The sequence below is a fragment of the Quercus lobata genome, chromosome 11, assembly GCF_001633185.2.
Source record: "Quercus lobata isolate SW786 chromosome 11, ValleyOak3.0 Primary Assembly, whole genome shotgun sequence".
In the NCBI taxonomy this organism is placed as follows: domain Eukaryota; kingdom Viridiplantae; phylum Streptophyta; class Magnoliopsida; order Fagales; family Fagaceae; genus Quercus; species Quercus lobata.
Window position 1 is genome coordinate 49,347,122 of NC_044914.1, and position 72,089 is coordinate 49,419,210.

The following is a 72,089-nucleotide window of genomic DNA, read 5'->3' on the forward strand; positions in this document are numbered from 1 at the left end:
CATAATTTTTACAACGGCTGCTACAGATACCCTTATGTAGAATTTAATTTTTAGAAATTAAACAAATATAAAAGGAGAACAATGAAACATGATACAATGATATGGTACTAATGGATGACAGAGAGAACTTAAGTAGTCATGGAGCAGTGTTCTCACAAAATAGGTGGGCCCCACACTGAAGCCCACCATATAGCACTTCTCTTAAATAATAACTGATTAGCTCTATACTATCCTCATTGACATAAATATTTCGTCACAAATAAAGAATTAGCCAAAGAAATTTGGGGAGATTCTAGCCTTTTGCCCTTAATTTTTAAAAAATTTAGCAATATGCCCCTATTTCAAAACTATATAGGGATATGCCCCTATTTCGATACTTGATTACCTTAAAATCGAGTTTCAATGAAATACTCGATTCGTAGAAAATCGAGTTATGCCGAATAAAAAAAATAAAAAAAAGGCAAGGAACTCGATTTTAGGGAAGTCGAGTTCAAAAACACTGTTATAGTGCTTTAAAACGTTACTATAGGGCTTAAAAATGCCACTATAGAGCCCCTTGAACCTGGTATGGGAATGTATAAAAAATTTTGCAGGAAAACGCCACTATAAGGCTTAAAAACGTCACTATAGGGCCTAAAAATGCCACTATAGGCACCCAGAACAGGGCGATTACACTTATAAAAAATTTTTGCAAGAAAACGCCGCTATAGGGCCTTAAAACGTCACTATAGGGCTTAAAAATGTCACTATATGGTACCCTGAATATGGGCCAATCACACTTATAAAAAATTTGCAGGAAAACGCCGCTATAAGGCTTTAAAATGTCACTATAGGGCTCTTTGAATATGGGGCAATTACACTTATAAAATTTTTTTTGCATGGAACTCGATTTCCTGAAACTCGAGTTCCATGGAAATTTTTTTTTTTAATATTTTTTTAATTTTGATCGGGTATAACTCGATTTTCTACAAATCGAGTATTTAATTGAACTCGATTTTAGGATAATCGAGTATCGAAACAAGGACACGCTCCTATATAGTTTGCAAACAGGGGCATATTGCCAATTTTTTTTTAAAATTAAGGGTAAAATGCCAGAATCTCCAGAAATTTGGCGTAACACTGTTTGAATATGGCTTTTTAAGATAAGTGGGTGCTTATTTCCTTTCGTTTGAAATCATATTTTTAATGAAATGTTTAGCCATTGACAAAATGCATTATGGCTTGTTTGGAAGTTTAAAAAAGGAGGGGGAGTAGAGTAGAGGGAGGAAGAGTAATTCAATTACCTTGTTTGGAAGTTTTTTAAGGAAATGGGGGGAGGAGTTTGGAGGGGTTTCAACCACCTCTAACGCCTCATTTTTAATTCCCCAAAATTAGAGAGATTTGGAGGGAAAGTAGAGTAGATAAATTATTAACTAAATAAATTTCCCAATAAATTAAAAATAGACCAATGTTGCAAGTTCATTTTCAAATAGGAGTAAATTTGTCTATTTTAATCATTTCCTATCCTCTCCATCCTAATTTTTAAAACATCCAAATAAGGTGAAGGGGAACCATTCCCCTCTACTCTTCTCCCCACTACTCTCCTCCTCTCTCCTCCCCTCTACTTTCCTCCCTCTCTAAACTTCCAAACAGGCCATTAATGACGGCGATAATTCGTCATAAAAGGTGTATATCTAAAGCAAAAGACTTGGTCCCCTACTCTGGGTCAACTATATTGGCTAGAAGAAGCTACCAACCCAACAATATTTTATATTAGTGGACTTACTTATGATTATCAAAGCAACCAATAATCTAATCTTACAAGTTTTTTTTTTTTTTTTATTAATTTCAAATCAATATTGATTGGTTTCTCAAAAAAAAAAAAAAAATCAATATTGATTGAGTTTGCCCTCAGAAGACTTCATGCCAAAAGGCAGAGAGGACTGAGGAACCCCGTCTTTCGTTGTCTTTTTTATAAAAAATAATAAGAAGAAGAAGCTTGTAGTGTAGGTGGTATTGACCCTGTCTTTCCCACACTTTTTCATCCTTCTTTTAATATATATTTTTTTTCTTCATGCATGCTCACGATATTCTTCTCTCAACTAAACAAATCATGGTAGGTTAGTGTTTAAGTTGCAATCTAATGAATTAAGAAAATCAATTAAAATTTTAATTAATTATTAAAACAATTAGTGTCAAAATAATCAAATTAAAATATCAATCATGTACATGACACAATATTTATGTGAAAAATCCTTCATCTTTGAAGGGGAAAACTACCATATAAACTCCAAATAAATCTACTATTGTAAAATCTATAATAACAATTTTCTCAAGACTAAATTTATCTCACTTGTATGTGCCCCATGGTTAATTTTTTTTTTTTTTTTTTTTTTTAATTCTCACATACACTCACTAGGTTTGCTATGGTTTCTTTTTCTTTTCACTATGCTCACACTAGGGCGAGACATTTTTCATTTTCTTTTTCCTTTTTCTCTCTCTCACCGGCAATACTCTTGACTGACTGCTCTTCCTTTTTGGTTTTGTTTTTGTTTTTGTTTTTTGTTTTTTTTTTTTTTTTCAACTCCTTGGCTGTCTCTTTCATTGTGCTACCTTCTGGAGAAATATATATATATATATATATATATATTTATCTTCCTATTAGTTTAATGCTCAATTCTATGATATTGCTTCTCTAATCTTAGGGGAGAACACTTGAACCAAAGGTCCAAAACCATCAAATTTTTTTGTAACTCTTTTTTTTTTTTTTTTCTTTTTCTTGTAGCACTCTTTATTTAAAAGACTCAATTCTTATTTTCTCTTTACATTATTTATTTAATAAGTAATAAGCTTTCCTTTCATACCAAGGAAACCCTACAAAATAACCAAGTTGATTCTTCATTATTAAATAATAATTAAAAAAAAACTTAATCAACTTTTAGAGTCATAATAAGAATTTGAGGTAATTTAGATAGGGGATATATATAAAGATTAAGGAATGTTAGTGCACCTACTCTCTTGTCCTATTTCATTTTGGTGTTAATTATCTATCAATTTACGCCGCTAGATCCAGATGGTAATGATGCACGTCACGCACGTCATCTTGCGCAATTTTTTATTTATTTTTTCTCCAATTTTAATTTAACTGAGTAAGCAATTGAAACTTGAGACTTGAAGAGTGAGACAAATAAGAAGCCTTGGCAATTTATGGTTTATTTTAATTTAATTTTATTCTATTCGTCGATGTTGGGTTTTACCGTACTAGCTTGGAAGCCACTTGCTTACATCTTCAAGCCCAATCATATATTCATATCCTATCCCTATATCTTTTCATCCTTTTTAATATCTACATGATCACTACTTACTAGCATGGTTCTCAAATCTGAACCGTTTAATTGAACAGTAAAAGAGAAAAGTTCAAGGTTTTTAAGGTCGGATCGAAGTTGAACTAAAGTTGAATGTCGTGATTACGCCATAATTAATTTAATAATTATTTAAAATAAAAATAAATATATTAAATTAGTACAAATATAAAATTAACTAAAATAATCAAATTAAATATAGAAATTTATCTTTCAAATGTATTTTTCACATCCTAAGCAAACATAAATATAATATTTGGTAAAGGGCCATAAAAGTTTTTATTTTTTTTTATTTAAAGCATCAACACAAATGCAAATTGCAAATTCATATCTAAGCCAATATGTCTTAGCCTAATTTCAGGCCTATAACATATTTATATAATATAAGACTAGTTAACTTTATAAAATAAAAAAATAAAAATCAATAAAATATACTGTATTAATCAGGAGTAAAAAATGTAGAATTTTAAACATTCGTAATAAAAATTAAAAACTGTTGCCTGATGGTAGTGGTGATAAAACCTGTGAATAAAAAAGGTTAAATACTAACCAACCTGTATTTCACGTCTCCCAAGAGTCCCTACCTGACTTTTCCTTCTGTCACATGTTTTTTCAACTTTACAGCCCACATATTATATCAATTCACCTCCACACGTTCTTATTCTCATCTTTCTCTTTCTTTTTCAGAGTTTCAAATTTTCAGATTTAGCCTCTTCCTTATCTCAGTTCGAACTCTCAATCTCATTTCGAACTTTCCGGCTCTCAACCTTGTTTTGCAGCATCAAAGAATCTCTATTTTTAGTGACGGTGGTAACGTGGCTCATTTTTTTTTTTTTCTCTCTCGAATTTTTTAATTCAATACATTTACTGGCCAATATCAATTTTCCAGTCAAAAGAAAGAACCGTGTAAACCTCAAAAACCAGCCACAGTTCTCGTCTGACCTCGGTTTGGACGGGTCCATGCTTTTTCCTTGCATAGAGGTTCTCAAGGTTAGAAGAACTACAATTGGGAGAGGTTCACGGTTAACTGGATCAAACCATATAGTCCGGTCTGGGTTTGAAAACCATGCTCACCATTTTCTTCTCTCGCTTGACTCCATTTCAACTTTCTAGTTTAATTATTTTACTCTAATGACATAGAGTATTGTAGTTCAACCAACACTTCCTAATATTTCTAATGGAGACTTTCACGATTTACATCCCCACTCTTTTAACTAATTATCAAATTTTGAAAAACAAAATCTAGTATATCATGCAAAAGAGCTTGCACTTAAAACCAAGCTTAGTGAAATGACTAAAGTGACCATACCAATAAACTCTTTAGGTTAACTATAGTTGGAACAAAGAGTAATTCTGGGTGTTTTTTCCTCCCATATTTATGATAAACTACATTAATTAAATATTTATGATAGGTATACCATAAATATGAGAGTAGAGACACTTTAGAATTGCTATAAGTTTCCTACTATGATTACTGCACATTCTTGGCGCGATAGTCACTCCATAAGTATAAGTACTTGTGGAGTGTGAAAGGGTAAAAGCTATAATTTAAGTCTTCAGGAAGAAATTTCATATACATATATATTTAAATTAAGTTACAGTAAAATTTATATCTTTTATATATATATATATATATTCCTATTACAATCCTATATGCAAAACTTCCAATAATTTAATTTAGAGTAATGTCATTACAACCACAAATTATTTAATAACATTTTTATAGATTGTTGATGTGGATAATTTTTACTAGTTTTCATTTAAACCAATTATTAACATACTTTTCCATTTATCAATAATCATTCACTATATTAACGGTTTACTAAAGCTACGTTTGGATAGGGCGTTTGCGTTTGCGTTTTCCCTTTTTTTTTTTTACGCGTTTTTGAGCTTTTTGAGTGCTGCAGTTACTGTTCAATGAACAGTAACCGCAAATTTTGACTTTTCCAATTTGTTTCAGCCAATCACAGCACATCATGTACTGTTTACGGACCCACAAATTTCACTTTTCAGCAACTTTTTCATTAAAAATGGGTCCAACGATACTATTCACACATTTAAAAATTATTTCGCTATAGTGTTTTTCAGTTTTCAATTTCAGTTTTCAGTTTTCAGCTGTATCCAAACGAACCCTAAAAGTGTTGTGAAACAGTTTGGATTCTAGCAGTTTCCATTTATTCTAGAATGAAACTACTCTCGTGCAGGAGGCTGGGTATCAACTACCTCCGTTTTAGCGTGCTAGATACCACCTAATTGATGGCAATTTTTTTTACGTAGCAAGTTTATAGCCTTTCTTTTCTTGTCGTTTTCTAATTTTTGAAAATACTGTTTACCCACTACAAGATACTGGGCTTTGGAAAGTTGACTAAAACGCCTATTTATATTATTGCAATATCTGAAGCCTAACACCACTCCAAAGCTCCTGTGTACGACCAAAGTTTCAATCATGGTCCTCACGATCAAGCATTTCCCATCTCCACAGCTTTTCATCCTCTTTTATCTCTTTATGATCACCAATTTCTTCACTCTGCTAACCCCATTTACATTTACAAGTGCGCTATCCTTCAACTTCACTAGTTTTAGTAAAGACAACACTGACATAACATATGAGAGTACTGCTTCCTCTGAAAACCAAGCCATCCAGCTCACAGGCAGCAACCTCACAGAACAGTTGCAAGGTCAAGCCACGTATTCCAAACCCTTGCAATTGCGGGACAATGCCACCGGAAAGCTTACGGATTTCACTACACATTTTACCTTTTCCATTAGTTCACTGAATCAAACTGCATATGGAGACGGGATGACATTCTTCATCGTACCCAACGGTTCAAAGATTCCCACGGCTGCTATAGGTGGCTCCTTGGGCCTATACCAGGTTTCAAACACAAGCAATAATCGTTTTGTTGCAGTGGAGTTCGATATCTTTACGAACGATTGGGATCCACCTGGGGAACATGTAGGTATTAATATCAACTCTAAGAAATCTATAGCTAATGTGTCATGGTCTAGTAATATTGCTATTAGGGAAGGAAAAATAAATGAAGCTTGGATTAATTACAACTCCAGTTCAAATGATTTGTGTGTTGCTTTCACTGTTTTTGGAGACAATATTACTGTAAGGCAATCTCTTTCTGTAAATGTTAATTTGATAGATTTCCTGCCTGATTGGGTTACTTTTGGATTCTCAGCCGCAACAGGAAGTGCTTATGCTATACATACTATTTATTCTTGGGATTTTAGTTCAAGTTTGGAAATAGTAGGTTTAAGCCCCAATTCAGCCTCTGGCCAGGGGAAAGACAAAAAACTTGGGGTTTGTTTTTGTTGTGGTGTTTAGTACTGTTGTTGGATTTTTTGTTGTTGTATTGATTCTGTTTGTCTTGTGGAAGAGGTATAAGAGTGATAATGATGTTCATGCTTCTGATAATCATGTTGTTGAAGAATTCCCAAGGGGAAGAGCACCTCGAGAGTTCTCATATGATGAATTGGCTCGTGCGACAAATAATTTCAATGATGAACAAATATTGGGTCGAGGAGGATTCGGCGCGGTATATATAGGATCTTTGAGGGACTCAAACTCCTCTGTTGCTGTTAAGAAGATATCGGAGGAGTCTAGGCAGGGCGTGAATGAGTATGCATCAGAAATAAATGTCATTAGCCGACTAAGACATAGGAATTTGGTGGAACTCATTGGTTGGTGCCACGAAAGAAGTAGAGAGCTCTTACTTGTTTATGAGTTCATGCCCAATGGAAGTTTGGATTCACATCTTTATGGAGAAGGAAACTTATTGACATGGAGAAGAAGGTACACAATTATACAAAATTTGGCTGAGGCCTTGCTTTACTTGCATGAAGGATGGGAATATTGCGTGTTGCACAGGGATATCAAATCGAGCAATATTATGCTTGATTCAAACTTCAATGCTAAACTTGGGGATTTTGGGTTGGCTAGGCTTGTGGACCATGACAAAGGGTCACGAACTACTAGATCGGCTGGCACCTTGGGCTATATAGATCCGAACTATATGACAACAGGTAAGGCTAGTAAGATATCAGATGTCTATAGTTTTGGAGTTGTTGCATTAGAGATCGCTACTGGAAAAAGTCCAACCGACCAAAGTACCACACAAGGCTTGTTGAAGTTGGTTTGAGAGCTCTACAAAAGAAGAAAGGTTCTTGAAGCAGCTGACCAAAGGTTGGGTGAAAGTTTTGATAAGCAAGAAATGAAGTGCTTGTTAATTGTAGGGCTCTGGTGTTCTCACCCCAATCGTAAATGTAGGCCACCTTCGATAAGGCGAGTAAATCAAGTTCTTGAATCTGGCGGTCCATTGCCTGATCTTCACCCTTTAGAAATGCCCAGTTAAACAGAGAACGAAACTACATCTGTAATGTTGTCCGATAGTGCTACTAGTTCGATGGGATAGCAGAACCAAAAGTTAAGCTATAGCTACAACACCAATTCCTCATGGTTTAAGCCATTGTGTGTTGCTTCTTCATCGCATTGCTTTAGTTATAATTTAAACTTGTTTTGTTTTGTTTTTGCTTCTTGTTTATTATTATTATTTTTTTTTTACGAACTAAATGTGAGGAATTTATTGAAGTTATGTAATGAATATAATTGATTGAAAGGTTGTAAGGTGTAATAAATAAATATATATATATATATATATATATAATTGTGCAACATGAGTGAAGCAAATAAAAATGTACAAGTATTATTATCTTTCTCTTCCTCTCCCTTTTAGCTTTAATTTTTTAAGCGTTTTCCTCTATTAAAAAAAAAAAAAAATGAGTTTTTGAAAGTGTACATTTTCCATCATTTAAGCATAAGTTGACTAGAGTTATATTTAGTAAGTTGGGCTTTCTTATTGGTCGATAGGGCACCCATTTTGTATATTTTTTTTATCACCTTTTTATTTTCATATTGGATTTCTACTTGAATATGACCTTTATAGAATACATATCTGAAGTCTGAATCAACTAACAGTCATGAACTATGATAGATTGGACACTGTAACTTAGCATTTGAAAGATAGATAAATATCAGTCAAGAGCCTTATATTTTAATTAACTGACGCCTTTTAGTGTTTTTAAAATATTCACGATTTAAATTCTCCTAGTGTTTAATAAGGTTTGCTTTCATGTAAAATGCACGTTATATAGGAATGGGTTACAAAAAGGATGTAACCCTTCATTTGTGTAACTATGAAGTAATTTGTGTAACTAACGGCAAATAAACTGTCTCATCCATCAGACATGCAATTTGGGTTCTCTCTAGCAAGGTTCAGAGGGCATGGATGTTGTGTGCCTAGCTCTAGTAGCAAACACCATCATAAGAAACAAATATGTGGGTCACGATAACATGGCATTACAACATGATGAAGAAGCGGCATATAAGATTCTAGAGGTATCGTTACAATAGTTTTTGTCGCCTGCAATGCTCAACCCATGGTTACAACTTCCAACTATTCCATACACGTTTCACTTTTTAAGGAATGAAAAAAATCGATCTGCAAATGACATTCTCGAAAGAATTCACATCAGTTTGGCTAAAATCGTATAAGCCCTTAAATCGATCTGCAAACGACATCAACTTTGTCCAAAAGTACCTGTTCCTCAACCTTAGGAGTTCTATTGCTCTTAAGGCAGATGAACTAATGATAAGAATTGCAGGACTCCCAGGATCTACTTTTCCTTCCAAAACCTGTTTTTCAAAAAGCACTGTTTTTAAAAATATATCCAGAAATATTGATTGATGCCTAAGGCAATACAACAGAATCGAAGGGCTGGAAAAGACCATGAAGAAAGAGAGAGAGGAACAAACCGTAGAAATAAAAGCTACTCTATAGTCTATACTAAGTGAAAGTGCATAACTGTAAAGATTTAAACCCAAAAAAAAAAAAAAAAAAAAAAAAAAAAAATCCTAATTAACTAGTAAAGAAATTCATAAATAAAGGAGACAGTAACCGCAGATAAAATCTGTCATAGCTTATGCTAACCGCATAGATCAGATGGTAAATAAACTACTCAAGCTTCTAGCTTCCTTCAGAGATTGAAAAAACAATTTACATCGTGGCAATATAGATTGAATAAGTGCATGCCCTGTTATTTCAAATTTGTAAGGAGTTGCCCTATAATCCTGCACATTCATAGATTAATTGAAAAAAAAATAGTTCAGAATTCTATTATAGGTAACACGGATCAAAGCTTACTCAAGACAATAAATCAACTACTAGAGCTTCTAGCTTCCTTCAAAGATTGAACAGACTATTAACACAGCAGCGTAGCTTGATAGGTCCATGCCTTTTAGGAGTTTCGTTCTAATACAGCACATGTATAAAGTAAAACACAGGTGGATTGGCTTTGATTTTCTTTCAAGTTCAAGAAACGTCATGTGTCATTCAAAAAGTTTCTAAACAATCAACTCATAGTGTTAACGTGTATAGTGTTGTAGGCTTTAGGCCCAACTAGATTACTTGTACAGTGCACATTAATGTACTACACTCATATGCCTCCTATATAAAGGCACTCGTGTATATTCTTTTATTTTGAGAAATACAATACACTTATTGAGTATTTCTAACATGGTATCAGAGCTTGGAAAGCATATTGAGTATATTCAAGAGCATTATCAGATCAAAAAATTTTGACGCGTTTGGAAAACTGAGTTTCGACCATTTTTGCAAAATTAGAATATACTTGCAATAATTTAGAACAATATTTCATATTAAAAATCCAGCTATAGCGAGAGTAATCATCAACAAAGACAACAAAATATAAAGACCCACCAATACTAGATACAGAGGAAGGCCCCTAAACATCAGAATGAATAAGGTTAAAGATATCAGTGAATATTGATTTACTAATATTGAAAGGCAAAGCTGGTTGTTTTCCTAATTGGCACGAAACACAATCAAAATTTTCTGTAGACACTGAACCTAACAAACCCCTAGAAGCTAATTGTTGTACCCGAGAGGAAGATGCATGACCAAGGCGAGCATGCCAAAGTGCAAGGGAAGGAATTGAAGAAACTGTAGCAGCTGCAGCAACAGAAACAGGAGCAACAAGTGGAAGATGAAGGTTGCCCACGGTAAACATACACCCAACTCTAGGACCGGTCCCAAGCTCCTGTCCCATCCTCGAATCTTGCACAATACACCCAGAATAATCAAATATAATGCGATAACCCAATTCAGCTAATTGTCCCACAGAAAATAAATTGTTAGAAAGTTCAGGAACATTAAAGACCCCAGGAACCGAAAGGTTGGAGGTCGAAACAGAACCTATAGTATGACCAGACATTGTGGAACCATTTATTGTGCGAATATTAAGAGGGTGTGGTACAAGTTTGAGTTCAGAAAATAAGGACGAGTGAGGTGTCATGTGATTGCAACAAGCGGAATCCATAAGCCAAGAGGAAGGAGACATATCAGATAAAACTGAGAGAGAAAAGAAATAAGATGCATTACCAACCATTCGAATGACATTGGCGATGATGTTTTTAAGGTCATCTGTGGATATGGTGAAAGTGCGTTCTGAAGACTTAGACTGTGCAGAGACGGGGGCCATTGGTTGGACACTCTCAGTGTTAGTAACAGTAGCAGCAGAAATTGAAACAGCTGATTTGTTGCGATGATAGCAAGTCTCAATATTGTGGCCAAAACGTTTACAAAAATTGCAAAAATGTTTGTTGGATTGTCGGTGATGATTATTGCAACAAGAAGAAGACCTGTCCTTGTTCTTCATTTAGAAGCAAAATATGCAAATATGGACTGCAAAAATGAAATCTATACGAAAAACTGGGTAAGGAGCACCTGGACTGCAAAAAGTCAACTCTACGAAAAAGTCAATGGTCAAACCTAGTCAAAGTCAACCGTTAAAGAAAAGTCAACGAATGACGTTAGCAAGCAGACTGGCAATGACGTAAGCAAGTGACGTTAGCTAGGACTGACGTGGTAGTTATGACGTCAGCAAGTAACCCAGCGGCGCGTGGATAAAATTCGCCGAAACTTAGGGCGGCGCGTGATGGCACATGGACCGTCCAATGAAGCCAATTCTTTTTCGAAAATACAAATCGGGGAAAGACGATTCAGATGGTGTCAGCGGCAACAAGATCAGAGCTACCTTGGTGACGCATGAAATACTTTGCCGAAACTTTGACCGGCGAATGGCGACGCGTTGATGGTCAAAGTGGATTTTTTCGATGGCTATGTGTAGAGTGATTGAAGATCTACACGGTAATATATCTTATGTCCTAATCGGAGGTCAGAGGTGACAGATCCGATGATGGCAATGGTTTTGGCGGCGGAGGAGGAGCTTCTGGCGGTGGAGATTCAACCCTGAGGACCTCTGACGATGGCGGAGCTATCAGGATAGGGCAATGAAAGGGTTTACTAACCACAGAAGTTGAGACAGCGGAAAATACCAACAAAACAAGACTGCAAGACACAAGAAAATTAGAGCAATGGTTATAACCTCAGTGGCATTCAAGAACTCAAGGATTTTCTAAGTCAGCAATTTGAGATGAAAGATCTTAGACATCTCAGCTACTTCTTAGGTCTTGAAATCACTCATTCTACAGATAGACTTTATATTACTCAAGCCAAGTATGCTTTTGAACTCTTGTCTCAAGCTGGACTCACTAATAGCAAGACTGTTGACACTCCAGTTGAGCTTAGTGCGCATCTGACTCCCTTAGGGGGGAAATCATTGTCTAATCCCTCTCTTTACAGATGCTTGGTTGGCAGCCTTGTTTATCTCATAGTCACTCGTCCAGACATTTCCTATGCTATTTACTAGGTAAGCCAGTATTTGTCTGCTCCATGATCGACTCACTATGCTGCTGTTTTGCGCATTCTTCGATACCTAAAGGGCACTCTATTCCATGGTCTTTTCTACTTTGCTCAGTCTCCTCTTATTCTCCGTGCATTCTCTGATGCTGATTGGGTAGGAGATCCCACTGATCGCAAGTCCACCACTGGTTATTGCTTTCTTCTTGGTTCTTTTGTTATTTCTTGGTAAAGCAAGAAACAAACTCATGTGGCCCGCTCCAGTACTAAAGCAGAATATCGTGTCTTTGCTGATACCACATCTGAGTTTCTTTGGCTACGATGGCTTTTCAAAGACTTAGGTGTGTCTACATCCTCTGCTACTCCTTTTTATTGTGACAATCAAAGTGCCATTCATATTACTCACAATGATGTCTTTCATGAACGGACTAAACACATCGAGATCAATTGTCGTTTTATCCGTTATCATCTTGTCCATGGAGCTCTCAACCTGATCTCGATCTCCACTAAAGATCAACTTGCAGATATCTTCACCAAGTCACATCCTAAGGGACGCCTTCGTACTTTGATTGACAACCTCAAGTTGGTCTCACATCCACCTTAAGTTTGAGGGGGACTGTTAACGTGTATAGTGTTATGGGCTTTAGGCCCAACTAGATTATTTGTATAGCACACATTAATGTACTACACTCATATGCCTCATATATAAAAGCACTCGTGTATATTCTTTTATTTTGAGAAATATAATACACTTATTGAGTATTTCTAACACATAGGAAGACTGACTACGGTCTATATGGGTGTGGGTGAATGTGGGCGTAAAAATAATATATATCAAGAGATAATTTCATATCAACATAGCCCAATAATTTCACTTTAGGAGTTATGATGGCATCAGCAGCCTTGATCTACTTTTCACCAGTGCAGCAAAGCTTTTATATATAAATATATATATATATATATATATATATTTTCATGAATGATTACAGGCAAATTCAAAAAACCCTACCGCTGCCACTTCCATCAATGAAACCTTATTACACAAAATTACTTTAGAACAGAGCACAGATTCAACTTTTACAAATCACAATCAACAAAGTACAGAGAATTTTCCTAATGAACATGAGAGAGAGAGGAGAACCTGTAATCGAACTAGAAGAATCAGCGGTAAATCCACAAGACAATAGTTAAGAATAAATTTGATAATATATTCTTTGTAAGTTCATCATATGAGTGTAAATTAATCATTTTATAAATATAGAACGCAGTAAGAGATGAACAAAATAAAATCAAATTCTTTTCTCTACTTACGGCCCAAAACAATTCAACTTGTGACTTTTATTACCCTCAAAAGATTCAAAAACAACATGCACAACAACAGCAGAATTTGTGAGTGTTTGTTCGTTTAGACCCTTAAAACCAGATTGTTTAACTTATTATATTAAGCAAGTGATTACTTAGATTAATTATTCAGATCTAGGTTAAACACAAATAAATCATATCATGCAAAGATGTGAAAAAGTAAATAACGCCACGATATGATGACTTAGGAAAATCAATGAAACGAACCGTTTCAAGGTAAAAACTTGAAGTGGATTTAACTTAGTTATCCTCAAGATAAGCACATCCACAATAAGAGGATTGAAGTTTTTACAATCAGATTTAACCCTAAATCTATTGCTACCTCCAGTATTAACTTTCTGACACGACCACGTACAAGTTCTGAATCTACGGACTCCTTCTCTTTTTGGATTTACACCAACACAAGCCGCTTTGCTTGCTACTTTGAGATCCCACTTAAAGGTTTCAAATCACCATCAGTAATAATCTTGATACAGCAACTATGTTCTACCAAACGCTTGATTGTAGTTTTTGCTCTGATAGATTCTTGTGTAATTAGAAGTTACAAAACCTTTCAGATCTCATAAAGAGTAACACACAAGTCTTTTCAGCACATTCAAAAATGGGGCTAGGGCCACAATAAGAGGATTGAAGTTTTTACAATCAGATTTAACCCTAAATCTATTGCTACCTCCAGTATTAACTTTCTGACACGACCACGTACAAGTTCTGAATCTACGGACTCCTTCTCTTTTTGGATTTACACCAACACAAGCCGCTTTGCTTGCTACTTTGAGATCCCACTTAAAGGTTTCAAATCACCATCAGTAATAATCTTGATACAGCAACTATGTTCTACCAAACGCTTGATTGTAGTTTTTGCTCTGATAGATTCTTGTGTAATTAGAAGTTACAAAACCTTTCAGATCTCATAAAGAGTAACACACAAGTCTTTTCAGCACATTCAAAAATGGGGCTAGGGTTTCCCTTTTATATGTGGAGAAGTTTAGATGAAACCTTAAACATTTTCGCAGGCTTGGGCCTTTTTAAAAATTCTACAGAAAAACTGTGCCTGCGATTTTCGATCAATTGAGCCTAATTCTCGATCGATCGAGCTTGATAGAAAATTTCTTCCTTTTTCTGCAGTCAGCTGAACTTGAACCTTGTAACAACCACTTTTAAGCGTTGCCTAATACATGGACTAGACATGTTTTGTTCTCGGTTTGCCAACACACTAAAAATATGTTTCTAAACATTTAAACCTAAATATTTAGAACCTAACAGTGAGAGTTTTTACATGTCCAAAGAATCCTATTGAAATACCAGTCATGTTAGGACCTTAAGGGCCTTGAAAGCACCTCACTTAAATAGTTATATTCCAGATAAACATGTACAGCCATCTCATTGATCCAAAGATTGTCTAATACAGTCATACTTAAATGTGTTAATTGCTACATTGACAACAATTTCTAAACACCGAACTATATTTCCCAGAAGACTTGGCACTGTCCTTTAACAAGACCAATGAATCCTAGCACAATGTCACCAGCAAAATAATATTATATCATCCAAAGTAGAAATAGAAACGAATGCATAGCTCAGATACAATTCTAAGGCAATATACAATACAATTCTGAAATTTTTTTTTTCCTGAAAAATTTAACAATTTAATACTTACAACTCTACCAAACCCAAAGAAGATAATTTCTGACATGTTAGTAATACTTACATCTCTCAGTTTTGAAAGTTTTCTAAACATATCACTCAATTGGTTATTCAGCGGATAGTTAATTACCAAGATTTCTGCACCCATCAACAGCAAAAATGAGAAATAGTACCGCTAAACAACTAGAATAACGAACGCTATATCCCTCATACTAGGACTGCTTGCAAAGACTATTAAAAGAAGTTAAAGACTGAAAATTTTCTTTGGAATTTTGTTGAGAAAAATCCAATGGAAGATATGAAAGTAAACAAACAAAAACAAAGAGATAGAATCGATGGTGGATGGAAGAAAGAGAGAGATATATACCTCAATGACAAATATAATCACAATTTTATCTTCACTTCTACAGGTAAGGTAACAACAACCAAAACAAAACAAGTAAAGATGTCAAAGTCAAAATCGTAACAACAACCACAAATTGGGATGAATTTATTTTTATGAGTAACTGTAATTGTAACAACAACCACAAATTCAAATTCATTGACGAAGAAACTTCACCAACAGAATACGTTAAGCAGGCTATTTCACAATCTCAATAATGGAACCTAGATGGTCAATTTATCTGGAGAAACCTCATCAACCAATTCATCTAAAAAAACCTTAGTTCATAGTTTCTTATGCATTACAGATTTACATCTTATCACAGAAAAGAAAAACTACATCTTGAAAAACTATAGGACACCCTAAACATACTAAATTTCAAAAAATTATGATTGTATTGCAGAAAATTAAATATTATGGAATGTAGCCAGGATCACAACTCCATAACAAGTCAATCACAAAAAAAAAAAAAAAAAAAAAAAAAAAAAAAAAAAAAAAAAGATGAAAAAAAAAACCACTAAAATAGAAACTTGATTTGCAAAATTCATCATCCAACCTCAGAAACAGAAACAAGAAGAACACATTTAATTAACTTCTTCATTTCAAAAATATGATTACATAACTAATAAACCTCCGAAAATTAAACCTACATGAATCTAATAGAAAAATATTAATTCAAGACCCAAAAATTATTAAAAAGAGAGATAGAAAAGGGACAAACCTGAGACAGAGTGCAATGCATGATCACTCTAGAATAAAAAACCTAACAAAATGAAACAATAATTTTAGCACTTGAACCCTAAATCAAACACCAATGCCTATATTGACCAAAATTGAACCATAAATCACACACCAAAACCGAACCCTAATTGCCACATTCAATCAATAAAAACGAAGACAGCAACAAAAGCAATGCACAATATTCAATCAGTACGATTGTGTTGCATAAATCACAATACGAATTTAACGAATAATGAGTAAGTTTTTTTTTTTAAATACCATCAGAAGATTCGCCGAAGGAAGTGACAAAGAGTATTGCAGTTCTCGTTGGTGCCGCTGACCTTGCCAGAATATTCCTACTTCCGATTAGAGATTCCCGCACACTCTGATTCATCTTAGCACATCAATTTTTTTGTAAAGAAAATGCTAGAGAGATCGATTGCTAGAGAGACAAAGAGCGATCGTTATAAAAAGAGAGAGAGAGAGAGAGAGCAATCGAATGAAAAAGAAATCAAAGAGAATAAGACAGGAAGAGCCTAAATACTTTGATAGCTTAAAAGTTTGAATGGAATAGAGAGGCTTTCATTTTCCAATCTTTTTTCTAGGGATATATTTGAAAAATCTTTAACAATTTAGAGCGAAAACTTGCGGGTGTGCCCGACCTATTTTCTAGTACTTATTTATGTGTTAACTTATTTCAAAGGTCCCCAATAAGTCTAGTAATAGTCACCCAAGTGTGCTACATTAGTGTTTGTTTGGACAAACTTTAGTGAACTTTAGGTCGAAACAAGTTTCTTATAGTGACAATTTGAGGTTCAATGCAAGGGAGTTAATTTTGTACTGGAGACTGTTTTGGTTTGGTTGGAGGAATGATATATTTTAGTATCCATTGGTACCGGTGTACCATTTAAGAATTACCGCTTTTTTATAAATATATATAATAAAATATAATAATAGTTATTTTATCATGTTTATTGACATAAAAAATTTATTTAAATAATATATACTGATTTGTACAAAATAAACTTTTACAATACTAATGTCTTTTTTTTTTTTTAAGTAAATATTAAGCCAATTACTATATTTTGATTTTTTTTTCTATTCCGTACCAGACCAGCATTCTATGCTTTTATATTTTTTTTCCTTTCCTCATTTATATTTTTATATATCTTTTCTTTTCTTTGGGATAATTACACTTTATCCACCTATAGTTTGCCTCTACTTTGATTTGCCTACCCGTGGTTTCAATTTTGACGCTTTACCCACCTGTGATTTCCTCCGTTACTAATCCGTAACCCACTTCTCCTCCAGCCGTTACTCTAACACATAATATGTCAAAAACAAAAACCCAAATAGATCAAAACACTCCTCACTCCCAAAACTCACTCCCATCCAACTTGCTCACCAAACTAAGATCCTAGATGCTACAATGCAATGCACTTGAGATAATTGGATTTTGATCGTGCAAGCAAACCGAGTCGAGGAAGAAGGAGACACATAGCATGTCAATATCTGCAACCAGGCCATTCACACCCAACCAATAAGACCCAAATGTAAAGAAAACAACATTGGCTTCTTCCACCATCTCATCATTATACCCCTTAGCCTTATAACATTGTACCCCAAATGTAAAAACTCTCACTCTCTCTCTCTCTCTCTCTCTCTCTCTCTCTCTCTCTCTCTCTCTCTCTCTCTCTCTCTTTGAGTCTGAATTTGAATCGAAGAAGAAGAAGAAGATAGATCTCTCTCTACATGAAAGAGCAACAATTGGTTGACGTCTCCATCTTCCTTGATCGCTTGGAGTTCTCACTCCAACTCAAACGCAAATAGAAACCCTAGAATTCAATCTAAGCCTAACAAGAATTTCTGATCTCCAAGTTGTCACAACGAAAGAGGGAATTTTTTTGTTTGTTTGTCAATTAGGGTTTCCTTTGCTTGAGAGACCCAAGCCCTTTGCTTGAGAGATCCAAAGCCCCAAAGGTTCTTGTAAATTGCTTATTATTACTTTTAATCAAACCCAATTTTGTAATTCTTGGAGCACACCCACTTTTAGGGTTTTCATTATACTTCTATATCTCTTTGTAATTTTTCTCTCAATTTGACTGCCGATAATAATTGTACCCTTTTTATATGTATCTAGGTTTTTAATTTTGTCTATAATTCTTGAATATATGCCAAGCGAATTGTATTACATTGTTGTGGCCATAGGCTTTTTTTTATGAAATTAATGAATATTGAATGAATTTTCCAACCAATTGTTGAATTTTTTTCGATATTCAGTATTTTTTTTTTCTTATTTCTTGTTTGGGTAAATTTTTAGTTACTACAATATTGTAAAAAGAGACACTTATAATGGCAATGGCCAAATTGAATCAACTGCCACCACTGCCACCTAGGATTGGAATGTGGGAACCGATTTCAACTGCTCAGCCTGCTGAATTGGATATGAGTAGGACCCAGAAATTACAGAAGTTTATGGAGGATGCGGGGTTATATGAGAGTGGTGAAGAAACTCTGAAAAAGCAGAAGGTGCTGGGGAGGTTGGACCAAATTGAGAAAGCATGGGTCAAAAAGGTTACTAAGGCTAAGGGGTATAATGATGAGATAGTGGAAGAAGCCAATGTTGTTATCTTTACATTTGGGTCTTATCAGTTGGCTGTGAATGGCCCAGGTACAGATATTGACACGTTGTGTGTCTCCTTCTTCCTCGGCTCGGTTTGCTTGCACGATCAAAACCCAGTTATCTCAAGCACATTGCATTGTAGCATTTGGATCTTAGTTTGGTGAACAAGTTGGATGGGAGTGAGTTTTGGGAGTGAGGAGTGTTTTGATCTGTTTAGGCTTTTGTTTTTGACATTTAACATGTTAGAGTAATGGTTGAAGGAGAGGTCGGTTACAGATTAGTAACGGAGGGAATCACAAGTGGGTATAGTGTCAAAGTTGAAACCACAAGTAGGCAAATCAAATTAGAGGCAAACCACAACTGGGTAAAGTGTAATTATCCCTTTTTCTTTTTTTCATGCACCACAACACACACTGACATACATGACTGATGCCTCTTCCCTCTCAGCTTTATTAATTTCTTTTTCTTTTTCTAATCCATATCACACGCCTAAGACCTACAAGTACAACCTACATGTCATTACAATTTCGAACAAGTCCTCATCTTCACACGATTAAACTTATCATTTCACTATCAAACATTTCTTTATTTTTCAAGACTCTTTCACTTCCATCACAACTCTCTCTCTCTCTCTCTCTCTATCTTTCACCTCAGACTCTCTCTTTCTCTTAAAGCTTCAACCCTTCAGCCCCTTCTCAAGGACTCAAAGCTTGTTGGATATTTACTGATGCTGCCACTCTCCACCAAATGGCATGTCTTCATCGTTAGTGTAAAGAGAAGTTAGAAATGAAGGGAGGCAGAAAGTATGACTGGCATGAGGGGAGAGAAAGAAGCCTCTGATATCCATTAACCGGCTGGAATCCAGTATATATCCTAGTATGGCCAAAATAACTCCGGTATGATCAATATTTAAACTGGTACGAAATTCTAGTATTTCTGTACCAGCCAAGGATTTGGCATGGTAAATACCAGCCGTACTGGCCAATATGGTATATTGGTATGAGATTGTCTTCCTTGGTTCAATGTCGTCTATACTAGAAATCAATTAGTGTCTTAGTTTGATAATAAAGAATAATCATCAGAAGAGACATCATAAGTTAAAATTCTAGAATTTAAAAAAAAAAAAAAAAAAAAAAAAAAAAAAAGAAGCATGTACAAAAGAACTCCGATGCAAACTAGCTTTATGAAAGAGCACTTGGTTTACTATGCACGGTGAGGTATCTTCAATCCAAATTTGTTCCTTGTCTCCTTGTTGGGCAGACTTGGCCGTACTGGCCACTATGGTACGAGATTGTTTTCCTTGGTTCAATGTCGTCTATACTAGAAATTAATTAGTGTCTTAGTCTGATAATAAAGAATAATCATCAGGAGAGACATCATAAGTTAAAATTCTAGAAATAATTAAAAAAAAAAAAAGCATGTGCAAAAGAACTCCGATGCAAACTAGCTTTATGAAAGAGCACTTGGTTTACTATGTGCGGTGAGATATCTTCAATCCAAATTTGTTCCTCATCTCCTTGTTGGGCAGACTTGGCCATTGGGTACGCAACTTTGTATGAACCTCATCTAGTGAGTGGAAAAGAGAGTCCCATGAAGGATCTTGCCATTGCACAAATGCTGCTTACAATATCTCCAAAGCTAGACCTGCAAACACCACCATCCTCCACAACCACATTATGCACTAGAATCCCCCTTCCACCACCACACAACAGAAGCCAATCTCATTTGCAAAAATTAACCTAGCCAGCCTCCATCACTAACGCCTCTATCTCTTCTACTTCACATCCATGTAGTCTCAAATTATTTGTTGTAGCTCTACAAATTTTTTCTAAAATAGTCATTAAGAAATTTAAATTATATAAAATCTAATAATTTACTTCATCATGGTTCCTGTTCGCAAGTTTTACCTGTTAGTTTTTTTAGACCCCTTAAACAATTGATTAAACCTAGGTAATTAGCCAAGTTGTTACTTAGTCCAATTAAACAAGTCTAGGTTATCACAATAATAAAGATCAAATCATGCAAAGCAACGGAAAATAAATAACACAAGATATGATCACCCAGGAAACCAAACCGGTAAAAACCTGGGGAGGATTTGACCTAACTATCCTAAAGGTAAACTTGAATCCACTATCTTGAAAGAATCGAAGTTCATACAATAAGACTTACAAGCCCCCACACTCGACTTCTTATTGCTACCAACCAGTAGAACTTACTGACATGACCACGTGCAAGCTCCGAATCCACGAACTCCTTCTTTCTTGGATTCCTACCAGCTACAAGCACACCCGCTTGTGTATTCTTTAAGCTTTAATGGTAGCACCCGAATTGATCATCAAGGTGTAGAAAAAAATCTCCTCCTTGAAAACCCTAAGTTTGTGTAAAGGAAAGCTCCTCTAGATCTCACAAGAGATTTACACAAACCGCAAATATGAGCAACACTAAAACGTGGCTAGGGTTTTCCTTTTATACTTAGGACAAATAAGAAACCCTAAAAAATGTTTTAAAACAAATAGGGCTGAGTTGGACGAATCTGCAGAAAAGCATTCTGCCCGAGCTTCAATCGATCGAGCCTAAGCTTCGATCGATAAAGCCAGGCCGAAAGGCACAATCCTTTCTGCTTTCACTCAATTCCAACTTTTACATAAAATCACAACTTTGAGCTAGACTTAAATACTTCTAAACGCATTGTTTTGATCATGGTTTGCCAATATTACTCATTAGAGTTCTAAATACATAAAATCCTAAACTTTAGAACCTAACAAACTCCCCCTTTGGCAATCCATGACAAAACACAACTTAGAAGTTCAAAGTTTACAAAATGAAAAGCCCTTTACAAAATAATGCTCATAAACCAAATTCAATCCTAACTACTATTCATCAGTTGCAAGTGTAGACAGCAGCTCAATTGAATCAACCTATATATTTCCTAAAACACTAAACAAAATGCATAACCACATGTGTGGAAATAATACAAGTAACCAAAATAACTTCTTAATTTCAAACAACACACAAATAAAGACATATATCAATGAATAACTCATAAATATAAATCAATAAGTAGTTTGAAACAAGAAACAAACAAAGTACCAACAAAACATAAAACTCCCCCTAACATGAATATCCCATCAAAAAATAAGGTAAGAGCTAAAAATATTAGGTACAAAGTGAAGCACCTAGATACAATCTAAACTCCACAAGCTCTAACCAAAAACAAATAAACTTCCCCTAAAACAAAAAACCTATAAAATACTCCAAAGTACTCCCCTTTTTGTGACGGAATGCCAAAGGGCAAGCAAGATATCCATCATCAAAAGGGAGGTGGTCTAAACTGCACCAACTCCGCATGCAAGGCACGAATCTCATCAAGCACGTCCACTAAAATCTGTCCTTCAGCCGCCTGAACAGTCAAGACATGATCCAACATGCGACGAATGTCCGAATCATCCGAAGTAGTCGATGAAGGAACATCAGCATCAGCAGCAGCACCTGAAGTCCCAACAGCAGCAATACATGTAGAAGAGGGAGGAGGGGGAACACCACTAGATGACACACCACTAGGACGAGAAGGAGCAACTCTCAACTGAGCAGCCCTCTGACGAAGAAAGGTGGCACCTATGGGAGCAATCACATGAACAGGCTCACCAGACGGAAAACCATCTAGACCTAAGTAGAGCAAAATCCTATGAATAAAAATAGGATGAATCAGTGCATGCCCTACGGCAGAACTCCTATGAACCTCGTTCAAAGAACGAAGGAACAAGTGAGGAAAACTAATAGACGCTCCAGAAACAAAGGTGTACAAAAACACACATCACTCTAAAGGGATGGTGTGGAAGTGAGAGATAGGCCACAAGGAATGACACGCAATCTGAAATAAGAGATAGGCAGTCGCGGTAAGCTCAGCAGACGTGATCCGAGGATCAGAACCCTATTGGATAGATGACCCAGTGATGTAAGACATGATAACGTCTAATGAGGGTGACTCATCATAGGGATAGTTAGCATCCCGAACAACGGGCACCCAAAGAGCCTCAGCCACTACCCGAGGGGTAATGGTGAACTCTACACCTCATATCCAACTCCTAACTAGGGTGTTGGAATCATAACACAACAGCTTGCTCAGACCAGATCTTACGCTTACAGTTCAAAGTGTCATAGGTTTCTCTACACTTATCATTCTTAAACAACTCAACTCTAGTGGGAGACTCAGAGGAAGTGGAAGTGGTCCTATGAGCTCTAGTTTTCCTAGGCATGGTGCTAAGATAAGGATCAAAACACAGAGCGAAAAAACAAAAACTACAAAACAAAAACCAAGGGCAGACTGCAAATTAGCAGAAAAACAGAATATAGAATAAAAATCTATATGATGCATGAACAAGTTTAAATGTCATGATGCATGTTTTAATGCAGCGAATTAAGTCCAAAAGGTTCAAATTACAAAATTAGCTTGAACATTAAGGTTTTTAACACGAAAACCCCAAAATTTAGAAAACCACTTGATCAATTTGAAAAATATTGACGAATTGGTCATTACACATGATATAATAACAAAAATAATGACCAAATACATTAATTGGATAAGCCAATTTCATCAATTTAAGCCAATTTGACAAAATCCCCAATTCGGATCAAATTCAAAACCCTAGAATTTTCAATTTTTCAAAAACCACAAAATTGATCAAATTAAACTATAGGGAACATCATTATAGCATCATAGCACAAAAACCCATTAATCAATTTCACAAGAATAGGTTCGAAACATCAAAAACCCCAATATGTTTGAAAGTGCCGAAAATACCCATGATAATGCATGAAAAATGCATGAAATCAAGAAATAAACTTGAAAAAGAAGGGCAAAAGGGACTTACCGGCTTCCTAGGACAAAAACCTTGCAAAAATCTTGAAGGAAAACGACAAAAATTGGATGGTGGAGCCTAGAGCCAATGCGGAGAGAGAGAAAAGAAAAGACTATTTGAAAAGTAACTTTGAAAAAGTCCAATTCTGCCTTTTTGAAAAACCTGATTCACGAGTTTCGATCGGTCGAAAATCAGCCTCGACCGGTCAAAACAAACAGAGACTCCCTCTCTCAAATTTTAAAAATTTTAAAAATTTCAATCGGTCGAAAAACAGAATGGACCAATCAAATCAGGCAGAGACTCACCTTTTTGAGGAAAAACACAATTTTTGAAAAAACAAGATGATTTGACTCAAAGTATTGAATTTTAAGAACAAAAATGCATGAGTATGAGATGATATGATTTTCAAATCAAGGATTTTAAGCCCAATATTCCCAAAAAAAAAAATTTCTTGCATTCTCCACAAATTTTCAAGCAACAAATTAAGTTTGCACATAATTCAAAAGTATTTGCAAAAACTTGGTTGGTCAGACCATAAACACACACAATAGCATGTACACTGTTTAACAAAGAGTAACTCGTGTAGTGTGTGCAACTAATAAAAACTTGAGATACATGTGAGGTGATATATGAATAGCAATCAATCACAAAGTCTACAAAATTCATCACAAGGAATTTAAAAGAGAATATCACCTAAAGAGTTACATCATATAACTCCCACATCTCCTAGATCATAAGCTTGCAATCATGTAAGTTTCTTATATTTATGCCTCATAATATACATTCCAATTTTAAGTTATGTGAGTTTGGCATCAAGCCTAATGGTACACACCAATTTTGATTTTAAGAATTAAGCACTTTAACCGAGGCTTCACCTTATGTTCTTTTTGTGCATATGCTACACTTTCTCGAGTACAAAATCTTATGATATGCACTAAGGTGTTCATGATTGGCTAGTGAACAGTGGTGAGATGGTTATTTATGCCTTTCTCTAAAAGTTCAAGTCTAACATTTAAAAACATGTGACTTCAAGATTAAGACATAGTAATCAAAAACCATACACATCTTTCCCACACAACATGCACTACAAATCTTCAACTAGTAGAGTGCAATAAATAAGCTCATCAAAGCTAAATAAGGTACAAAAGACATGTTATGTGAAAATAAATTAACCAACCTTGTTCTCAAAAACCAAGAAGAATAGTGCAAAACAAAATGTGCTTCCTTTTTCTTCCCTTCTTTTTTTTTTTTTTTTTAATAAAAGAAAACACCTAGAATGAAATGCATGAATGTTATGCTATGCTATGCAAATCCTAGAATCAAAAAAAAAAAAAAAAAAAAAAAAAAAAAAAAAACAAAACAAAAACAAAAAACAAAGAACAATGGTCACAAGGGGTAGAGCAATGAAGCACAAGGACCATGTCAAAAAGACTCAGTTAGGTCGAGTCTTTTGCATCCAAAACCTTTTAGATGCACCACGAGCATTGGAGTTCTTATTCACTTGAGAATGATTACCAACTCCAGGATTGAAATAAAGGTTTAAAGCCTTTACCAAATCACCAATAAGTACCATAGGATCAAGTGCTTGAGGCATAGGTACTTTTGGTTTGTTTGCTCTCTTAGCAGCTTGCAGCTTGTAGCAATTTGGACGTATGTGTCCAGTCTTTCCACAAAAGTGACAAACCCATGCAGGTTTATCATGTGTCTTGTCCTTAGATAGGGTAGGCTTCTTAGACTTAGATTCTTTCAGATCAACCCTAATCTTCCTAGATGATGAACCTTCTAAGGGTTTAGCAACCTCACTCACAGAGGGTTTGATAGTTTCACTCACTATCTCACTCACTGAAGGTTCAGAAGAAAAAGATGAAGGAACAAACTTAGTGGAATGGGGAGTGGACACACAGATGCTATCAACATAACCTAAACCAATTTTTTCAGAAGACGACTTTTGAACACTCAACATTTGATCAAGTTTAGAACTAGCAAATCTAGCAACAGACAAATCAAGTTCCAAAGATTTAACTTTATCAAGAAAAAGCATGTTTTCAGTTTTCACATTGTTCAAAAGATCATTAGCATCAAACAATTTAACAAGCATATTTTTCTTTTCAAGCTCAAAAGATTCAATTTTCTTCAGGCCAAGTTCAACATTCATAGCATCCTTTGCAGCAACTTTGCAAAGTTTGTTATAGGCCTCTTGAAGATTTGCATCTTCAGAGAGTTCCCCATCAGAAGGGTTCTCTTCAACAGATATGCTCTCATCAACTACAGCAGTAGCAGTGAAAGCAATGAAGTTTCCATCCTCATCACAATCAGACTCATGATCAGAAACTTCACCATCATTAAGGGTTACAGCCATAGCCTTACCCTTAGACTTCAAATAGGTTGGACATTCAGATTTCATGTGTATATACCCTTGACATCCAAAACACTGAGAGCCCAAGGAATTATTAGAAGCTTGACCTACTCTTTCCCTAGGCTTATCATTATTGTTAACCTTAGTGGGATCATGCTTCCTAAAATTTCTAGGTTCAGTAGTGTTCGTGGCTCTTGTCTTCCTATTGCTATTCCTGAGAAAGTTTCTAAAGTTCTTGGCAAGATAGGCAATCTCTGTAGCAGAGAACTCATCATCAAATCCACCACCTTCAACATCATCAACTGACTTAAGAGCCATTGATTTGGATTTGGTAGTTTTGGGTAGATCCAACTCATAGGATTGAAGAGATCCTACAAGCTCATCAACCGGGATGGAGTCCACATCCTTGTTTTCAGTAATGGCAGTCACCTTGGGTCTAAAGTCTTCAGTCAAGGATCTAAGAATCTTCCTAACAATTTTAGGTTGATCATAGATTTCACCCAAGTTAAAAGTAGAATTAACAATATCATTCAATTTAGCATAGAATTCATCAAAAGATTCATCATCAGACATTCTAATGCTTTCAAATTTAGAAGTCAATTGCTACAATTTGTTTATTTTGACAGCCTTTGTGCCTTCATGCACAGTCTAGAGGATATTCCAAGCAGTATAAGCAATCTCAACATTCGAGATTCTCTTAAATTCCTCTATAGAAACAGCGTTAAAAATCGCATTCATAGCCTTACTATTAAACGAAGGTGCTTCTTTCTGAGAAGTTTCCCACTCACTAACAGGAGTAGTGGGCTTCTCCCATCCATATTCAACGGAGTTCCACACTCTCTCATCAATGGATTTCAGGAATGCTTTCATCCTTACTTTCCAATAAGCATAATGATTCCCATCAAAGTGAGGAGAAATAACTAGAAAGTGTCTGTGTTCCATGACAATAGGGGTCAAGGATCAACTTAGTGATCAAAGGATCAACAACAAAAGAGCTACCCGTTTTGATACCACTTGTTAGTTTTTTTAGACCCTTTAAACAATTGATTAAACCTAAGTAATTAGCCAAGTTGTTACTTAGTCCAATTAAACAAGTCTAGGTTATCACAATAATAAAGATTAAATCATGCAAAGCAGCGGAAAATAAATAACACAAGATATGATCACCCAGGAAACCAAACCGGTAAAAACCTGGGGAGGATTTGACCTAGCTATCCTCAAAGTAAACTTGAATCCACTATCTTGAAAGAATCGAAGTTCATACAATAAAACTTACAAGCCCCTACACTCGACTTCTTATTGCTACCAACTAGTAGAACTTACTGACACGACCACGTGCAAGCTCCAAATCCACGGACTCCTTCTTTCTTGGATTCCCACCAGTTACAAGCACACCCGCTTGTGTATTCTTTAAGCTTTAATGGTAGCAACTGAATTGATCATCAAGGTGTAGAAAAAATCTCCTTCTTAAAAACCTTAAGTTTGTGTAAAGGAAAGCTCTTCTAGATCTCACAAGAGATTTACATAAACCGCAAATATGAGCAACATTAAAACGTGGCTAGGGTTTTCCTTTTATACTTAGGAAAAATAAGAAACCCTAAAAAACGTTTTAAAACAAATAGGGCTGAGTTGGACGAATCTGCAGAAAAGCATTCTGCTCGAGCTTTGATCGATCGAGCCTAAGCTTCGATCGATCGAGCCAGGCCGAAAGGCACAATCCTTTCTGCTTTCACTCGATTCCAACTTTTACATAAAATCACAACTTTGAGCTAGACTTAAATACTTCTAAACACATTGTTTTGGTCATGGTTTGCCAACATTACACATTAGAGTTCTAAATACATAAAATTCTAAACTTTAGAACCTAACACTACCGGTTTCACCTCCATTGTTGCAACGAGTGGTATGCAGTGCCATATAATAGGAGCTTTTTAATAGTGAATACCCCACTCTTATTGCCATTCTAAACTAGTGCATCCTCCGGGAGGGATTAATAAGAATTTTGTCCACTTTCGATGAGAAAAAATGGGATTGCACTATTGCAGTCGATCAACCCTACACCTTCTGAATTCTACATTAATCAGTGATAAGACCAAAGAATTCTTCTCATTAGTCCTTTGGGCCTTGTGGAGAAATGACCTGAAATCTGTAAGAGTTGGTAGCCATTTCTCTTTCCATAGATGAATTTTGTGCCCGTTCTTTACTTGCTATCTTATCCCAACTCAAAATATAGGTGTTGTGAAAATATAATTAGATTTTGTTGTAACCATAAATTCTTCAATTTATAATAAATCATATTATAATAATCTAAGATAATTCAATTAAATTGAAAAAAAAAAAAACCCAACATCACAAAAAAATCCCAATCCATATCACAATGCCACCATCACCCTAAAAAACAATAGACGGTCTTTGTCGTCATTCTCACCATGCCATCATTGTTCAATCAACTTTTATATAAACACAGCTTTAAGGGTGCCTATGGCCGCATTTAACTCATAAACACAACTTTAGTACAGACCTATAGCCGTGTTGTGTAAACACGGCTTTAGGACATAAAAAAAAAAAAATAAATAAAATTCAGATGGGCCTATAGACGCGTCTTTAGCAAAACCCAACAAAACGCAGCTGTATCCATAAGAAACACGGCTACAGAGCTGATCTTGGGCTACATTCAGCACACACGGCTATACTTCTAGTGTTGTAGCTCTGTTTGTGTGAAACGCGGCTCAAACATCACTCTATAGCTGCATTTTTTGTAGTGATGGTTGTTCACAACTTCAAGCTCAATCAATTCCTATCCTAATAGCTTTTCATCCTCTTTTGTATCTTCATGCTCACCAATTTCTTCTCTCGACCAACGCCGTGCATTTCAATTTCACTAGTTTTAGTTGTTTCATTCTTCACACTACCCAAGAGTTTTGTAGTTTAAATAACACCTCCTTGTGTTTCTAACAAAAATGTTAAATCCCCACTCTCCTAATTATCAATCCATAAATTAGAAAAAAAAAAAGGAAAAAAAAATCTAACAAGTAGTAATTGTAGACGCCATTAAACTTCCTAGGTCAGCCATGGTTGGAACAAGGAGTATAACAAGTCCATATTCAAAACTTCCAATAATTTATGTTAGAGGCGAGGTATAAACTAGCTTCATCATCATCATTATTGGGTTAAAATGAATTGACCCCTTGCAAATTAATTAATTACCCAAGTTATTTAATTAGTCAAATTACATGCAATAGCATGGTAGCACAAACAAATCACCAAATTATCTAAATGCACCATAAAATAAATTTGACACAGGTGATTTGTTTATGAATAGAGAAAACCACTGAAGCAAAACCCCACCAGATGATTTTAAGTTCACCACTCTTAAGAATCCACTATTATCAATCACAAGCGGTTACAAGTATAAGAAATCTTACCAAACCCTTTGGCCTATCCCGAAATACCAACCTACAGTTGAACCCTTACCCCAATACCCAATTGTACCTGTATTGTAACAGCAATCTTTCCGTTCAATGCACGAATCCCAATATGTGACTGAATAATGATGCATGGATTCCAGTACATGACTAACTCACCAACTTGAAGAAGATTGTTGGCTGAAAAGTTCTTTAGTTCATCAACAATGAAGATTAGGAAGCTCCTTAATCACAAAACCCTTGGCGTAAAGACGCAATAGTTTCTTCAGAGAGAATAATGAACTATGGCACTTTCTGCACGTATTATTTTGTGCTTCATCTTATGACGGCCCTTAAAATAATCCTTATATATGTCTAAGGTAGTGAGAAAAGAAACTCTACACAAATACATAGGAATATGCATGTAATTAGATCTGAAAAGTATGATTTCGTAATTCTCGACAAATATACCTTGTGTCGAGAATCTGTCGAGCTTCAACTTTAATTTTCGATAGATATGCTTTTGTCAAGACTTCTTTCGAGCTCTAAAGAACAGTACTTTCTTCACTTGTTTCTTGGTCAGATTTGCATGGCTTCAATATTAACTTGAACACTTGTTTATTGAAGTACTAAACTCATCCTAGATCTATCCAATTACAAGTAAAGTGCGTTTTGTCAAAAAATTAGCCAATTACATAAAATATGTCCCTAATAATCATCATCTTCTTCTTCTTTTTTATTTTAAGGAATGACTAGTTCTATGCCTTGGTCCTATTTTAATTCAGCATTTCTCTATGCTTCACTCTGGCGGCAATGAGGTACAATATCTTCCTCTTCTGCTTCTTCTTTAATTTCTTCTTATTCTTCTTCCAATTATAGAAAAAGTCAATGATCAAGTCCGGACCGTTCCAGGGTGCTAGTTAATTAGTTACCACCTAATTGATAATTCTGGTTTTTTTTTTTTTTTACGTAGCAGGCTGCAACAATCACTTGTTAATTTGGACAAATAACAAGGTCCTGGTCATGGAAGTTTATAGCATTTCTGCTTGTCTTCTTCTTTCGATTTTTGGCTTCTCTTTTTCTAATTTTCATAGATACTGTTCACAGACACTACAAGAAAATATATACTGGGCTTAGGAACGTTGACTGACTTTTGCTCTTTTAGTTACGTAGATTTATATAAGTACACAACTGCAAAACTCAATCACAATACCAAAGTTTCAATCATGATTGTTTACAAGCTCACTATCAAACATTTCCTATTTCCACAGCTTTTCATCCTCTTTTCTCTCTTTATGATGACCAATTTTTTCACTCTACTAATGCCATTTACATATCATATGAGAGAGCTTTCCCTGAAAGCCAAGTCATCCAACTCACCAAAGTCATACCCACAAAACACTTGGTGGGTCGAGCCACTTATTTCAAACCCATGCACCTTTGGGACAACACCTCCGGAAAGCTCACAGATTTCACTACCCATTTTTCCTTTTGTCATTGATTCGCAGAATCAAACTAACTATGCTGAAGGGCCTTCTTCCTCTCACCCAACGATTCCAAGATTCCTACAGTGGGTAACAATGGTCGTCTTTTGGGTTTTACTGCCCTAGATGAGGCATTAAACTCAGCGAATAATCCTTTTGTTGCAGTGGAGTTCGATATCTGGAGCGATTATGAATTTGATCCAACAGAGGAACATGTAGGTATTGATATTAACTCCATGAAATCTGAAGCTAATATGTCATGGTTGTGTAATATTATGGAAGGGAAAAAAAATGAAGCTTGGATTAGTTACAATTCTAGTTTACATAATTTGAGTGTTGTCTTCACGGGTTTTAGAAATAATGTTACTATAATGCAAACACTTTCTCATATTGTTGATTTGAGAAATTTCCTACCCGAACGGGTTACTTTAGGATTCTCAGCTGCAACAGGTGAAGCAAGCTATGCAACACACTATTTATTCTAGGGATTTTAATTCAAGTTTGGAATTTGATAATTACATTATTAGCCCAAAAGGTCCCAATCCAGCCCTCTCCTCTAAGAAATGGAACACAACCAGGTTAGCTGTGGAGTTCAGTATTGGTGGATTTATTTTGGTTGGTGGGTTGGCCATAATTCTGTTTGCCTTGTGCAAGAAGAATAGGAGGCACAAAGAAGATGATCATGCTATTGATGAAGAATTTAAAAAGGGAACGGGACCTTTATAAGGGCCAAAATGGCCATATACCACCTTTTTTGGAAATTTTTAGCAAAAAAACAATGTTTCAGAAATAAATGGCAAACTACCACTTTTTCCAGAACTCGAGTTCCTCATCAGTTTTGCTACCGTGGCACTGCTGAGTTGGATTTGTGCGATTAAAAAAAATTATGTGGTACTTGAGCTTGGTAAACTCGAGTACCATTTACACAATACTTGAGTATACCAAGCACGAGTACCTTTTATAAATAAAATGCAAAAAAAAAAAATTACACAGTACTCGAGTTTACCAAACTCGAGTACTATGTAAATTTTTTTTTTTTTTTGGGGATAAACAACAAATAAATATAAAGATAAAAATAAGTAGCTTTTTTTATGTTTCTATTTATTTAAATAGAAGCATTGTAAAATATAGAGATTTTAATTTCGAAGTATGAATTTAATTTCTACATTAATTAAAATTGTTCATTGTTTTCTCATAAAAATTGTTCACTGTTTTCTGTATAAACAATTTCTACGATTTCGCATAAAATTATTTTTTGTTCAGCATTATTTAAGAAATTGTTCGCTCTCTTTTTTGCATAAATTATTTTCTGTTCACTATTTTCTCATAAAACACCTAGTGAAATCGTGTTTTCTAAATTTAAACGCCAAATCTGAATGCTTTTTCACATTTAAATTTCACAATAATCAAATATATTTTTCTGCATTGATAAAATCTGTTTCTACATTAATAAAAATTTTCCCTCTACATATCATATTTACTATATATTCAAATCTGCTTACTGCATTCATAAAATCTGTTTTCTGCATTAAGTAAAACTATTCACTGCTTTCTCATAAAAATTGTTCACTATTTTCTGCATAAACTATTTCAAGCATTCTGCATAAAATTATTTTCTGTTCAGCATTATTTAAAAAATTGTTCACTCTCTTTTCTACATAAATTATTCTCTGTTCACTATTTAAAAAAATTGTTGGCTGTTTTCTCATAAAACACCTAGTGAAATCATGTTTTCTAAATTTAAAAGCCAAATCTGAATGCTTTTTCATATTTAAATTTCACAATAATCAAATTTGTTTTTCTGCATTGATAAAATCTGTTTCTACGTTAATAAAATTTGCTCTCTACACATCATGTTTACTGTATTTTCGAAGCTGCTTACCGCATTCATAAAATTTGTTTTTTGTATTAATTAAAACTGTTCACTGCTTTCTCATAAAAATTGTTCACTCTTTTCTGCATAAATTTTTTTTAGCATTGGCGCAGTTATTGCACTTATATGGTTTTTGTGTTTTTTTAAAATATGTAACCATATGAATAATGGACAAACTCCATGAAAGAAAAATGAATGATTCGTACAAATCACCTAATGGTAAATGCCTCGAAAAATTCAAATTTGTAAAAAAGTTCGAATTAGTTGAATGTAGAACTATTCACTAAGTAAAACTATTTTCTGCATTAATTAAAAATGTTCATTGTTTTCTGATAAAAATTGTTCACTGTTTTCTGCATAAACTATTTCAAGCATTCTGCATAAAATTTTTTCTGTTCAGCATCATTTAAAAAATTATTCACTCTCTTTTCTAAGTAAATTATTCTCTGTTCACTCTTTAAAAAATTGTTTGTTGTTTTCCCATACAACACCTAGGGAAATTGTGTTTTCTAAATTTAAAAGCCAAATCTGAATGCTTTTTCATGTTTAAATTTCACAATAATCGAATTTGTTTTTCTGCATTGATAAAATCTGTTTCTACGTTAATAAAATTTGCTCTCTACATATCATGTTTAGTATATTTTCAAAGCTGCTTACCGCATTCATAAAATTTATTTTTTGCATTAATTAAAACTGTTCACTATTTTCTCATAAAAATTGTTCACTCTTTTCTGCATAAATTGTTTTTAGCATTGGCGCAGTTATTGCACTTATATGGTTTTTGTGTTTTTTTTTTTTTTAAATATGTAACCATATGAATAATGGACAACTCCATGAAAGAAAAATGAATGATTCATATAAATCACCTAATGGTAAATGCCTCGAAAAATTTGAATTTGTAAAAAAGTTCGAATTAGTTGAATGTAGAAATGTTCACTAAGTAAAACTATTTTTTACATTAAGTAAAACTGTTCACTGTTTTTCCATAAAAATTGTTCACTGTTTTCTGCATAAACTATTTATAGCATTCCGCATAAAATTATTTTCTATTCAGCATTATTTAAAAAATTGTTCACTCTCTTTTTTGCGTAAATTATTCTTTGTTCACTGTTTAAAAAATTGTTCGTTGTTTTCTCATAAAACACCTAGTGAAATCGTGTTTTCTAAATTTAAAAGCCAAATCTGAATACTTTTTCATGTTTGAATTTCACAATAATTGAATTTGTTTTTCTGCATGGATAAAATCTGTTTCTACGTTAATAAAATTTGCTCTCTACACATCATTTTTACTGTATATTTGAAGCTGCTTACTGCATTCATAAAATCTTTTTTTGCATTAAGTAAAACTCTTCACTGTTTTCTCATAAAAATTGTTCCCTGTTTTCTACATAAACTGTTTTTAGCATTGGCGCAATTATTGCTGAAAACAGTGAACAATTTAAAACTATGTACTAATGTACTAATCATCTTGATTTGATGAAAATTTCAAAATTGTTGAACGTACAAAATCGTGAAATCTTAATGGAAAATTGAAATTGTTGAACGTACCAAATCGAGAAAATTCAATGGAAAATTGTGTACATTAGATGTACAGATCGTTCGAATTTGTAAAAAACAAAATTTAGATGTGCAGATCGATTGAATTTGTTGATTGTATAAAATCTTGAAAGTACAGAATAAAATTGTGTAAATTAGATTTCGAATTTTTCAACAAATTTGGATGATCAGTACATTAGTACACAGTTTTCCATTTAATTTTCATGATTTTGTATATTTAACGAATTCAAACTTTTCAACAAATTCAAATTATTTGTACATCTAATTTACACAATTTTATTTTGTATTTTCAAGATTTTATACAATCAACAAATTCGAACAATCTGTACATCTAAATTTTGTTTTTTACAAATTCGAATGATCTATACATCTAATGTACACAATTTTCTCTTGAATTTTCACGATTTTGTACTTTCAACGAAATCAAATTTCTCAACAAGTCCAGAATATTTGTACATCTAATGTACACAACTTTCCATTGAATTTTCACGATTTGGTACGTTCAACAATTTCGATTTTCCATTAAGATTTCACGATTTTGTACATTCAACAATTTTGAAATTCATCAAATCAAGATGATCAGTACATTAGTACATAGTTTTAAATTGAATTTTCACAATTTTATATATTTGACGACTTCAAATTTGGATGATCTATACATCTAATGTAATTAATTTTCGATTAAGTTTACTCAATTTGTTATGTTCTTCAATTTTCATTTGAATTTTCACGATTTTACACAATCAACGAATTCAAACTTTTCAACAAATTCGTACTATCTATACATCTAACGTACACAATTTTTCCTTGAGTTTTCACAGTTTTGTACATTCAACAAATTCAAATTTTCAAACAAATACGTACGATCTATACATCTAATGTACATACTTTTCCATTGAATTTTCATTATTTTGTACTTTCAACGAAATCAAATTTCTCAACAAGTCTAGACTATCTGTACATCTTATGTACACCTTCATGATTTGGTACGTTCATTGATTTTCCATCGATTTTTCTAGACTTTCTACATTCAACTAATTCGAACTTTTTTACGAATTCGAATTTTTCTAGGCATTTACCATTAGGTGATTTATATGAATCATTCATTTTTCTTTCATGGAGTTTGTCCATTATTCTTATGGTTACATATTTAAAAAAAAAACACAAAAACCATTTAAGTGCAATAATTGCGCCAATGCTAAAAACGGTTTATGCAAAAAACAGTAAACAATTTTTATGAGAAAACACTGAACAGTTTTACTTAATGCAAAAAACAAATTTTATGAATGTGGTAAGCAGCTTCGAAAATACAGTAAACATGATGTGCAGAGAGCAAATTTTATTAACGTAGAAACAGATTTTATCAATGCAGAAAAACAAATTTGATTATTGTGAAATTTAAACATGAAAAAGCATTCATATTTGGCTTTTAAATTTAGAAAACACGATTTCACTAGGTGTTTTATGATAAAACAGCGAACAATTTTTTAAACAGTGAACAGAGAATAATTTACGCAGAAAAGAGAGTGAACAATTTTTTAAATAATGCTGAATAGAAAATAATTTTATGCAGAATGCTTGAAATAGTTTATGCAGAAAACAGTGAACAATTTTTATGAGAAAACAGTGAACAGTTTTACTTAATGCAGAAAACAGATTTTATGAATGCAGTAAGCAGATTTGAATATATAGTAAATATGATATGCAGAAGGAAAATTTTATTAATGTAGAAATAGATTTTATCAATGCAGAAAAATATATTCGATTATTGTGAAATTCAAACATGAAAAAGCATTCGAATTTGGCGTTTAAATTTAGAAAACACGATTTCACTAGGTGTTTTATGAGAAAACAGTGAACAATTTTTTAAATAGTGAACAGTAAATAATTTATGCGAAAAAGAGAGTGAACAATTTCTTAAATAATGCTGAACAGAAAATAATTTTATGCAAAATCGTAGAAATTTTTTATACAGAAAACAGTGAACAATTTTTATGAGAAAATAATGAAAAATTTTAATTAATGTAGAAATTAAACTCATATTTCGAAATTAAAATCTCTATATTTTACAATGCTTCTATTTAAAAACATTAAAAAAAAAAAAAAAAAAAAAAGCTACTTATTTTTATCTTTATTATTTGTTGTTTATCCCCAAACAAAACAAAACAAAAAAAAAAATTTACACAGTACTCGAGTTTACCAAACTCGTGTAATTGTTTTTTTTTTTTTTTTTTTGCATTTTATTTATAAAAAGTACTCGAGCTTGGTATACTCGAGTATTGTGTAAATGGTACTCGAGTTTACCAAGCTCGAGTACCACATAATTTTTTTTTAATCACACAAATCCAACTCAGCAGTGCCACAGTGGCAGAACTGATGAGGAACTCGAGTTTCTGAAACTCGAGTTCTGGAAAAAGTGGTAGTTTGCTATTTATTTCCGAAACAGTGTTTTTTTGTTAAAAATTTCCAAAAAAGGTGGTATATGGCCATTTTGGCCCCTTTATAGGAGTAAAAGTTTATGTATTGAATGAGTATGAAATAAATAGAATTGATTTAGGACACTAGTGTTCGTTTATCACCTACAATGCTCAACCCACACATTGCACATATTAGGGAATGACGAAAATCGAACTACAAATTGCATTCTTATATAAATCTTCCTCAAGGATTCAGATTGGGTATTGCCCTCATTGCAATTAGATCAAGAGGATGAAGAGTGAAATTAACTTTTTCTATCTTCTCACTTTTCTCTTCAACTAAAAAAATAAATTTTCTATTCATCTACTTTTTCATCCTCCTAATCAAATAATATAAAGGAAAACTAAAATCTCTTTTATCATTCCACTTTTCCACCCCCTTCCAATTTTCTATCATCCCACTTTTTAATCTCCAAATTTTAGTTCAAAAAATGTATCTATTTCCCTTTCCCTGCTAAAGGCTTAATGGTGGCTGGGGTTTTCTCTTCAGTCCAGCTTGGCCCGTTCCATAGGAATGTCCCACTTAACCGTTGGGTCGGGTTGGCCCATTGCTAATCGAATTACAATTATGTATACCAACAATTAAGCTGCACCTCAAGGTAAGGTATTCCTCATTTTTATAAGAATTTATTATTTATGTACTAGAAATAATGAAATCTCCCATTAGAACTCCCTTAGAATGTAGACTATATCTTTCTCACCGTTCCTATATTTTGATTTAATTGACTTTTGATTTGGCCTTACTCGTGCATAATTTTCTCTTTCTCTAAGTATCCATTTATTATGACTTATGGGCTAGTTTATTTGTTCCAACTTTGTTAGTTACAACTTTTTAAAACTTTTTTTTTTTGTTGCTAGTTATAATTTATTAAAATCTTACTAGAATGGATATCACTTCTTAAAAAAAGTTATTCCAAATGAAAATCAATAGAAGAGGTGAATAGAGTTCATACTCACTTCAAAGAAACACAATTTACCAATGAACAAATTCTTATGTCACGTGTGAGTGTAAATGACAATTTTGTGTCATTTCATGTTATTTGAGCAATTAGATTATGATTGTTGTACAAACAAATAATTGGTACTGTAAATAAGGCCTATTTATGATGTCTTTCTCAGTTAAAAATAGAAGATATTATGATATATTTTTACCTCTTATTAGTACTTTATCGCTTAAAATAGTAGAGTTTGTGACTTGTGAGAAGAAGCATAAACAATATAAGCACCTATATGTACGTGTGGTAAAGATTTGGTGGAGGATATGCTTGTTAAATGGTCCAAAGGACAATGAAAAGGTGGGAACCCCAATGCCACCTATTTGGTCATAGTGAAGCCAAAAAGTTGGTCTGCTTAGATTGTTCACTTTGTCTGCAGTGTTCTCAAGTGTGTTTTGTATTTCCTAAAAGAAAATAATTCAAAATTTTCAATCAAAGTTTTAATATTTATTTTTCAAGCACGTTTTTTTTTTTTTTCTTGATTTTTTTTAAAATCAAGGATCGTGAAAAAAAAAAATCATAACTGTGATTTAGAATGAAGGAGTATGGTTAAGCCAAACAAGCAAACCCACATGTGGCTCTACAACACCATTTCAATGGTTATCTAATTATGAGTGATATAACATACACATGTGTTTATAACATACACATGTGTTTATCTAACTAAATAAACTAAACTAGCATGTGTTTATAACATACACATTCAAATTGATTAAACTCAAAAGTGATATTACATTGCAAATAACCTAAAATAATAATTTTTTTTCATCATATTGCCTAATCAACTCAATCTAAGCCAATCAATCATCATGTTCATTATTTTGCAAACTTATTTCTTCATTGAAATTTTCTTCATCATCATCAATATTTATTATCTCTTTTTGTTCTTTTATTTTAATTATTTTTTAAAATATATTTCTTCTTGATATTCTAGTTTCTTAGACTAATAATAATAATGACAAAAATAAAAAATAATTATATTGTAAATTAATTCCTTATTCATAGAATGGAAAATAAATTTGTAAAAATGAAAGTGAAGTGTAAGTGTGTAGTCTAAATTTTGTAAGAGAAAAAAAAAGGAAAAACCAAATTAATTCCTTATTATTATTATTTCCTTCTTTTCTTTTTGATCCATTTGTTTGCTGGGAAAAACTACATAAAAAAATAGTTTTGGTGACCTTTTTTTGGTTTTTGAAGGGTTATTAATCTACATTTTAGTTTGTTTAAATTCTTTTTTTCTTTTCTTTTTTCCTGTTGTTTGTGTTAGGTTAAAAATTATAATCAAGGAAACTGGAAAATGACCACCATTCACCTAGACAAGTTTGGTTCTCATCAATTCGAAGGATTTCATAAGACAAGTTCGGCCACATCAACAAAAATTACTGGTCAAATCTTGGCTTTCTGACCTCTATCGATGTTTTTTTTTAAAAAAAAAAAATTTCTCTCCCCCCTTTTTGTCAATTTGATGGGCTATTGGATTTGCTATTTGCAACTAGAGAGGTTAATCAAATTATAAAGACAATCAAAAGTCCGGTTTTTTAATAATTATGCTTCCTAATCCTATAATCCGAGTAAGAGTTCTGTGGTTCTTTTTAAGTTTGAACACTTTTTGACTTTTCTAGTAAATCTAAATTGATTTCTCTTGTACATATAAACCATGTCATCATTGATAAACCTTCAAATTCTGTGTTATATAGACCATGTCATCATTGAGAAACCTTGGGTTGTATTCAAGGACATACATAGCTAGATTAATAAAGTTTACAGAGTAGCCTGAATTGAAGAGTATCTTTGTTTTTTAGAACAAACTTTTTTCTAGGATGCATTTGCTGCTTTTATTTCTGAATGAAGTTTTATTTTTCCATTAAAGAAAAAAAAAAGTGTGGCATGTGAGTCCAAAATTTGGGGAGGTCCAAGGGGACATTACTAGCAAATTAGTTGGAAACAGGAGCAAAGGATCACTCCATATCTGTACCTTTCAGTCATCTAATCATCTCCAACGGTGGCATCAGGCATGTATGGGTTGCTAACTACATGATATGCTTAAAAATTCAAATTAAACAAAAAGGTATATTTATTTTGAGAAGAAAATCGCTGCGTATTATTAAGGGAGGTTGTTCAAATCAACCTGAATTACAAGTAAAAGATTTAGAGGAACATCTTTCATCTAGATTAACATGGGAAAGTCATGCAAAACTTAATTAACAAGGAGCCATAGACAAGAAAATACCACTAGCTAACAACAAGAAAAAAAATTAGCAATGTCTTATAAATTTTGCGGAAAAGTACGTTGTTTAGGAATGTAGGAATTAGGATACTTGGATTAAATTGGAAAGGAAATTCGTTTTTTGAAAATAGACTTGAAAGTTGAAAGTTCATGGGCCATTGGGTAGAGAACTAGATATGTGAAAAGAAATTAGTTAACTTGATGGGATCGATAGGGTAATTGGGCCTCCGCAATCCCTTTGTTTCGATTTTCCGATGTAGTACAGGAAAATCGTAACATTACATATCAATTTGGGCCTCTAGGCTCCTGGCCGAAGCTTTTACTAACTTTGTAAAGCATTCCTATAGGCTTTTTTTTTTTCTTTTTTCTTTTTTCTATTTTACATCAAAATCACTTTTAATTATTTTAGATAACCATTTTTACATTACACTCTAGATCTCATTCTTCATTTCATAATGAATTTTACTTGTGCAGCAAAATTTCACGATGAGCTGAGTTGTCACCCACCAAAAGTCAAAATAAGATAAAATTAAATTAAAAATATATATATTATACCTAAATCAACCATAACTCAAAATAAAGGTATTGTAAAAATGTTGTATATTTTTTTTACCCCTAGTATTTCTCTTTTATAATACATCTGATAAAACTTGATGTTTGTAAAGTTAAATGAAGGGTTGTTGGTTGTATTTGAGATAACCACTCTCCTATATAGGCAATAAGAAAGAGAATTTAGGATAAATTTCTGCTTATCTTCATTAATACGTTCTGTCCTTTAAAATAAGGAATATGACAATTACATCAGAAATTCAAATTACAAATACAAACGACTGTTGAGAACAATTGTTGATGCCCATTTTTGACAAAATGTCTCAATGGCAGAAGAAGCCTAACAATATGAAAAAAGTAAGATAGAGAAAGCAGAAAAATAAAAGATCATTGGGCCAGAATGGTAGAAATAATGGTCCATAGGTCCACAAAATAATAAGTGGCTCCAAAGAAAGCAAACGGGCTGAGGAAGCCCCAAAGAATGAAGTAGTAAGCCCATTTGAATCGTAAAAAATGGAAAGAAAGCAAAAACAAGCTAAAGGAGCCTAAAGAAAGGAATTAGTAAATGGGACTGGTTCAAAGGCTAATAAACCCAAAGACAAAGGATGTTGTAATTGGGCCAGGAAAGCCTAAAAGATTTAGCAAAAGCCCATAGAAATGTAAAATGTAAGAAAGAATAAAACAGGCCAAGAATGCCCAAAAAATGAAATGGGCTAGGGAAGCCTGAGCTGTTGAATGAACTGGCCTAGCAAGAATGCTAGGCAGTAAAGACTAAAAGAAGGAATAATATGAGAAATTAGCATGGCAAGTGCTTCAGCCGGTAAACCCAGAAGTAATAACAAGGTAAACAAAGGTAAATGATATCATAGTAGTAACAATGTAGTGGTGTGGTAGGAGCACCAGCCAATCCACGAACAAAGGATGAAAAGAGACATGGACCGAATTAAAGAAAAGAAAGCCCACACCCAAGCAATGCCCAGCTCGAAGAAGAAATGAGATGTAGAGAATGAAAACCTAAGAACTCATTCACACCAGAAGAGCTAAACAAGCACTAAATCATGCAGCAAAGTCAGACAAACCCGTAGGCAATGGCAAACGCGTGAGAGCCAGAAAAGGACTCATATGGAAATGGAGCACGAACACAAGATTCAGGCATCACCTACCTATACCCAGCCAATATAGGGGAGGTGAGCCACGGGTCAAAGGCAAGAGAGGGTTTAGTCTAGTTGTAAGGAGAAGGGAGAACTTATTTTGGGGTACCTATTTAAGCTCTTTTGGGGGAAATAACCTGTTGGAATGACATCTCATCCAAAAGAGGTAAACATAAGCTGAAATCACTAGGTGCATGCTATCAAGGTTGGTAAGGGAGAAGTCCAGCCCTTATCCGAATGGGAGTTTCAAAGGAAGTAAAAAACAAAACAAAATCACTTTTGTCTGGGAATGAGGCGTGGCACAGCTAACACAGTGTAGTGGTGGTAGCTGGGCAGCCAGTTGACCAGTGGGCAATCTTGGAAAGACAATCCCAACAGGCCAAAAACAATTAATGGGTAAAAATGGTAAATCGTGTCACAATAGTCAGTATAAAAAGACCACAGATATGCATAATAAACAACAGCAACAACAACAGGAAAAGAAAGAAAACAGGGAAAACAAGTAAGAGAAGGAAAGGAAAACAGAAAACCAAGAGTGAGGAAGAAAAATATGAGTGATAGGAGTAAAAGCATGCACCAATAGGCTACCCACTTCTCTCTCTCTCTCAATAGCCCACTCTCTAACAAGTCAATAATCTAAGATCAAGCCATTTAGGTCCATTTTTCAAAGTGAGTAACTTCTACAGTAGGATTTCCCTTTGAGGTTACCCACATTGGAGATTGGTTCCCCTTTTTGGACTTGAATCTGCTAAAAACTAAAGCCCATTCCTTTACTAGTCTAATCTTCTTTCCTTTTGCCATGGTTGATTAAGGACTACCATTACTTTTTGCTATTAATCTATTCCTGCCGTAATCACTTTGTCATACTTTTCCTTTGTGAACTATTCAAGTACTATTGTTGTTAGTAGAAAACATTTTAGTTAAAGTGTTTTAGTTATCCTGCTGTATTATGTTTTTCCTGCTATAATATTTTGTAACGGTATTTCCTACCGTGAGCATGTGACACGCTCAAGATTCCTACCAAGGCGCGTCAATACAAGAAGGGTCATAACTTGCGCACAAGTTGGCCTAAGGTGTGTTTTAGTTAGACTAGTCCCGACTATCCTACCCCAGAATCATAAGGCCATAGTACAGTAGAAGCAATCCAGCCTATGACAAAAAAAGGCCCACCTCGCCTATGACAAAAAAAGGCCCACCTCAACAACCAATATACACTTATCTTCTCCTACATAATATGGATGGCTTAATAAACAACTCCTAATTTATTTAAACTCCTAAACTGCACCTAATACTTATCATTCCTAATCTTTAATTCCAACTACAACTTTTTTTATTCTTATCCTAAGTCTTTGTAGAAATAGATGTGCAAGTTGAGAGTCCAAGTGCAGTTACACGCATATGTTGGTCTGTTGTTATTGTCTAAATCATAACAACATCCCATAAAAGTAATATAAAATAACTCAACTAAATTAGGAGGGTAGGGGGAACCCCAATCCATATCACAATGTTGCCATCATCCTAAAAAAACCTAGATGACTCGTTACTTGTTATTGTTATTCTCACCATGTTGTTGTTGTTCAATTAACCTTTAGTCAACTTAAGCCCAATAAAAAATAAAAACCACCAAATTGATCTAGTGACCCAATTGGATTTGCATTGACAACCCAAATTGCCCTAAATTACCACACCAAATATGCATTAGGATCCCAATTCCAAACCTGAGATTTGCACAAGAGCGTTGCCTCAAACCACCATCACAAACTACCAAATCCAAACCCAAATCCACCAATACAACCAAACCCAAATATAGGAGAGAGTAAACATTGTCGTTTGGCCTTGTTTTTGGCGACATTTGTGCTGATTGGTGGTCTAGAGAGAAGATAGAACAACAAGAGACGCGAGGAATAGATAATATAAAAGTAGTTTTTTGGAATCAATCAATAAAAAAGTAATTTTTACACATGCTATATATATGGTAGTATTTGTATAATTTCTTACAAATGGTTTTGATTTTTAGACATTTACTATTTCAAATCTTTATTTTCATATCAACTTTTATGTGTTAGGATGTAGACGTTATTAAACTGTGGATATTTCAATATCAATTGTGAATATATGTGTGAAATAGTAAATGTGAAATAATATTTTTCTTTTTACAAAATAACAAATAGAATACTCTTTTTTTTTTCTTTTTTTTCACAATCTATAAATTAGCTCTAATCTTTCAAATTATGGAATAAATATCTTTTCAGCCAAAGAATAAAAAAATAAAAAGGTAAAATGAAAAATCACCAGTGGAGCCAAAGATTAAAAAACAGAGAATCAAACTCTCTAGAGATTACTCGTTGCTCTGTGATGCAGCTACCTCGTTAAGTAAATTCGAGAACTATCGACTAATCCCAATCCCTACTTCGAAGCCAACTAAAAGTACGGACAGAGAATAGCTATGAAACTTAAAAAAGGCAGCCATTTGGATTATTGGATATATCAGATTCCACTAGCTTTTGTGACTCGATCCAAGGTTGATAATTGTAGTTATCAACCTCTTCCCAGTCATTATTTTGTACTAAATGTTTAGTTTAATGCATCCATTTCCCTTTCCCTTTCACCCACAATATAAAATAAGAAATACATGTACACATATACACAGTCGTACAGAAACAAAGTAGCGGTGGATTGATCGTAGGAGTTCTCATGTCATGCTTTAATAAATAAGTAGTGCTCATGATGATGGTCATATTAAGACTCTGATCGTATAAATCATATTGCTATTACTATTATGGGACATGGGATCAATGAGTTTACGCCAAAAATCATTTTTTTATTTATAAAAAAATCACAAAAAAAATTCCTAAAAAAGAAAAAAAAAAAAAACCAGAAGCAACCAAAAAGCAAAAGAAGAGCCTAGCACAGTTACAATTGCCTCTTCGCAAGAAAGAAAAGTAAAGTTCTTTGCACCTCCTCAAATCAAACTCCTCCTTCTTCTTCCTCCTCAAAATTTTCAATCTTAACACTTCAAATTCAATGGGTCGCTCTCTCATCTTCGCCACTGTTCTCACACTTCTCACCTTCTCTTTCCTCTCAGGTAAATCACTCTCTCACTAACTATATATCACTCCCACCACCAAAAGACTCAATTTTGATATCAAAATTCTCTCATTTCCAATCATTTCCTCACTAACCCAGTTCTTGTTTTTCTCTGTTTTTCACAATTTTTTGTCACTCACAGTCACAGAAGTAAACTCTGCTTCGTTCAAGATAGTCAACAAGTGCCGGCGCACGATATGGCCAGGCTTGCTATCTGGCGCCAACACAGCTCAGCTTCCCACCACAGGCTTCACTCTCAAACCGGGCAAGTCCAGGACCCTATCCATACCCAGATCTTGGTCGGGTCGGCTCTGGGCTCGGACCCTTTGCGGCCCGGACTCGTCCACCGGCAAATTCACCTGCCTAACCGGCGACTGTGGCTCCGGTGCGCTACAATGCGCCGGGGGCAACGCTAAACCCCCTGCCACGCTGGCAGAGTTCACACTTAACGGCGATGGGGGTTTAGACTTTTACGACGTTAGTTTAGTTGATGGGTACAACCTCCCAATGCTCGTGGTCCCGCAGAAAGGTACAAGCGGGGGATGCGGGGCCACGGGGTGCTTGGTCGACTTAAACGGCGCGTGCCCGAAGGAGTTAAAGGTCGTGGCGCGTGGGACTGGGAGCGTGGCTTGTAGGAGCGCGTGCGAGGCGTTCGGCGATCCGAGGTTTTGCTGTAGCGAGGCGTACGCTACGCCTGACACGTGCAGTCCGTCTATGTACTCGTTGTTTTTTAAACACGCTTGCCCACGCGCGTATAGCTACGCGTATGATGACAAGACTAGTACTTTCACGTGTCCTAATGCTGACTACTTGATCATCTTTTGCCCCGAGCCTTATACCAGGTTTGAAATTTTACCAATTTTACCTTATAATATAATATAATATGAATTGTGGTATGAAAAAAAATAATATAATATGAATTATTATGCTTATATATTAAGATGATATAAAAATAACCATAATTTAGTTAGATAATTTTTATTTTTAAAAAATAAAAAATATAGTTAAAGTTGTAATTTAACAAAATTTAAAAACAAATTAACAGAGAAACTAAGTTCCGTTTGGTAAGAGTTTTTTTAGTAACGTTGTTTAAATGATGTAAAAATATATGTGGATGAAAAAATATTATAAAAATATGTGTTATGATGTTTAAACAATAAAAATTGTTATTTAAATAACATAATCAAATGTGCCCTAAAAATTAGTATTCTCTTTATTTAAATATATTTTATGTACATTTGATGTTTTTTTTTTTTCCTAAAAGTTAGCGCACATTAAGCTGAAAAGTTCACTTCATATCAAATCTTAAATTTTTGTTATATAAAAAAAATTTCCCATGCAACCTCACTGCCGATAGATAAATTCAAATTAAAAATTTTTATTAAATTTTTAAAAAAAAAAACCTCGTCGCACTTGCCGCGTGTGATGAGATTAGTATATTTTATGTGTTTCATATGTGGGGTAGTTTAGTCAATTTAATTAGTCGCATGCATGATTTGTCACGCTACCATGTTTCTAAATAATAGATGTAAAGTAAAGAATATTATTGAGTAGTGGGGCCTGGGGCCTTTTTTTTTTTTGTTATGTGTAGCATCATTGATGTTCATGTTTTACACATTACTTTGATGGACCCATTAAAGGCTTAGCTGAAGTCACTTCAACTTGAAATTGATTTATTGGTTTGGTTAGAACTTAGAATTCTATCTTCATTTTCTATTTCCAATTTGCTTTTAATGAAAATTCTCACATTGTGATTTTTTACTTGGCATTTATTGTTGTAGTAATGTATAAACTATCAGTGATTGATGGGTTTTTTTTTTTTTTTTGATAAGAATGATTGATGGCTTTGGCACTAAAGAAAGGTAAATGTTTTACTTGATTTCGATTGGTGACTGCTGTGCTACCAATAATCTGTCTGTATCTTTATATTCAATAGTCAAGACTAAGGCTTCACAAAGAACCATAATTTTCTATTAGTAAATGATTGATAAGCCAATTAGCTACTATGTCTTATTTATCGTAAATCTTAGGGAGCGTTTGCCTAACCATAAAATCAAGCTAACCAAGAACAATTAACTGGTTTGAGTTGTTTTTAGCTTAGTAACATGTTCTTTTTTCTTTTTTCTTTTTTGTTTCTTTTTCTTTTTTTAATAATTCGATAATTACAATGGAGTGGAGGAATTTGAATCCTAGATATCTCCGTTAAAAAACATTAGGAAGTGTTAGTTGAGTTGCAAAAATCTTGGTGACTTGGTAACTAGTTTTAGTGGTCTTTAATTTGGTAACTTTTTGCTTAAAAAGCTTGTTCAAAGTACTACTAGATTTATTCCATTATTAAATCTAGTTTTACCTTTGGTTATTTCAAATACATTCCCTCCACAATCAAAATTATAAATTTTCTGGTGTTTCTTTTTACATATTCCCACTAGAAACTAGTTTTTAATTTGACATTTTCATAAACTGGTTTTAAGTAAAACTGGTTCTAATATGATTCTAGACAAATTAGATAAATCTAAACCCATTCAATTTTGAACTAGTTTTATTTTTGGCTTAGCTATGTGGTTTTCCAAACACCCCATTATGGGCATAATTGGATTTCACTTGTTTCTTTTTTCCTGACAGAGTGTGCACATGCAACATCATGTGCCTCATCCACAATGGTTCTTTTGCTTTCTATTTTTCATTTTTTGAGGAGAATTAAAAAACAAAGAAATTAACAAAAAGGTTGTTAAACTCAAGGTAATATTATTAAGCAGTTTGATTGGTTTTATACGCTGTTAGCATTCCCAAATATGTATTATTCTTGAAACAAAGTTTGGTTCTAGACATGTTTGTAGCTTAAGATTCAACTCACATTAAGAATATAACATGTGTCCCTACCATTTGCAATACACGTGACTTACTTATACAATCATTTTAAGCAAGTCATTTGCATTGCACATGGCAAGAACACGTCAATTTTCTAGTGTGAGTTGAAGCAAGCCTGACGTTCTAAACATGTTTGAAACTAAATTTTATCTTAATTGTTGTAATTTTATAATATATTATTTTAGTCATTTGGGTAATGATACTAAATAATGCAAAGGTGGCACAAATTCAGGGATTATGATGGGACAGGGAGATATTGCTTTTGTCACTTGTCCAATATGTAGAATTATTAAAATCCATCCAGCTGTATCAGTATGCACTATGCACAGATGGGTCAAAATCAGTCAAAACCTCCTTTTTAAAAACTCTTCAAAGATTTGCCAGGTAGTCAACATGAAATAGATATTAGGTTAGACCAGTAGCTATATGTCTTCTTGGGATTCATGAAAAAAATGGGTTTTATTAAAACAAACATTAGAATATATATCTTTTTGTAAGTAAAGTTTGGCAAAAGGGGGACATTTATAATAGTGACTTCCACATGAGGCATGATTCTAGTAAATTATACTTCCCCTTGGAGTTAATATTAAAATACTTATGCAGCCAAAATGATTTATTTGGTTTTGAGTGTTGACAATGTTGGATTAAGGCCACCACCTTGAGTCCTTAACCAGTGGTTCATTTTCATTTAGGCTTATTAGTAGCAAATAATCATAGAAAGATAAAAAATAAAAAAATAAAAAAAAATGGTGGGTGGGCAGACCTAGATTGGTGCCCTTTGATGTGGCATCTTTGAACAAATTTGATCTCATAAGCATGTGAGTTTGCACTACCATGCAATATGAAGTTCAAGTCCTTCAATTTGATGTGCTGCAGTATGACTTTGCTTGAATTTCATCTTAGAAGTACTTTTACAAATATGAATACCATAAATATGGTTGTGCCTAAATTAGCAGGATGGTAGTGACTTTAACGAATATGAGGAAATCTCACATGTTTAACTTTTGTCATAAAAAATTATCCAAGTATTTCTATTTTCACCTTGTTATTTGTTCAGATGATGCAGTAGCATATGAGCTTTTATATTCTTCAGCACACTGGGAAAATCTTCTGCTTGTAATGGCATAGCCATATTGGGACCTCAGTTTTCAGTTAGCGAAGAAGTTGTGGACAGTTGTCTATTTACACATGCCATTTTCTTTTCTTAGGGAGATATTTCCATTACATGGTAGATTAATCTTATTAACATGTATACATATCTTGATGGAAACGTGCAGCCTACAATTGCTGGGAGCTCGAAAAGATGGGGGGCTGCTACCACTTGTGAACAAGACCACAATGTACATATCAAGCCATCATCCAAATAGTGCTTCATTCGCAGGTCTGGTTCAAACACAATTTATTGCCCATGCTGCCTCTGTTGTAGCGGCTTTGCTATTTTGGCTGCTTTTTCAACCTTTATGACTAACATTGGCCTGGACTTTTCCAGGCAAATAGTACCACGAAGTTTAGCTGAAGAATGGTTGTCAACTTCCTTCTTGTCTGAGCTCTCTGCTTCTCTTTCACTCCTTAGATTTGTTGTTGGGCTAAAAGTTCAGGTGCCTAAAATGCAATATGGCTACATGTGGCAGGGCTTCGCAACTGCCACAAGAATTCGTGTATATACCTTCCTCTGCTTCCTTCCTTTCTTTCAATTAACATCGTACATAGTTTTCAATGTGCTCTATACATAGCAATAATGTTTCCTTAATTTTATACATAAAAACTATAAGAAATCAGAAATTCCAAATTGAACTGTGGTGACTGGTCTTTTCCTTGCATAAATTGAATGGTACTAACTACAAACTACTCAGCACAAAGCAATTCAACCAGGCCTTAATCTCAGCTAATCATGCTCAACATGATGAATTTTTTAAAGAACTCTCTCAAAAGTTGGTTGTACCAATTTTTAAGAATGATGTGTTTGTATTGAAAGATATGGCATCTCATCTTTGAATTAAGTTTTCTTAAGATATAGAGGGAGCCTAATGTTATAAATTGGCTTGTCCAATTGTGAGGTAGTACCCGTCTTCATAGTGTCCATTACACAGTCATGGTTTGGGCTATGAGATAAATATTGATGGAAGAAATTATATATTTTGAGGCACATTCTCAACATCCATTGGGTTTACCTATTGTCTTCATGGAGCATTGCTGGGCTAGTTCTCGTACCTGGACTTCTAACAAAAAGTAACAACTAAGTTGATTGTAGAACTCCATCATCATTGCCTAAATTTTGATCGAGTGAAGGAATTTTTTGTTTTTCAGCCTTTTTCATTGGCTGCATTTAGAGTGAGGGATTTTTTTTTTTTTTTTTTACAAATGCTAGTGTGATTTGCACAAAATTACTTCTACATAGACTTTGTGTTATCATTTTGTGTTGTACACTACCATAAGATGCCAAGTAGTTGTGAAAAAAAGTAATAACATAGACTAGTCATTGATCTCTTTCACTTTCTCTCTCGGAATTGCCTCATTCCCTCGCAAAAAAGAAATACTTGGAATTTTTGAAGTGTATCAAAGGTGTTAGGATTTAACTTGACATATTCCATGTGCTAAAACATGTGTTAATGAGGGTTATTTTAAACTATACAACACATATTTTTTCAACACTTAAACAACATTACTAAAACAATATTACTAAACAGGCTCGACTTACTTGAGCGTTCATGATTACGGAAACAAAATCCCTTGTTCTACACGAAGACTGATCTAACTTAGCATTTTGCCTATCTGTATATACTCATTGATCATTGATGCACATCTTTGAAGACAAGAATGCTGCCATATCAAAGTAGATCTAAGACTGCCTTCCTTCTTGAGCCTAAACAGAAAATCTCCTTGCGTTTGTTCGACCTTGAGAGCTTAGATTGAGAGTCAAGTTGTTTTCCTTCAAAACCACTAAAGTTGTTACCTTGACAATGAGATCATTGGTGTTTTTCCTCTGAAGAGTTCTTTGGAGTATTGGAGTTCTTGTGGTTATGGACGAGTTTATTGTGTAGAAGGTTTCTGTAGAATAATTCTAGTGTGTCATGGCCACAGTGGTGGAAGGCAAATATGTCGTTTTCTGATATTACAAACAGAGTCTAAGACTACAACAGTTTTGTGAACATAGAGTAGTTGTAACTTTTTCTTCTATGGTAAAATTTCTTATGGGCCCTAAAGACTAAAGTAAAGTGGTTTTTCTTTTGACGAATTTGTCAAAGATTTTTTTACTTTGTCATCAAGTCTGTGTGCGCTCTTTACTACCTTTTATTACTTTATTGTTCTTGGATTTACTACTTTTTATCACTTTTATTGTTCTTGGATTTTAATGAATACTTGATGTGGTTGTTCAATCTATCAAATTGCTAACTATGTACTTAATGAAAAATTAGTTAGTTAATTCATTAATCTGTTAGTTTATTGGGCTCTAAATCAGATTTTTCGAAAGACAACTAGGCATGTGTCATAAACCCACAAGAATATTGGAGCCATTCAGCTACCAGAAACCTCAATTTTATCTCTCCTTTTGGTCAATTCATTTTTATTTTCAAATCTCTGTCTAACCTACTCTAAATTCCTAGACATGGATGATTGCTCACTCAGTAGCTTAATAGGCCCCTGAGAGAGACAATAGTTTGGGCTGGGCGGCTGTCTCTAAATTGTGTATCCTTATGCTGTATTTGTTGTACAGGAATGTGGGGTTTAGGCTTTACTGGACTTTCTATCCCATGACCAAAATATAAACATGGGTCATTAGCCACCAAAAACATAGGGAAAACGAAATGGATTTGGATTGAATCCAGTATCCAGTTGCACTGGACCAAATACTTAAGAATTGGGTTCAAACACAAATGGAACAAATAATGCAGCTGTTGAAAATTGAAACGTGGTGTTTGTTTGTTTGCCAAAATGTGAAACCTATAGCGCATTCATCTTTCATATCAGATGTCAATTGCCTAATGGCCACAATCACGGGTTGTCACCATCCACGGGTTTATCCATATGCATAAGTAGCAATCATGTTGCAGATTTTTCTTAGTAACTATTCCGATTGTTAACATTTTTCTTTACTTGTCATATTCACAAATCACATTCATTCATTTGTTTACGTATGATAGAGCCATTGGAGCTTTTTGCAATGGACAAAAAATAAATGTCTGTATGGGGTTGATGCGTCTACATAACAAGAAGCCAACTAAATCGATCCCCACTAACTGTAAATTCACATCAAAGAAAGGTATGGATGGCATGCCATATGTAAGGAAACAAGCCTTAGTTGACAAGAGCTAGATTTGGCTAAAATTTGTGATGGAATGGATCACAAATTATTTTAAAGGGTCCCCATTATTGAAGCTATAAGCATGGCAGATTTGGATATCTGATATAGGAAATAGTGGTATATATAGTCTTCTTGTTTAATGGTGCAAACTTATTCATGTTCCTTCTCATCTAAGGCTGCGTCGTTTCTACTTGAATCGATTGCAACATTATAGCACCATCCATTGAAAAAATGAGGTAGATGTGATTGGTTTCAAAAGGAAATTTAGGGTTTCTGGAAATTAAGTATGTTATGAATTGGATGTATGTATCTTATCTTTTACATTGGTCAAGTAGGCCCTCTTTTATCACACTATTTCGGGCATTCTTTCTACTCTTAAGAATTTCTCCAACTTGCTTTCATTTTTAGAGGGGGAAAAATTGTTCATAAGTAAAATTTACAAGGGACTTAACTCATTTGACAATCAAGCCAAACTTATACTATACACTTTAATTTTCTTTTTGGAGCACTGCCAAAAAAAAAGCTAATAATAAATATTAACAACAAAATAACTTGTTGACAGCTAGGAAGCATGTGGCATATGGGCTTGCTCGATCTAGGCTAGTGAGACAAAATAAGGTGAGCCAATCTGAGCTCGAGTTCGGGATCATAGTGGAATTTGCATATTAGGCACGGTTCAATTCAAAATCAAGAACACTAACCACCTCTAACAACCTAAGTTTTGTTTTTGAACTCTTAATTCCACAAAAAAGAACTATGGACCAAGACAAGCTCGAGTTATACATGTCTTTGTTTGCTACAGTATAGAGCTACCCAAAATATTGAAAATTAACTTCAAGAACATGGATTTCTAGTTTCTAGTTCTACTTGAATGTATCTTTATTTTTATTTTTTTTAAGTAAGTGTAAAAATAGAGGAATTAATCTTTATATCTCGACTTTTTTTTTTTTTTTGAGTAATTATATCTCGACCTAAAATGAAAAGATTTCATTTTATGATTCAAAATTAATTTTATGAATTGAAAGATATGCATTTTCAGTTTCATCAAATAAAGAATAGTAACTGATTTTATATAACTATGGCACTATTTTCTTTTAGATCATTAAGTACCAAATATTTATCATCATATTGACTCTCTATGTAGAAGCAAGTAGAGAGAATCACTCCCCGCACGAGTCTAAAGTATCTTTTTTTATTTTTTTTTTAATAATCCTTATTATTTTATTATTTCTTTTTAACCTCTTCCCCTCTCTCCCTCTCTTGTCCACATCTCATCTCTTTAATTTAATATTATTTTAAAGATAAAGTTTAGTTATAAAATTGGTTGTAATTTTTTTTTTTTTGAGAAACAAAATTGTTTGTAACCTAACAATACACAACCTTACTCAATATCTTTTTATTGGAGGTGAATTTTTAACAAATCCACCATTGAATTACATTTTCTTCTTATATCTTCAATGCTTGCGAAATTTCTAAAAAAAATAAAAGACCAACATTTATATCATCATTAAATTGTTTAAATTGCAATTTTTTGTACTTTAAAAGTATACATAAAATTTAATCTTGTAGATCGTATAATAAAGAATATCTAATTGACACAGAATTTGACATGTGTATTAAGAGTTTAAAGAATATACAATTCAATTGTTAGATTTTCGAAATGTGTAGTAATGTTAATGATATTGAGTAAAATTGTAATCTTAGACTAAAACAAATTTTGTCTTTATTTTGATATAATTAACTAAAAAAAAACGTGGGATGAATATTAACCTAGTAAAAAAAAGTAACACTCAAATTAAAATTTGTCTAAAATCTTGTCTAAGTTATGCTATTGCTCCTTATGATTAATTTTGAAGTGGACTTATCCTAGTAAAGTCGTTCACCTACCTCCTCTTTCTTCAATTTAACAGCAAAAATAAAAAATAAATGCCGACACATGATTTATTTTTATGACCCAAAAGAAAGATGGGTAGAAATGTAGAACACAAAAAAAAATAATAATAATAATAAAATAAAATAAAATTTTCATTTGTCTCAAAAAGCAGAATGGTCAAATCTTATCCACATTTCACTTTCCGCAATAATGCGCCGTTTCTGCCTAGTGGCGCCGCGCGACCAGTCCTCAAAAAATCACATACCTATTAAATATTTTAAACAATTGTCAAAAAATAAAAGGGGAAAAAAAAAAGAAGAATCACATGAGATAATGATAATGACGCGCAGTTTTATAGAGATAAAATTTGTTGAACCTTTTTTCAATTTTTTAAAGTAACAAATTATGATTTGAATAATGTCATTTTCATATCAACCATCATTAATATAAATAAATATTTATTTATTTTAAAGAAGCAACATATTTGTGTTAATTATGGGTTATATTGTCACATAATTATGATAATCTCATATTTATATGGACCACCATAGTCGTCGTCGTCGTCGTCGTCGTCGTCGTCATTAAATCTTATTATAATTTAGGAACGTAACATATTAAACTTTATAAATTCAAAAATGACAAGTAAAATTTCAAAAAATAACAAATTAAACCTTTACCTATGTTAAACCCCAAACACAATATCATTCAACTCATACTGTGGAGACTTTTTGCCTCAGCTCGGTCAATAGCTTGCTTGTAACCGATTTTGGCTTGAATCCCACATCGAAGGAAAAACCCCCCACTTGCTGCCTTATAAGCTGTGAAGCTAAGGGAGTAGTGTACCACCAAACCTCTGATCATTGTGGGGCAAGAGAACTTGTGACCCCGGTTCACTTTACGTTAAGGCCCAAGGTCCGAGCCAAGGAGGGATATTGTCGAGGACATATAACGAAAGTCCAAATGGCCTAGAGATATAGCCGAGGACGATTCTGTCCTCGGCATCCCAAAGCGCTCTTGGAAGAAAGAGCAAGTACGGAATATGAACAGTTCATGAAAAAGCTAAACACCTCTGCATTGATGGGGAAAGGACCCCTAAACAGTGCGGCGACAAATGACAAGGGAAGGGCTACCATTACTGTGATTAAGGGCATGTTTGGTAGATTGTAATAGGCGCTATAATGTAATAGTTATTACTATAGTTTAGTTATTCTTTAGTTTGGTTATGTTTTTATTACAAGGAATAGTCATTCCTTATGAATAGCTATTCTTCAAAATGAGGAATAACTATTCCTCTTTAAAAGGTTGTATTAACTATTCCTTAGGAAGTACAATAATTTCAAAACTTAATATATTTCCAAATAAACAAAAATAAACAAACTTTCCATATAAATCTAACAATTATAAAAATAAAAAATCATAAAAAGTAACACATATCTCTCTTAAATTTAAAAATAATAATTTTTAAGGAGATATAATTGTATGAGTAAGATATTTCCTAAAATAAATGTTAAGTTTCATTCTAATGTTATAATTCACAACCAAACTAATGAATATGTTTAGTTATTACATTACAACTCACTTTATTACTAGTAATAAAGATTACAATTCCTGTTGTAATTCTCATTCAATGTACCAAACGTACCCTAAGTGCTCTGCGCCTGACACAGCAATGCTTTTCAGTTTTTACAACCACCCCCAACCACTTTAGATATGGGCTGATAGGACAAGTATCAGCCCTAGAAAGCTAAACCTACACGTGGACGTTGGAGGGAGGCTAAAGGGTAGTATAAAAGGAGAAGGAAGCAAGCCAAAAAAGGAGGCTGGGAAAAAAGGCCAAGAACCAGAGCCTCCCAGTCCGTGCTGAGGAGAAAGACTTCATGGGCAAGCACGGTTCACCCTTGTGCGATTATCATGAACACCATGACTAACCATTGTCCGGTGACCAAGGCCTAACCTTTCAGCCTACTCTCTACAAATTTATTATTTGGGTCTTAAACGTTCGAATCCAATAAACCAATTTGGGGTCGTTACAATTTGAGTCCTTACACATACAAACTAAGATTTAATTTATTACTTGTTACTCTTGAAATTATATAATTTAATTTGGTACTTTTTAAAACCTTAAGATATAATTTGTTACTTCTAAAATTATAAGATTTAATTTATTGCACCCCTCAACTATAAAATACGATTTAAACTTTTAATTTTTTTTCTTATTTTTATTATGTGTCAATTGTGTCGCCTAATTGTTAAAAAAAAATTATGAAAAATCTTGCGTAACTAAATTTATTAATGATTCAACAAGCCGTGAGGAAATCTATCATTTCAATGATTTGCTTGCACGTGAGAGATTTCGTTGGTGCCAGGGGCATCTCTCAAGTTAGAATCATGAACAGAAGGCTATTGATTTGGAGAGTATCAGTGAAAGATTTTGTATTTGTTTCTTAATCAAGTTTTGTTAAGTGTCACGGACCCAATAAATTTGCTAATCATGGACCAATTAAAGAATGAATTGTGTCATTCTATGTATAAGACAAAGTTCATTTCATTTCATTCCAGCCAGATCGGGTTGGTGTAGATTGCTCTTCAAGTTAATTTGAGTGTAGATTGCTCTTCAAGTTGAATTGAGTGCCTCATAAAGAACTAATTGACTTGACTTCGAATCTCCACTATTCTAAAATTTCTGTTGCTGGTCATCCTAGGAAATTTATCATTATTTCACACGTGTGGGAGTAGTGCCGGCTCAAGGCCTGGGCAACTTAGGCCTAGGCCTAAGCCCCACAACAAATAAAAAATTTTTCTATTAAAAAAATGTTTTATCTCCTTTAGTAAAAGACCCAAAATTTTATAAAAATATAATATTTTTTAAATAATTGGTACTTTTTTTTTAAGAGTGATGCTAAAAATACCACAAATTTTATTATAGTCTTTATAGATTTAACTAACATATCACCAATCACATAAAAAAGTAATTCAAACACAAATAAATTAAGTTGTTGAAATTCATCAATTATCGTCATAATCACATTTATTGTAATATTTTGTAGTATTTTTAGTATTTTTCTTTTTCATTTCTAACAACGCTTTTAAAATAGGAGACCAATAAAAATTTAACCCAATTGAAACCATAAGATGTTTCAAAAAAAAAAAATGCTACAAATGTGATAAATCACCAATGATGAATAATCTCCTACTAAGCCACACACCAAATAATATCTATCTATCTCTTTATCTTAAAAGGAATATATAAATTAAAATTTAGATTACAACTGTATTTAACTATGCATAGTCATATATCCAAGTTAAAGTAAGTTCCTCTTGATTCAACTATAATATTCAATCTTCTATTTGAAATTAACCTTAATTTAGCTAGTATTATTCATCAATTTCTGTATTGACATCAAATTAGTCTTAATTTAATTAGTATTATATAATTTTATTTAATTAATGTTTACATATAAAAATGCCCCATATAAAATTTTTGCCTTAGGTCCCAAATTTTGTTGGGCCGGCCCTGGTGGGGAGATTACTAGTGCTTCTATGGATGGTTGGACTATTTTGGGGTACCCAACTGCATTTGCAAAAAAAATAACAATCCAGTTAACCAAAACTCTTAAGATATTTGTTAATGAACTATTTAAAAAAAAAATTAATATCATTGTAATGGAAAATATAAATAGCTGTCATAAAAATCAATTTCTTTTTTCTTTTCTCATAAAAAATTTCTAAATTTAATTGCTAAACTAATGCTTTTAAGGCATTTGTTAACTTTTTCCATAAGGTAATGGCAATTACACTTCCAAATGTAAAATCTATACAACTTTTAATTGATGTATCAATAGATGTGATTAACAATACTTAAATAATATGATAATTTTTTTTTTTTTTTAATTAAGCTATGAAGCATGTCTTCATACTATACCACATCATGTGAGTTGGATTGATCAAGTAAAAAGCTCGACCTAAAAACCTTTCGTCCTCATCCGACTTGAACTCAAAAAATTATCCAAGCACATGGCTTAAAATGAAAAGACATAGCTCAATTGGTCGAATTGAAGTGAACGATCACCCAAGTGAGAGCACCAAGATTGGGTGTGATATTTTAAAAATCATTATTTAGATTATGAGAACCTACAATTACATTCCTAGAATATTAGTAATAGAGGAGGTAATTACATTCTTAGTTGAGTTGAAGTTTTCAAAGAATTCTCAATTATCAGTTTTTGTTTCCAATGTATATTGTTTTTTATATATTTCAAGTGAGAAATGAGATATTCGAACCATAGACATCTCTATTAGAACCACTAAGACATGAATGCAATATTAAGTGATGCAAGTATATGTAATAGACCGGTTCCCTTGTTTATATGTTAAAGGAAACAGGTTTTCTATTTAAAGGACACGATGAGATACCACTTTTTAACTTATATGTCAAGTTTTTTTTCATAAGAAATTAAAGGAAGATTTGATAAATTTGTAATTGTTATTGACACACAATAATTGTGTTGTCAATCTAGATCATCGACAATCGACACCTTTAAAACAAGGTAAATTTCATCAGTGAGCACTAGTGTGACAGCATTGCAGCAACTTATAGACTCTTATACTTAAAGTTAGTGAAATTTTTTGGTAAATGAAATTACCTTAGTAAAAGTATAGGAAATTTTCTCATACATGTTCTTAGTTTGTATTGCCAATAAATAGATCTGATTATGTAATGTTTCCCTTAATTTTAGCTATTTCCTTTATTATGGTCAAAATTACCCCATAACGAGGGGCATAACTTAACTACTTCCATTTTGAGTGAGATTTTCCACACACACACATGCAAACACAAAGTCTTACAATTTCCTTTTACGAATTTTCTTATTTTAAAATTACATGATAATTTCATTATTAATGTTACAAGCTACATCTCTTTTAAAATTTTAGTTAAATAAAATTTTCTTGGACTTTTTTTATGTAAGGACCAAATATATTGTTAAGGGGACTAAAGTTAACAAAATTTGGCTACAAACTAAGTTGTAGCACAATGCTACAACTCTCACTAAACAAATTAACATTGCTACATATTTTACAAATCTAACCATTAAATTACATGTTCTCTATGTTTTTAAAACACACGTTAAGTTTCATGTCAATCGGACGTTATTTACTATTCGATCCATAAACTTATTTTTTATGTATAATTTTAGACTACAAAAACTCAAAATTTAAACATTTGATTGATGACATAGCTATTGATTTTTTATCTTCTTGAAATTTTGTAAGTATGGAGGATATAAGAAGAAAATGTAATTAAATGGTGAATTTGTTAAAAGTCACAACCAATAAAAAAAATATTGTCCAAAGTTTGAATACAAAAATAAAAAAAATATTGAATACAATTGTAGCCTTAGCTTACTACAAAGTTTAGTTATGTTGGGCCTAAAAAAAATTTAGGGTTGTTACAAAGTTTTTTTAAGGATAAAAAAATCATAAATTTTTAAAATTTATACATAATAATTATTATTTTTTCCGGGCCAAGGTGGTCCTGTGACTACTCTGGACTCTATGTAGAGCCGCCAGTACCTTAAACCTGTCCAGTACAAGTTTTTCCTGCCTTAAAGAGAAGACGGGACAAGGATGGGATCCCATGAACATTATTTGCAAGACCACCCTAGACTCTATATAAAGCCGCCAGTGCCTCAAACCCGTCCCATACAAGTTTTTCCCGCCCTAAAGTGGAGACGGGACAAGGATGGGATCCCATGAACATTATTCGCCCTGCATTGCCATCCCTACAATCACATTAACGGCAGCATAAATTCCAAAAGCCGACCGGTCACGTTTGTCTACTAGCTGAATCATTTCAACGATTTTTACCCCACCATCTCACTCATGTCAATGCTTTCCATTGTTCATCCAAAACAAATTGTCTACAATTATTCTTCACATTAATATTCTTTGAAAAGCTAACTTTATTCTTAAACAAAAGCAAGAAAATTCACTTTTACATGAGGGTAGAAAACAAAAGCAAAACGCTTTACTTTTCAAATTTAAATTTTTTCCTTTTATTTCTCTATTAGGCAAGCAAGATCGATCGTTCACTTTCTCAATGAAAGTGGTTTGCAACTTTGAATGGTCTTTGCAATCGTGGTGTGGACCTTCTAATAATGTGAATCGTAAAAGATTATCCTACTTGAGAGAATAGCATCAAATATCAATCATATATCACTAGGCTTAAAACGGTGAAAAGCAATGGAAATCATGCTTCCATCTGTGTTTCAAATCTCCCTAAAGAGATGGGGGTGACCTACTTGAGGTTCGATACCTTATTAGGATTTTATAGCATTGTTGTAGGAAGAAGAATAACTATAGGGTTTTTCTGATAAAATGTTTTAACTTAAAGAAAATTTAAAATTTTGACAGCGAAATTAACAAGCAAGTGGGTATTACAATCTCATTAAAAAAAAAAAAAAAGTGGATATTTATAATCCAAGAAGTTTTTTTTTTAATGATTAATCCAAGAAGAAATTTTATGTTCAATTTAAATATAGAATGTATGACTAACTGTATGGATATATACAACTTCCTCATGTAGTACAATTATATACGTTGATGTACAGATGCATAGATGTTCCTTTATTGTTTGCAAATGTCTAACAAAACGAATAACGCACAACACCATCAAGCAAAAATACCCTATTTTTTTAGCAAATTTCCCCATTCTAACCAAATCATAGAGAACCTCAAAACCAGAGAAAATCCTGTCATGGAAATGGTTTTGTTAATATTCTCACCTTAACAATTAACACGAAAAGTATGAACAAAATTAATTGAAATCTAAAATAAGTAACTAATAATTAAAAGAAGAGAAGTATGAAATTTTATCGTTTAATTTAGTATAGTATTAGAATAAATCTTTTTTATGAAGAAAGTCAAATAAAAATTTACAAATATAATATTAAAGTATCACCCAAAAAAAAAAAAAAAGGGCATGGTTAATGGTGTTCGTCAATTGAGGGTGCCATCCCACCAAGCAATAGAGAAGAAAACATTAAGGATGCAGTATTTAGGGTTGGCTGGAGTTAGTACAGGTACTAGACTTTTGAAAAAAGACAAAATTTAATTACAAACTTGATTGTATTTTAAGGTTACAACTTCCTTTAAAAAAATTAAAATAAATACATATTTTGAAAATTAAACCGTTAGAGTGCATATCTTTTATACTCTTATCACACATATTAGATTTTGTTCCAATCAGATTTTATTTACTCTATAATCTATAAACTTATTTTTTATGAATAATTTTAGATTACAAAAACTTGCAATTTAAACAATTGATTGATGATATAACTATTAATTTTTGTTATTCTAGAAATTTTGGAAGGATAGGGATATAAAACGAAAATGTAATTCAATGATAGATTTGTCAAAATTCATATCCAATAAAAATATATTGAGTGAAGCTATAGCCTTAGGCTACATTAACCAAGTTTGTAACCAAATTTTATCCTTTGAAAAATTGCAAGAGAAATTTTATTAATTAATCAAATTGTAAATTGTCTCTATAAGAGATGATACGGTGCATGTATAGACTAAACCTTGATTCTAATTGACTTAAGAAATCCTAATTTCAATTAACTTGAAAAATCTCAATAACTGCACAAAATAAATATCCTTAACTTTAAGAAATTAAATAAAATTTTAATTAATTACTAATATCTAAAATAAAATATAATTGACCAATAAAGATACAATTGAGTTCAACAATTTAAATAAAATAAAATTATAATATTTATTTGCACTTCTTACATCTACCCATTATTATATATATATATATATATATATATATACACACACTATATCAAAATAGGGCACTATTTATCTAGTGATTAGAGAGCCGTGAGTGAATTAGCGTAAGGGTTACTTGCATTTTCATAGTTAAGAGAGAATAAAAACTTTTTATTAGAACATGCACTGAATCGATATTTGACTGTAAAATATTCTTGGGTCCATTGAGAATCTGAGATAGTGATAATGGCCTTACAGATCGATTGAAACTTACCCTTGTCCCTAGTTTTAATGACGAGAGTTTGACACACCTACCTCCGCTCTTCCCAAAATATTAACCAAAGAGCATGCAAAAGTAACTACAATTTTATCCATTAAAAATAATGTAATTTCATATTTACTTGATTGTGCTTAGTCAATAAAATAGTAAATAATTTATTTATATTTTAAAAAAGTTGGGGGTCGTTTGGTAACATTGTTTATATTTTTTTTAAATACGTGTGGATGAAAAAATATGTAAAAATACATATAATGCTGTTTAAAAAACTGAAAACATGTTGCTAAATTACTATACTAAAGGAGACCTTGGTTTGTGCCAATCATGTTTTATTGCTCTTGATCATGCCTCTAGTGTGGTCATGAATCAAGGTTGAGTTAGAGAGATTTTTTTTTTTTTTTCTTTTTATCAAAGAGCCATCATGTGAATTATCATTTAAACTTGACAAAATTACCATCAAATGTATCATTTTTACTAGTAGAGGTATCGTTACCCAAAACATATATGTGGCTACTGTTGTTTCCCACCTCTAATATTCAAATACATATCTATCTTCTTCTTCTTTTGGTACTACACTGAAATTATATTAGATAAGAATAAGTTACAATAAAGTTTAGTTCTATCAAAAGTTAGCAAATCCTCCACTATAGTCAATGGGTTATCTAAATTAACATAGTCAAAAGATTAGATGACTCCAAATTTAGTTAGTATATCAATACATAAATCTATCTTTATTTGGCTTGTGTTTAATTGTTAATTTTATTTTGTTTAATTTATATAAAAAGGGTTTGGTTCGAAATTGAAAAAATTGTAAAAAAAAATATATTTTTATATTTTTTAATTCCCTCATAAAATTTTCCAAAATTAGTTTACTAAAATCGGCAAAACCCATATAAAATATATCTTTGAAATCTCATCATTTATTTTATTTGTTAAAAACATATATTTGATAGTTAAAATTTAAGTTTGATTTTAGTCTTTGAAATTTAAAATTTTTTCTTTTAATTCTTAAAAAATTATAAATGTACGAAATTAAGAACTAGGTTATTGTAATTTTTGTTTGTGTCTCAAAATTCAACAAAGTCACGTGGTCCTAGTATACTATACCTAAGTTTTATATTTTGTAATGTAATTCACCAATTTTTGTATTTTTATTTTTGCCCAAGGAGGAAAAAAAAAAGATGGGCCATGGGGGCATTAATGAAAAATAGGAAATTGTCAATTATCTTGCTTCTCCCTAGGCAAAAAGACAGAGCGTCAGAGTACCCAATATTCTATAATTTTTTTTGCACACAAATTTCCAACACAATAATTTATAAAGTCAAGAATACTATGCTTCCAATAGAGGTTCATGAAAAGAAGAGAGACGTAGGGAATCCTATGCTTTTGCCATGATTGTAAACTTCCTACCCCATCCTACGTGGCAAGTAAACAACGGTCACAATATTATGATATGGCATAGACAGCCAATAGTAGTAGAGTGAAACCCACCTCTCAACTAGTGACGTGGATCCAGAATGTGCATCTTTGTCGATATGGTGATTGTGACATAAAGGTTGTAAAAAAGGAGCATTGGTGGGTCCTAGTACTTGCCAAAGCTTTGTTTCTTTTTTGACTTGCATTAATGTGTGTGAATAAATCACGCTGTCTTGTACAATTTACTACTAGCAAATACAAGTTGTCAAATACTAGTACTTTTTTCTTTTTTCCTTTTTTTGGGTGAAACAAACTGTCTCGTACAATCTACATCTAGCAAATACGTTTGCCATTATTCTAATAAATTTGTTTATATTTTTTTAAATATATATAAATAAAAATATGTGTAAAAATATACATAATATTGTTTTAGAATTGAAAATATGTGTTTAAATATATGTACCAAACGGGCATTTATTTTACTTATTTTAGAGTATATAATTTTTTAAATATTTTGGGACCGTTTGGTAATATTGTTTGTATTTTTTTAAATACGTATAGGTGAAAATGAGTGTGAAAATACATGTAATGTTATTTAAAAACTAAAAACATATTGTTAAACTACTTTACCAAACAGAGCCAAATCACTAACTAACCTCATAACATGTGTTTTGCACATGTGGTGAATCTTTTTTTTTTTTTTTTGGTCTAGTATCATATTTTTCTTTTCTTCAATTTTGAATTTATTTTTGTAAGGACTCAATTCGTAACGATCCCAAACTGATCTTGGGTTCGTATGTTAAGGGTTTAAACAATATAATTTGTAGAGCGTGGGCTGAAAGGTTAGGCTTTGGTCATTAGACAGTGGATGATCATGGTACTCATACAGAAGTGAACCATGTTTGCTCAAGAAGTCTTTCTTCTCGGCATGACCTGGGAGGTTCTGGTTCTTGGCCTTTTTTGAAGTGCTTGCTTCTCTTTTTATATTAGCATTTACCCTTCCTCCAACGTCCATGTGTAGGTTCAGTTTTTCAGGGTTGATACTTGTCCCATCAGCCCATACCTAAAGTGGTTGGGAGTGGTTGTAAAAGCTGAAAAGCATTGCTCTATCTGGCACAGAGTATTTAATTGCATTAATGGCAGCCTTTCCTTTGTCCTTTGTCACCATATTGTCCAGGGGTCCTTTCTCCATCAATGTGGAGGTGTTCAGCTTTTCCTTAAACTGTTCTTATACCGTACTTGCCCTTTCTTTCAGGAGTGCGTTGGGATGCCGATGACAGAATCATTCTCGGCTATATCTCTAGGCCACTTAGACTTTCACTGTATATCCTCGGCTATATCCCTCCTCGGCTCAGCCCTTGGGCCCTAAAGCAAAGTTGGTCAGGGTCACAAGTTCTCTGGCCCCACAGTTTTGAAGATATAGGTCTAGTTTCTTTTTTTTTCTTTTTTTCTTTTTTGTCTGGTATCATAACAATTTTTAGAATTTTTTTTAATTTTTAAATTTAAATTTTGGATATGCTTTTTTAAAAAAAACATAGATTAGCAAGAGAGTGTCCTATTTTGTAAGCATTTTAAGTAGAGTTGGAGATATATTTTTACCTGATTGTCCAAAAGTTTTTTCTTTATTAATTGTAAGGTTTGAGTATTTTTGAACCACATAAAAGTTCAATCCAAATAGGGAAATCTTCTTATAGATAGTATAGTTTTGGATTTTTTTTTTCTTTCAAGGACATGGATTAGTAAGAGAATATCCTATTTTATAAGCATTTTAAGTGAAACTGGAAATATATTTTTATCTAGTTGTCCCCAAGTTTTTTCCTTATTAAGCATAGGGTGGGAATTTTTGAATCATATAAAAGTCTAATTCAAAGAGGTGAATCAATATATAGTATAAATGATAATTTTTACTTATAATATTTAAATAATTTTATAATCACATGTATGTTTATTGATTTATTACAAACTCAGTGTATAAACACTGACACATAAATTAAAATTGAGTCTTAAAAATTCAATTTCAATTAAACATGTGTACTCATTACAATTTTAATTTTAATTGAAATCAAGTTTTAAAATTACAATTTCAAAAGAAAGTGGGTGCAAATAGACAATAGTGAATAGTGAGTGTGTAATGAATTTATTTCCATTTTTATTTAAAGTGATGAGAAGATAGTTGTAACTTGTAAGTTTCAGTATATAAATTTTAGAAATAATGAACAGTTAATTTTTTTTTTTTGAGAGAAAGTTTCAACCTATGACGTCTACTCTTAATAATAGTCAGACTAAGACACCAATCAGTTTTGGTGTAGGTGGGGATTGAACCCTAGATCTCTTATACAACCATTAGAGACTTTACCAATTGAGCTAACTGGAACCACGTTAATTTATTTTTTAGTGTACTATTGTTATCTCATTTTTTTTTATGAGAATACTAAATATTTTTAACACACATACACGGAGAGAGGGAAGAAGATTTTAAAGAAACTTACAGTGGTGTATATTCAAAATGGTCTAACTTTTAAATATACAGCATAGGTTTTAAACATTTTTAACTCACACTCATTTTCTAATGTGGGATTAACCCACTTTTTTTTTTTCTTTTGAGAATACTAAATATTTTTAACACACACATACGAGGAGAGGTGAGAAGGTTTTAAAGAACCTTACAAAAGGGACTACTGTTATCTCATGGTTAGCCTAGACGTATAAAGCCACCATCTTTCTTTCTTTTTCTTTTTTTTTTTTTTTTTTTGAGATAATATAGACAAAAGACACTAGGGATAGGAAAAGAGGGAGTGAAAAGACAAGACTTACAATACTAATACTTACAAAATGATTTAACCTTTATAAATACTAGTGAGACTCACTCACTCACTAACTAATTTGTGAAAGATAATTTAATTTATCAAAGCATATAATATAAGCATATGTTATGGAATGTGACAAAATAAATACTACATGGTAGTATTATATATATATATATATATATATTTTTTTTTTTCCTTTCTTTTTTTAAAATTTTCTCCTTTTTGCTTATATATGCTTGGAGTTATAGGTGGATGTCTACCAGATCAATTTACTTTATGGGCACCAAAAGTGAAAGGTGTTATTCAAAATTTTACATCATGGTGCCTAACATATGATACACATTTAAATTACACAGTACGAAGTTACAACACTTCTTTTCAAGAAAAAACAAAGTTACAACACAGACTATATGTTGCACATGGGGAGAAACAACCATTATATATAAATTCTACCAAAAAAAAAAACCATTATTATATATAATTGTTCTTTAAAATTAGATGACAAAAACAGTACTGCTGTTTACTTTGATCAAATAGTCGTATAAAAAATAGGGAAAAAAATTCTTTGAAAATTAATTAGTGAAAAGATCTATACTAAAACAACCTTTTAGGTGTTCAATGGTTGAAAGTAGGCAAAAGGTCAAAGGATAGTGGAGTGTGGGACAATTGTGCAAGCTGATTAGTAAAAAAAATTAATTAATTAATTAAAAAAATTCTAAAAAGTCCAGGGGATGCTTTAAAAATTATCAACCAATATCAAGGGCTAAGTAGAGTAATAGCACAGAACAAAGTTTACCTACAATCCAGTTTGGAAGAATTCCTCCAATTTAGATTACGTGACACTTATTAAGCTGACATGTATCTAGGATTAGCCAAACTAACCAAACTTTGGACACTTAACTCAAGTAAAACAAAACCTTAACCACTCTCTCTTCATCGATTCCTCTCTCCTTCACACCATTAGTTCATCCTAACCTTGCCTAAAATTCTAGAATCGGAGACTCTATCAAGTTTCATGCTAGGCTGTTGCCATTAACTCCATTACTTGGCATACTAGATTTGCCTTTGATCATAATCTGACCCATCTCTCTCTCTCTGGCCCTGGTTCCATTATTTTCAATGGTATAAAGTACAACATCGATGCAGCAAGTAGAGGAAGGAAGGGTTGAGTGGTGTTGGTTTCATTAGTGTTTGTGATGGTGGTTCGGTTTGTTGAGTTATATGATGATGTTTGATGTGGCGATGGTGGAAGAGGAGGTAGGGTTAGGGTGAACTAGTGGAGCGAGAGAGGGGGGCTAATAGAGAGAGAAAAAGGGGGGGGGGTTGAGGTTTTGTTTTGTTCGGTTTAAATGTGCTAATTATGGTTAAGTGAGTTAGGCTAACCTAGGACACATGTCAAATTAATATTGTGCCACCTAACCTAGTTTGGAGCAATTCATCCAAATTGGTCATAGGTAAACTTTGTCTAATAAAATATTATTGTTCCCCTCTAATGAGGTCCATGTTAGACAATAAAAGTGTTTTGGATCTTCAACTTAGATGAAGAAACACATATGACCCTCTTTTTACCATTTAGATCTTCAAATATTAGTGTTTCGACATGTAAAGAACTACTATAATCACTTCTAAGTAGTTGTGGTTTCTAAGGCTACATTTGGTTGGAAGTGTAATAGGAAGGATAGAAAAGAAATGAAAAAAGAAGAAGGATTTTTAGGTTATTTGGTAAGGAGAGAAAAGTAGAAAGATTTTTGTTGGGGCTTAGACATTTTCTCTCCTGACCTATCAAAAATTGATTTTTTCATTTTGGAGAGAAAACAAGCGTGAAAGCTTGTTATAGTTGGTATTACCAAATTACCCCCATTAATAGGTATGTCTCTCACGTTTTCACCCTTTTTTTGTTTGTTCTTTTCCTTTTCATGTAATGTGTTTTTGCTTTTTTGATTCTTTCTCTCCAACGTGTTTTTTTGTTTTTTCCCGTCAACATTTTTTTGGCTTTTTTTAAAAAAAAAATTTAAAAATCAACTGTGGTTTTTTATTCTTAATTAACGGTTTTTTTTAAAAATTAATTAATAGCTTTCACTTTTAATTCAAAAAATATATATGTAATATAATAGAAAAGTAAATTATTATTATTTAATGATTAAAAAATATTATTTCTTATATTATATAATCGGGATATAAGAGTAAATTTATACAAACTATATATTCCATCTACTCACTTTTCCATTATTCCAAACAAACATAATTAGAGAAAACTAAAATATTTTTTATCTTCCTACTTTTCTATCCCTCACTTTTCCATCACTCCAACTAAAAGAATCCTTAAAAACACTCTAGTTATTTTAATATCTCTAATCATATTTGGGCACTAGGGTTCGAACCCTTCCAATTCCTCCCCCTTAGTTAGCCACTATTTATTGGCCCATTTTTACCCTTTTCCATCATTATAAAAATGCAAAATTTTTATACCATTTAGATGGTATACTTTTTAAATATTAAACTATCCTAAAACTTATTATGTACATGCCATTAGTATAATTTCACCACTGATTTTCATTCTTAATATTTAGGGTTTGAACGATCATTTTCTTCAATTTTATTAGAAGATATTGATACTTGTTAAATAGTTCAATTATTTTAAAATTAGGAAATATTTATCACAAAACTAATCGCACTATAAATAAATATCATAGAATGAAACACATGTTAAGTATACTAATCGAGCAATGCTAAGACCATATAAAATGATACAACTGTTGCCACAATTCACCATATAAGTTGTAAAGGTATGTTCCCATATAGACCTACAATCACAACTCTACCACTTTTACAACCCAAAATTATGTGGTCCTAGCATTATCCATAACAAAGTATTGTCTCAAAAAATATATACAAAGTAAAATAAAGTGAAAACTGATGCAAAGGAGTTGGACTGGAGTGGTAATTGCAATTTATTACCCTTAAAAAAAAAAAAAAAACCCTTCACGCCGTGAAACAAACAGAGAGAACTTTGAGGAGTACAACGGTGCCAAACAATTCATAAAAAATACAAAGAATGAGAGTGTAATGGCCATAATTAAAACTCTGACTATATAACTGATGGAATTACATTACACACACAGAGAGAGCAAGAGAGAGATTCAATTATATCATTTGGTTTGATTTATATTAGACTTCTCTCCAGCTTGCTTCACTGACCAAGTGAGTGACTACACTGTCGTCTCTCTGCTTGGCTGCTCCCCACTCCCCAGGAAGTTACTGTCGTTTTTTGCTCATTGATTTGAACCCCAGAAACTATTGCTGTCATTTGTCAGTACCCAGTACTCACTCATTCACTCCTAACCAAGCCATAGAACCCTGGCATTGTTCTCTCCTTGCTCCTCTCTCTCTGCACTTTCAACCTCCTAAACCACACAATACCTCATTTTCTAGTCCCTAGGGGAAAAAAGATTAACACAATCACACATGGCTACTTTATCTTTCTTCTCCTTCAGCTTCACTCTTCTTCTACTTCTCACTACTAGAGGTAACCAAAAAAAAAAAAAAGGTTTTTCTTGACGGGTTTTCCATTTTCTCATCTGGGTCTATCTCACATTTTCATTTTCTTACACTGACAAAGTTGTGACCATGTGTTTTCATGTACCAGGTGTTTCAGGTGCTACATTCACATTTGTAAACAGGTGTGAGAACACTGTATGGCCAGGTATTCTTGCAAATGCAGGCAGTCCTAGACTCGACAGCACAGGATTCGAGCTCCCAAAAGACACTTCACGTTCATTCCAAGCTCCAACTGGGTGGTCCGGACGTTTCTGGGCCCGAACCGGGTGTAGCTTCGACGGATCCGGATCCGGGTCGTGTCTCACAGGCGACTGTGGCTCCGGCCAAGTAGAATGCAACGGGTTCGGAGCTGCCCCACCCGCTACACTCGCCGAGTTCACACTCGGGTCGGGCGGGCAAGACTTCTACGATGTTAGTTTAGTTGATGGGTACAATCTTCCAATGATAGTTGAAGGGAGTGGCGGGTCGGGTCTGTGCACTCCGACGGGTTGCGTTTCGGATTTGAACCAACAGTGCCCACCCGAGTTGAGGGTCGGCGAAGGTGACGCGTGTAAGAGCGCGTGTGAAGCGTTTGGGACACCGGAGTATTGTTGCAGCGGCGCGTACGCCTCACCCGCCACCTGTAAACCGTCCGTGTATTCGGAGATGTTTAAGGCTGCTTGTCCTAAATCCTATAGCTATGCGTACGATGATGCCACGAGTACCTTCACTTGTACTGGTGCTGATTATACGGTGACGTTTTGCCCTTCCTCTCCAAGGTAATGAAAATCAATTTTAAGTTTACTTTTATTTTCAGTTATGTTATGATTCTAGTTGATTCAACTCGAAAATTTATAGTTGTCGAATAAGAAACCACGGTCCAAACCTATAAAAACCAATTGTAGGGGCTGATGTCATAAAATTCTATATCATCTATTAAACTAGTAAATTTCTCGTTATCCAATAAGTTAATTGGATTAGTAAAATTTTAGCAGTTGAAAAAGAGATAACTTCTCGAACCTATGTTAAAAACCAATTATTGTCACATGACGGGCTGATGACGTAAAATTCTATCATATCTATTAAAAAAGAAATGGTATGATGGATTAGTTGAGTGTGTTGGTGGGTGGATAGTGGCAATGCCATAATGCCAAAGATGACCCTTTTAATGCTTTGATTTTATTCTATTTTGTTCTTTATCGTGTGTTCAGATCTTCTGGGTTTTTTTTTTTTTTTTATATGTATTAACATGGGCTTTTATTGAGGTTGTTGGAGTATTTATAAAATTATAAATCGGTATGGTTGCTCCCTGTTTCAGCCAATGTGAGTATTTATTGTTTCTACTAATTTCTGTTGTGCAGTCAGAAATCTTCAAGTTATTCACCACCAATGACATCAACAGCATCACAAGGGTCCGGGACACAATCCGGGTCAGGGTATTCGGTTGCCGGTTCAGGATCCGGGACAGGGTCAGAATCCGGGTTAGGGTCAGAATCCGGGGTTGGTTATTCGGTTACTGGGTCCGGGTCTGGATCAGGATCCGGGTCAGGATCTGGAGAAGCAGAGTTAGCAGATGGGTCATGGTTAGCTGGTTTAGCTATGGGAGATTCACCAAGAACAGTCTCTCCCAACACTCTACTATTAGCCTCGGCTACTTTGTCTATTACTCTCTCAGTTCTTTATTACTCGTAGCCCATCACTTTAACCTCTAGCCATGGCTTTTGATAGTGTGAATGCTTGTCAGAATTGCAGCCTTGAGTGGTGATTTTTTTTGCCTTTTGCTAGAAAAGCTGACAGATTCCTCAAGATTGTAAACCATCCACCATGTCAAGGTTCCCTAAAATATTCAATGTCTATATGCACTAAAAAAGTGTTTCACTATTTAATTATGGAATATTTTAGGTGCCTCATTTTTTTTTTTTTTTTTTTTTCTTGGTACTTTTTTTAAGGTTCTGCCGTTTGTGGAGTAAAAAACGCAACAAATCAAAACTAGGAACAAGTTTATGATTTGGGCTGGCATTTTTGGATCTGATTTTTGTGTTATGGTTTTGGATTTTGTTGTAAAGAGAGAAATAAAGGAAAGCTTGTCTTTGAAAAGAGTGTGTATAATGTGAATATGTGTGCAACATGGTTGGCTTGTGTCTCATGGTCAAGGATTCCTTTGCGGGTTTTGCAAGTCTTTGCTTTGCTCTTTTGTCTATTGAAGAATGAATTTCTTTAGGACTAAATGGGTTATCAATTATCATCTTAATTAGTGGGATGAGCAATGATGTTGTAGCTATAGGTTGATTATTAAAGGTGATGACTTTAATAATTTGTTGGAGTTTGGGAGCTATGGACAGAGAATAAAGTCAA

General features: G+C 33.3%; 2 protein-coding genes and 1 pseudogene across 5 annotated transcripts; all 3 read left to right on the top strand.

Annotated features, from left to right (window-relative positions):
* The first annotated feature begins 5,787 nt into the window (after positions 1-5,787).
* LOC115967058 lies at positions 5,788-7,824 on the top strand (annotated as a pseudogene).
* A 36,820-nt stretch (positions 7,825-44,644) lies between these two features.
* On the top strand, positions 44,645-49,603 carry LOC115968163 (thaumatin-like protein 1). 4 transcript variants are annotated; one of them, XM_031087466.1, is made up of 5 exons: positions 44,645-44,875; positions 45,020-45,719; positions 46,710-46,739; positions 49,023-49,126; positions 49,243-49,603. In XM_031087466.1, the coding sequence occupies exons 1-5, from the start codon at positions 44,815-44,817 to the stop codon at positions 49,476-49,478; spliced, it is 1,131 nt and encodes a 376-aa protein (XP_030943326.1). In that variant the 5' UTR covers positions 44,645-44,814; the 3' UTR covers positions 49,479-49,603. The 4 variants fall into 4 exon arrangements, with proteins under 4 accessions (XP_030943326.1, XP_030943327.1, XP_030943328.1 ...); XM_031087468.1 differs by having other exon boundaries at positions 44,648-44,875; positions 49,235-49,334; XM_031087467.1 differs by lacking the exon at positions 46,710-46,739 and having other exon boundaries at positions 44,647-44,875; positions 49,243-49,594.
* Positions 49,604-69,305: 19,702 nt separating this feature from the next.
* Positions 69,306-71,831, top strand: LOC115968164 (thaumatin-like protein 1). Its single transcript, XM_031087470.1, has 3 exons — positions 69,306-69,723; positions 69,844-70,513; positions 71,096-71,831. Exons 1-3 carry the CDS (start codon positions 69,663-69,665, stop codon positions 71,424-71,426), a joined length of 1,062 nt encoding a protein of 353 aa, XP_030943330.1. The 5' UTR covers positions 69,306-69,662; the 3' UTR covers positions 71,427-71,831.
* The last annotated feature ends 258 nt before the right edge of the window (positions 71,832-72,089 follow it).

Coding starts and splice junctions, on each gene's coding strand:
- LOC115968164 (XM_031087470.1), top strand. CDS start 69,663: ATGGCTACTTTATCTTTCTTCTCCTTCAGCTTCACTCTTCTTCTACTT. Junction 69,724..69,843: donor TCTACTTCTCACTACTAGAG/GTAACCAAAAAA, acceptor TTCATGTACCAG/GTGTTTCAGGTGCTACATTC. Junction 70,514..71,095: donor TTTTGCCCTTCCTCTCCAAG/GTAATGAAAATC, acceptor TCTGTTGTGCAG/TCAGAAATCTTCAAGTTATT.
- LOC115968163 (XM_031087466.1), top strand. CDS start 44,815: ATGGGTCGCTCTCTCATCTTCGCCACTGTTCTCACACTTCTCACCTTC. Junction 44,876..45,019: donor CACCTTCTCTTTCCTCTCAG/GTAAATCACTCT, acceptor TGTCACTCACAG/TCACAGAAGTAAACTCTGCT. Junction 45,720..46,709: donor TGCCCCGAGCCTTATACCAG/GTTTGAAATTTT, acceptor TTTTTTGATAAG/AATGATTGATGGCTTTGGCA.